Source organism: Agelaius phoeniceus, chromosome 1, assembly GCF_051311805.1.
Source record: "Agelaius phoeniceus isolate bAgePho1 chromosome 1, bAgePho1.hap1, whole genome shotgun sequence".
Taxonomy (NCBI): Eukaryota; Metazoa; Chordata; class Aves; order Passeriformes; family Icteridae; genus Agelaius; species Agelaius phoeniceus.
The window spans coordinates 15,382,258-15,454,346 of record NC_135265.1 but is presented as its reverse complement, the minus strand read 5'-3'; the positions used below and the strand labels follow the sequence as shown (position 1 = coordinate 15,454,346).

General features: G+C 39.9%; 1 protein-coding gene across 7 annotated transcripts; it reads right to left on the bottom strand.

Moving 5' to 3' along the window:
• Positions 1–19,835: 19,835 nt before the first annotated feature.
• On the bottom strand, positions 19,836–71,232 carry ZNF438 (zinc finger protein 438). Of its 7 annotated transcripts, XM_077173490.1 has the most exons (8): positions 71,115–71,232; positions 68,956–69,037; positions 68,419–68,472; positions 56,697–56,827; positions 39,314–39,370; positions 29,584–29,688; positions 23,164–25,006; positions 19,836–21,634 (listed from the first exon to the last, which is right to left on the bottom strand). In XM_077173490.1, the coding sequence occupies exons 5-8, from the start codon at positions 39,339–39,341 to the stop codon at positions 21,022–21,024; spliced, it is 2,589 nt and encodes an 862-aa protein (XP_077029605.1). In that variant the 5' UTR covers positions 39,342–39,370; positions 56,697–56,827; positions 68,419–68,472; positions 68,956–69,037; positions 71,115–71,232; the 3' UTR covers positions 19,836–21,021. The 7 variants fall into 7 exon arrangements, with proteins under 7 accessions (XP_077029605.1, XP_077029625.1, XP_077029600.1 ...); XM_077173510.1 differs by lacking the exon at positions 29,584–29,688; XM_077173485.1 differs by lacking the exon at positions 56,697–56,827.
• Between the last annotated feature and the right edge of the window lie 857 nt (positions 71,233–72,089).

Genomic DNA, 72,089 nt, shown 5'->3' with positions numbered 1-72,089 from the left:
ACACATACTTGTAGCTGTTTTTAAGAACAGTACAGCTTTCAGATAACTTCATTGTTATTTTATGTGCCAGATGTGGTTTGTTTTCCACAGTTGGAGTATTAGAAAAATGTTGCATAACCACAAACATCCATCTATTCTTTTACAAATAGAAATTAAAATCTACAGATAAAAGGTAAGTGGATCATGCAGAACCCAACACTGCCTGATTTCACTTGTCTCTTTATGCTGAAATGAGTTCAGGCTTGCAGTCACCTCCCTGCCAAAACACAAGCTTGTTGCTCATCTTCCCCGTGCCTGGGCTTCCCCAGCCATCCTGCTCCTCTGCACTCCAGTGACTGCATTTCACTTAACATGCCCATTGACCAGAAGTATCCAAAGAAATCCTTCTTTATTCAAACCTTCAAAGCAAGTTCAGTAAGCCTTCTGGTTACTCTCCACTGACTGTGTCACCCACATTAGCAGATTTACTTTTGATATTCAGAGTTTCATTAAAAGCTAGGATGTGCCCTGAATTTTATCCATATTCTGTGCATCCTCTGTTTATTTCTTTCTTTTGGGAGTTGTTACGCAGAGGAATAGCTGGTGTCTCTAACTTTTTATCAAGTGCCCTGAATATCACTTCTGGGGGCTGTGAGATGAACCCATGGAAGGGTTCCCCTGGCTCTGCAGTGAGATTGTACACTGTGAGACTCTCTCCCTTCAAGTAGGTTAAATGCAAACAAACACATTTAACTCAGTGGGGATCCAACAGGGCAGCCAGCATGTGCATCCAGCTGTGAGCTCTGTGAGGTCTGGGTGACACTGACTTTCTTCAAAGGAAAAGACTGAAACAAAATGATTTTACAAATTCCATGAAAGCTGCCTTTGCAGATGATGACTGAAGAAACAGAGGTACCAGTTTGGCAGAAAGCTAAATTTGCTCCCAAGTTCCACAATAACAGCAGCTCATCTTTCTTTGGGAATTGCTTGTCCGTGTGTGTCTGTGTGCAGCACTTGTCACTGGGTGCTCCCTTTGCAGAGTGTCCTGTGTCACCAGGGTAGGCACAGGGTGGAAAGGCTGCCATGGTCCATGCTTCAGCTGAGGACAAGGGGAGGTAGCCCAGTGCAACATGCAAAGCCAGACAGTGCATAAATTACAATTACTGATGAGCCAAATCTGCAGAAACCTTCAAAGCAGCATGCTTTGAACATTGCTAATATTTTAACATTTTAATTAAGTAGATGTTTATATTTTCATGCTATAAGTAATTTCTGATCACTGACTGCAGTCTTCTGGACTTCAGACCTCAAAGAGGTAGAAAAGGGAACACCCCACATACAGGAGAAGAATAGTCTTCTTCAGATGACAGGACTCAATATTTTTCTGGTTTATTTTTAGTTTTATAGATAGAATTGATCAGGAATTGACAGACCAAGTCATTATGCCTTCAAAAAGTTTAAATGTAAGCCACTTTGTCATTAGAAGAATACTTAGGGACATATGCAGCATTTTCTGTTTTCAAGGTGCCACAAATGTTAATTAACAAATGAATTTTGCTTGCCTTAGCTAGAAATGTCCCCTGTCACTCTTGGACTTTCCCCCAAAGCCAACAGCAACAGCCTTTAGCATAACTGCTGCAGCAGCACTGGGCACAGATCATGTCTTGACTAAGGAGATATGATGCAATAAAAAGCTTTATAGATAATGAAACCATCCCACTAAAGCAGTACATTGAGAGGAGACTGCACACTGTTACAGGAAGTTATGGATTCCCAGCCCATGCTGCCAGCAGGCAGCTCTCTGCCCACCCAGCACAAACCCAGGCAGTTTCCCTGCTCCTGCTGAAAAATCCCAAAGGGATTTCACCATGTGGGCTCCTGCCCCTCAGAGGGTTGTTGGCATGGGCCTGCAGGGTGGGAGTGGAAAGCCTTGCATGGTGCTGATTTCCATACCCTGAATCTGCTTACCCAGGGATATAAAGGCTTGGAGGGCTTCACAGCCAAAGTGGTCTTTCCTTGGGGAATATACAGCCTGGAAAATTCATGGGATGGAGCTGCTGTGAAGAGGGGTTCTCAAACAGACAGGTTCAATGCATTTTAGTTTGTCTGTGCAATGTTCTAATGTAACAGCTCCCAGTTCCTTGGTTTCTAAACTATGTTTCATCAGTAATTCTGAGGTGTCCTAGGGGGACAGCAAAGTACAGGAATCATGTCTTGAAAAGGAACAAGAGCTTCAAATCCCTTTATTTATCAAAGATATTCTTGGTGACAATGTAATGAAAGACTAGAAGGAATCAAAATCACAGAATAAGCTGAGTTGGAAGAGACCCAGATGGATCATCAAAGTCCAACTCCTGGCCTTGCACAGAACAGCCCCAAGGATGTCACCCTCTCAATGTGCCAGAGAGCATTGTCCAAAAGCTTCTTGAGCTCTGTCAGGCTCAGTGCTGTGACAGCTTCCCTGAGGAGCTGTTCCAATGCCCAACCATCATCTGGGTAAAGGACTTTTTTATAATATCCAACCTAAACCTCCTGTGAAAACTTCAGGCCATTCCCTTGGATCCTGTCACTGGTCACCGGAGAGGAGAGAAAAAAAGGGAAACCGTGTCTGTTCCTTCTCTTCCCCTCACAAGGAAGTTGTAACTGCAGTGAGGTCTCCCCTCAGTCTCCCCTTGCCCAGGCTGAACAGACCGAGTGATCTCAGCTGCTCCTCACACGGCTTCCCCTCAAGGCCCTGCACCATCTTTGTGGCTCTCCTTTTCATGCTTTCTGACAGTTTTGTATCTTTCTTACATTGTGGCACCCAGACCTGCCCCCAGCACTCGAGGTGAGGCTGCCCCAGCCCCGAGCAGAGCAGGACAATGTCCTCCCTTGCCCTGCTGGCCATGCTGTGCCTGATGCCCCCCAGGACAGGGTTGGCCCTCCTGGCTGCCAGGGCACTGCTGGCTCAGGTTCAACTCTCTGTCCACCAGGACCCCTAGGTCCTTGCCAAGGAGCTGCTCTCCACCCTCCCATTGCCCAGTCTCTACATCCAGGGTTGCCCCATCTCTGGTGCAGAATCCAGCACTTTGCCTTGCTGAGGTTCATGTGGTTTGTGAGTGCCCAAACCTCTGATCTGTGCAGCTCTCTCTGCAGGGCCTCCCTGCCTCGAAGGGAGTCAACAGCTCCTCCCAGTTTTGTGTAAACTGCAAACTTCCAGTCCCGTGTCCAAGTCATTTATGAAGATGTTGAAGAGCACAACAAGGATGGAGCCCTGTGGAACCCCACTAGTGACAGGCCACTGGTCTGGTGTCACCCCATTCACTGTAATCCCTTGTGCCCAACCCACGGGACAGTTGCTCACCCACTGCATGACGTGGGGAGCACAAGGACATGGGTATCACATACAAGCAAGAGAGGTCTGCCAACAGTGAGGGAGGGAAGAGTCTGTGGCTGTACAAAACTCAGGAGTGAGGCTGGGAGCCACAGAGGTGCATCCACAGGAAGGTGCATGACAAAGTCAGAGTAGAGGAAAATTATTTCAGTGAGACCAGTTTTGGTAAGAGGATTGGCAGACTCAAGGTGAGGCAGAGAAGAAAGAAGATGGAGAAACAGGCTGTACTAAACTGGATCATGAGGTAACATTCTACAAGAAATTATTCTGCTTGTGCATTTCTTTATGTCTCCTTTACAATTCTATGCCAGCATATCATATAGGTAAATCTTATTTTCCCAATTATTCCTGTTGGCTCTGCATCACTGTAATTGAAGGGTTTTGCTCTTCTCTCAGCATGAGCTCACCAAGAACAAATTGCTCTTACAGAGGAGCTGATGTGTGAGCACATGCTGGGAGGACCTGACAGCGCGTGGGGCAGCTCAGCCCCTGGCACAGGACCAGCTCTCAGGGAGCAGGGAGCAGGCATGCCACTTCTAATTACATGACTTCTTAATGTCAATATCTCTGGGAGAAAAAAAAAGTGCCTTCAACAGGACATTTCTTCCCCTGGTCTCGAAATGCTCTCCAGAGGTGGTGGTATCTAGTCACAGTTAGAACGAGACACAGTTAGAAATTCAGCAATGTCTGTCCATCCTGATCTGAATCACTAAAATCTTTTCAGGATTGTTAGATGGGAAGAGGAGGGAATCAAAAGACTGTTGCCAACAGCATCTGCCAACAAACCTGCTTCTTTTTTTTACCATCTCATGTTTGGACCTCACAATATCTCATTGTGGAAAGCATATCTAAGACTCAATTTCATTATTCTGATTCATATCACTACTGCAATCATGCTGGTCAATGAGTTCTTTGATTCTGATGTTAACTGCCAGTGTCCCACTAATTGACTCAATAGAGAGAATTACAGTTACTGGTCAGTGTAGTGGAACATTGAATAATCACAACTGTTTCAACCTTAAAAAAAAAAAGGCTTCAAGGAGCTGAGATAAAGCACAGGATTAAAGGAACAGGTTAATAAAATCATTATAGACAGGATCTGCATTTTTTATTCTGACCAGCACTTTGCAGTCAAACACAACACCTTTTGCATGGTATATGACAACACTTAATTTTAAAGAAAAGTTCCACTGGGCAGGTAAACACTACATTGAATTAAAAGGTGCCTCTCATTTCCTATAAGATTTAAAATTATTAACCTAGGGAAAATAATTGCCTGACTGCAGAGAAATGATACATAAAGCAAAGTCATAAAGGCATTATATACTCTGTGTATGTATTTAAATGTTCCCTCGTTACCCCTGATTACAGCTTGCCACATCAACAAAACACCTGGTCTGGTATTTTTCTTACATTGAAGCCTCTTGGCCAGTTGGAATTTTTATCTGAAAAGCAGCTGAAACCTTTGTTTACCATCTCACAGGACATGTTGTTACAGTCTCGTGCTGAAGATCTTTTTTAATGACATGCTTGACGGGACTGAACGGTGCGTGTTCACCAGCTTTCACCTTCACTATTAATAACAGCACAGTTCCTACCTGAAATGTCTTCTATAATTGTGTAATTACACAGCTCATTTATCCAATTGTTAAGCCAGGAGTCTGATTAAATATTAACAACAGCTTGGTTCTCCTAGTGTCATTAGTTGGAAAGCAACCCTGTAATCTCAGGTAACCCATGATGGTAATTATCCTTCACAGTTCCCCTCAGCTGAAAATCCAGCACAATCAGAGCAGATGAGGTTGCTGGGCAGAAAACACATCACCCCTCTGTTCCCCCTCACCTCAACACTACCTGAGCCCTGTCCTGTGTTTGTGGACTTCCCATGATTGAAAAACAGGTACAGAGCACTGCAGAGGGTGGCACGGGCTCGATTTGCTTCTTTAATCCCATGCTGCATGTTGAGAAATTACAGCCTGATTTCCAAAGTCATTTGTTACTTTAAATCAAAGAAGGGGAAGTTTGGTTTGGCCCAAACATTCCTTCCCATGGAAAACAAGGGGAAAACCAGAGCATCCCAGTTTGTGACGAGCTGTGAGTGATGCTCCTGTATGTGGTCTTGCATCAGAGGGGCACATGCCCAGGGAAGATCCCAAATTATAGATGACCTAAAATGAAATGCATAAACCAGGAGCAAGCTGCACTTCCAATGCACTCTGCATGGGAGCATCACAAGGCCCTTTAAAATAAAATGTTGCAGAAGAGAGCATCAAAATGCTATAAACAACCCAAAGCAATGGCAAACAGATGTTTAGCTGAGCCCCCTGAGGAGGAGCCCTGTGTGCTGGGGCAGCAGCCCCACCAAACACCTGGGGACCCACCTGAGCTGGGTGGGAGGACACGAGCAGACACCCTGTGCCTCCGGGATGGGGACCACATCATGGGGACATTTGAATGAGCAATGGGCATGGGGGATGCACAGGTGTGGGCATTGCTGAAACCGATCCAGAAGATCCAATTTTCCCAGCTGCAGCGTTAACAGACGAGTGCCTGGAGCAGCAGGGCTTTCCCCCCATTAACATCCTATTAGGATGAAAGGCACAGTTTATACCTCCCAGAGTTATTGCTTCCAGCCTTTCTGCAGACTCAGGTGAGGCCGTGCATCTGGTTCAGGTTTTCAGCCTTTCCGCTGCAGCGGGGAGGACGGGATCATAATTTGTGTGTGAGGAGAGCAGGGCTGGAGGTGGCTGGGACGGGGAGGGGGGGTTGCCACCCATCGAGCTGGGCCCCCAGCCCAGAGCTGCCATGAGCTGTGCCAGCCCCTCGGGGCAGCGAGGCCCAGCGCGGCCTTGCCCGCGGGTCCGGAGGGGAAGGGCCGGGCTGGGCCTCGGGGTGCTCCGGGACCCCTCCCGGCTTTGGGCAGGGAGAGCAGCAGCAGCGGCCGGCACCGGGCAGCCCCGGGAACCCCCTGATCCAGAACTGCTCAGGCTCCCAGCACGGCTCTGCCAGGTGATGAACCTGAAATAGGATTTGTAGGATCAGAGTCAGAAATCAATAAACTCCATCAGCTAGGATCTAGCAGCTGCCCGAAACAACAGGTTACGGCAGCTGATAAATACTTTAAGGTGGAGGAAATGAATTAAAAATAAGACCAAAATATGATCATAAATCATGCTCTCCAGCTGCTAACACTATATGGGGAACAAAACCTAGGAAATAACCACGTTCAGGTATATCCCTTAAAACACAGGTAGCACAACCTCTCCAAGGATGGAAACCTTTATAGGGAGGGCAGGTTATGCCACAAGTGACCAAATAGCTCCTTATTTAAGTTTTAGCTGCCAGGTTTTGTGGTTCAGAAAGCTGAATTACCAATTCCTCTATTCTTTCTGAAATCCACTTCAGAAAATCCTCATCCACCCCTTTCCAGTAATCTTTCTCTTATATTCGCACCAATTGTGTAAATAAATGATTCAGTGAAATACTATAGATCCTCATGACTCTCAGCCTCAGCAGGGATTTTTTGGAAGCAGAGAAAATGTTTGGGCTCACCTCACCAGCAGGCATCTTGCAGGTGGGACATGCATTAGGAGATGCTCTTGTCTGAGAAGCATTGGGGAACCCTCCATGGCCTGCAGCTGAGGCTTCCTTCTCCTTCATTTTCCTTTGCAGCCAAAGCTATTAAAAATGGGTTTTAAGCTGGCACATATTAATATAAACAAGAAAGACAGAAGACCAACATGTCTGAGAGGCAGGGGTGGCCAATGAGGCAAGCCTGGAGATATCAGAGCTACCTCCATCCTCCAGGACCAGAGTGGGAATTTCCCAACTTCTCCAGCCTGGGCTGGGACAAAGCACTGGGACCAGGCTCTGCCAAGGCAGGCTGGGGAGATGCCAGAAGCTTCACTCTCCCTGGAAGTGCTGCCTCCAACCCTGTGAGAGGGAGACCCAGCAGTCTGTGAGAAGAACTGACTTGTCATTAATTTGTTACAGCATCCAGGTGCCTGTGTGGCTGCATTTTCTCCTGTGTGGCACAGGTCACACACAGGGGGTGACTCTGCAGTCACCTGTGGGCAGCAAATGTGGAGCTGCAGGCTCATGTGCTGCTTTCCCACTGGAATCACAGGGAGAGTTGGGGCAGATGGGCAGTTGTAGCCTTTGTGGGCAATGGATGAAAAGCACACAAAATATTGGCAAGGACACTTGTTTGGAGCCGTGCTCAATAGCTTTAGCAAGCTCCTAAGGACTGCAAAGATCATCTCAGGAAAGGAGGCTCTGACATGGCCACCATTCCTGCAGATGTTTCTGGCTCATTACAGTCTTTGTGCCTTATGCTAAATAAACCACTTAAAATGATGTTGTTGCTATTTAAACATTTGTAACAATTGATAATCAGAAAACATCCAACAGGCCTTTGATGGAGAATCAAAGAGATCACACATGAAACTTGACTTTTGCAGCACATCACTCACTGCCTTCTGTAATGCTGCAAGTAGCTCTACTGAAAAATAAAACCACCTGGAGGAATAAATTTGTTCCATTGAGGCTGACCAGAATAAAAGTTGGTTTTTTTTTTCCTTCTGGCCTTGCACAGACATTTTACAAACTGTTGTTTTCCACACCAGTGTATCGATCTTCAGCAATACTGAGGCTGTGTGCCAGGGCCTGCCTGTGCTCTGGTGCTGCAGAGGATCACAGAATGTGGCTGCTGCCCTGCAGCAGAATTGCCCAGCTCCCCAGAAAGATGTGAGCAGCCATTCAGAGACCCAAAGCAGCACCTGCTCCAGCAGCACGTTAGTTCCAGCCAGCAGAGCTGTGTGATCTCGGGGAGCCACCTGCAAAAGCCCACACAAAAATGCTCCCCAGAAACCTTCCAGCCTCATAAACCTCTCACAGGCCCCCAAAGGCCATAAATCCTGCAGGGTCTCTCACAACTGTTTCAAAACATTTAATGTTTTCCTTCTGCTCTGTGGTTTCACTGCCCGCAGCGGGATCTCTGCACCCACCTGATATTGAGCCTGGAAGAGTTTTGCTCCATATGCCAAAAACTGCTGTGGAATGGAGCTAAATTGTCTTAGCTGATGCCTGTCTAGATAAGATATCTAACCCACTTCCTTATAATATTATTTATTTTGAATTAGACAGGGAAAAAAAGCAATTGGGGTAAGTATTTGAATCAGATTTTCAGTTTCTGATGCCAGGCTTTAAGATACTGGTGGAACAGTTTAATGGCATCAGCTCTGAACTGAAGAACTTGAGTGTGGGACAAGTATAATATTTCTCTCCATAAACATAAAAATGCTGTTTAAGAACCAGCACCCCAAACAAGGAGAAGCAACTTGTAAGGAAAATGCCTCATCCTGTCACCTCAGTAGGAGTGAACACTGAATGAGTTACTGAAAACAAAACTGATCGAAAATGCAAAGTTCACTCGTATAGGAAAGAAAGTGTAGAAATGTGAACAAACCCAGCTGGGCCATGAAAAGAAAACTGAGAAATGGGAATGGCAATGCAAAACTGGAAGTGCCTGAAAAACCACCTGAAAAAGATTTTGTTGCACAGAAACTGGGAATGACCCCCTTGTTTCTGCTGCCAAACATCAAATGAAGAACATCGATATGTGAGCCAGAACTACATCATAGAGAGGGAAACCCAAGCTATAATCTCCATGATTATAGCTAGTTTGGTCCATTCTCAATATTGAACTGTGATTTGGAAGCATTTATGAAGAAACATAGGAAAAACAAAAGAAAAAGAAAGACATGAAGGTTGGTATATACACCCCAAAGTTGTCAGCCCTCAACCTCATCTCCCACCATTCTTCAGTGAGATGAGTGATGTTTTGTGAGTGGGGTGCACTGGGTGAAATGACCTGCACCTCATGAGGAGGTGCCCTACAGGAACAGGGCACTGAACCAGGCACTTCTGTCATGGGCAGGGACAGGCCCAGAGGAAAACAGCCTTGGGCTGTGCTGAGAGAGGAGCCTCAGGAAAGACAAGGTACCACCATTTCTGAAGGCTCAGCATTTCAAGTTATTTATTTAATACCTTTTATTAATGAGGTAGGAGAATCCTAATGAAATCTGTGGATCTGACAAAAGTTAATTGGTTTAATAAGAGAGATTGGAATACCATGCATGAGACCTGGATGACTTTGTGGGTTTGAGTATTAGAAACAGATAAAACTTGACTGCACCAACTGTTCATCACACACCTGGAGACTCCTAAGTGGAACTGTAGCTTTCACATGGGGACTTAACTTGGTTTGACATCAAAAGGGAAGAGCTTTAGCTCACAGGAGGATTATGAGCTGCCAGCACAGTGAGGCAGTATGGAATGAGATCAAACTCTAGGACCTGAGAAGTTTATTCCTATTGCTCTGAACTTCATGAACAGCCACTCATGCTTTCTTCTGCAAGGGGCTGGAAAAGCTCATAGTTCCCTGCTGCCTGCAGCTCCTGTGGGAGCTGCCATAGCCCTCCCAGCATGGCAGAGCTCCCAGGCCTGTTTGCAGGGCAGCCACTCCTTGAGTGCCAGCTCAGGGCACTCACACCACACGTGGCGAACGAGAGACAAAGAAATGAAATAATGTGAACCCTTATATCGTCTCCAAAACTTGGCCAAGACTGTAAGCCAGCCTTGCAGCTGGGCAGTGAAAGAGACGCTCTGCTCTTCCTAGCTTGCCACCATGTGCAGAATCCTCCTCCCTCTGCTGCAGCTGGCCCAGGGCTCAGTGGAGGAGAGATCTGTGTGCTCCTTGCTCCTGCTCCTCAGCCAGAGTGCTCGAGGCTTGAAGTATCCTAATGCACCAAGCTGAGCTTCACATCCATTATTTTAACATGAAGCCTGTACCAGATTCCACTAGCAAAGCATTTCTTGTGAGACAAAAATATTCTGTTTCCAGCAGTGAGCCATGTATTTTCTTGTTTGGGCACTGATGGAGCCTGTGATGGAAGCACTGAAGGGGAAGCAAGAGGCTCGGTGTGCTTGTAGCTCTCCCCTTCCCTGGACACACATCTCCCCAAAGCAAAAGGGATTCCACTCTGTGTCCAGGGGTGCACTTCACTCAGCTGTGATGCTCATCACTTGGTAAAAAAATATACAGGTTTTTGTTAATTTCTAATACCTTTTGAAAGTTTCTTATACAATGAATGACTAAAAGGGATTTTGCTGGAAGGGACTTCTATATGCAAAGAGGAGGGTACAGATGGAAGGACAACAAAAAATACTGCTTAACACAGCACACCTGAGAGTACCAACCTGCTGCTACATTTTCATGGCTATTTCTGAAAGTACCTTACAATCTTACTCTATTTGAAATCCCTGAAAACACCTCCAGACCTGCTTGTCTTCATTAATTTTCTTACACTGTCTATAAAACATCAATCAATAACCAGTGCTACAGATGAGAAACTCTGTGCGAGGGAGGAAAAAACTAAAGCAAATCATGTGGTCTTTGAGTTTCAAAGAAAGAAATCACTGTGGCCACCTGTGGCTAGTCAGTTTTCACTTATTAATTTCTATTTGGCACTAGATGCTGCTGTTCTTTGCAGAGACTGAGACTTTTTACACAAATGATAATTAGGAAATTTTTCTGCTTTCTACCTGAGCAGCCCCCACTGCAGTCAACAGGAGCCCAGGGAGCACAGTGAACCTGCCCTTGGTGAGGGTCTTGATGAGGGATGGTGCCATGTCTGAAAGAGAACACAGGAAGGGTGGAAAAGCTCCTCACTGACTTTAACCTGAAATGGGGTTAAAGTCATTTTAAATACACTTTCCTTTTAATTTCCTTCTAAAATACTCTTTTCCTTTTAATCCCTTGCAGTGATTTTAAAAATACATTTTAAAAATTGTACGTAAAATACCTTTTTAGTTATCTTACCTTCACTCTTAATAAATATCTAGCTCTAGAAATATTTTAAAATTTCTTCAGGTCCTCTCATGCTTTTATTGCCCTGGCTTGGTACCTTCTGCAAAATGCAATTTGATGGGTGAGTTCAGACCAGTCTATTCCAGCTTATATTGTAATTGTATACAATTATAATAAATAATTTGTATACAAGATGTTCCAGCTTATACAATATAAGGTGGAACATCTTTCTTCATAACTAAGTTAACATATTTCTCCATAGCTAAGTAAATAAAACTATTCCTTGGATTTCCTCATTTTAACCTTCCTGTCAGACTCACTCTTTGCCCCATAATTACTTATAACCTACCAGTGAGGACATTCACTGAAATCCAAGTAAGGTTCTTGTACTGATATTTGTCTTTTGTTTTGATTGCTGTAATCAGCATGAGGAACAGGACTTTTACTGGTTCACACTCAATTTTCTCATGAATGAATTAGAAGAGATAAGATATGTTGCTCCATAATTCACTTAATTCTCCCTTCTCACCATATCCTCCCATAACCTTGCCCAGGGCTGTGGCTGTTGGCCAGCAGGGCACAAGACGTGCCAGCAGGGGCTGGTTGTGACATGTCACATCACGAGTGCCTGTCCTGCAGAGGCTTGCAGTTAGAATACAATGAGCTGCCACAGAAATTCCCCAAATATCTAATTGTTAGTGTTTGCAGGATCTGCTGCCTAAATCTGCTGCTTTGGTGTTTGCAGGCCCCGCTGCAGGGCTCCCCTGGCTGGGGCAGCAGCACTCCCTGCCCACGCTGTGCCAGCTGAAAGCAGGGTGAGCCCAGCCCTGGGCAGCCACCGCAGCCTGAGCCAGGCAGAGGCAGGGGCTGCACTGGGAGGCACAGCATGGGCTCACCTGGAGCTGGCAAGCCCAGGGGTGACCTCAGCCCCTCCTGAGTGAATCCTGCTCTTGAGACACATCTGCCTCTAAGGCTGTGAAAATGTTTCCAATGTATTTTATTAATGTTCCATCAGCTGAGTTACGGAGCAGCTCAAGGTTCTCCCACCCAATTACAGCTCTGGCCATTAATGCAGCAGGTTATTAGAGCCAAGCTGAAGAAGGAAAGGGGCTGGATTTGCCACACTGCTTTATTTCTCAGAAGCTTGCTGCTTAGAAATAAACTAATCACTTCCACAGCAAACAAGGCATTCTCTGCTCTGAGAGAATGAGTCTTCAGAAGCCTTTGGATACATTTAGAGGTTTGTTAGAATGGGGTTTGCCTGTTCAGAGCAGGATGCTGGGTAACTGTGCTGAGCTGATCATATATATGGGTGATATAACAGGCAGAAAATTTGAAAGGTGAAAAGGTGAATGATGAGAGCTTCATTATAATGCCTTTTCTTTCACTGAAGACTCCTGTTGCCAAACACTGAAGGTTCAGTCAATTTTCAGACTTAGCAGTGATTAAAGTTCTACCATTTATTTGCCATGGAAAAGTACTACTATGGCATTATGTCAAAGAAAGGAGGTTGCAATCAGATGCTGCACACAGAACTGAACAGTGATTCCAAGTTAACTTCATACCTGCAGCTCCCCCTTGCCTCAGGGAGAACTTCTCAGTTCCCCTTAAGACAAAAAGATCTAATGTTTTCTTTTGGTTCAAAAGTTGTTCTCAATTATATTGCAATTTCATGAGAGTAGCTGAACAGCTAGACCACTCTACTATGAGTTTTATCTGTAAGTAGTCACTTGCACTCAGAGATCCTGTGTGTGTTGGGGATTTTTGTTGAGTTTTTTTCGAAGCTTTGTTTCTCTCTGCTTACAGTTTACTTTCTTTTTCCTCTCTTAATGTTTTCAGCCTGATGTTTTTGAAAATCACTGCCATATTTCAGGGACTCTGAAAAGATCTTGAGTAACAAACCCCTAAATTTTCTTTCAAGTGAGAATGAATCCTAAAAAATGTCATGAGCTGGAAAGCTTTAAAACAGGGAATGCTTCCCTAAGCCTCACGTCAACCATATCTCCTAGAACAAAACCTTATTCTGTGCTGAGTAAACAATAATGTACTTCCCCTCTTAAATCTAACCTGTTGATTTATCATCTTACTTTCCTTGGACACAACTGCAGAAGCAGAATTATTTTTCACAGCTGACAGTGGGAATGCAGAGCCCAGGAGTCTGAGAGCCCCAGAGACCTGACAGTCTTCTTGAACTGCCTGAAAAATGCCTGAAAAATGCAATTCATCTGAACAATGCAGAGAAAAGGCAGAAAAAAGGATGAGCCTAATTGGTTCTGACTATTAAAGTCAGATCTCAAGTTTTCTCTAGAGATGTGTACTAGAGCAACCACTATTAGTGTACCCAGATCCCTTTTAAAAGGGCTAATTTGATCAAATGCTACAATAATTTAAGCATATGACACTGTCAGGAGATCTGCATATGATACTTGACAGTAAAAACCATCAAATATCTGTCATTGACAGCAAATGAATCATTTGGAAGATGGTACCAGCAGGAGCCAAAGGCAGCAGTCTGGCACACAATGAGGCTTCAGAATAGAGTTTGCTGAGCACCAACTCAAACCCAGATCCTATTTATGATGCACAAAATGAACACAAGACAAAAGCTCAAAAGATGAAGAGCTCCTACCATGCAGGTGTGGAGCAGTTTATCACCAAGTGATGGCTGAGGTGAGGTTGGTGTCAGCACACCCTCTCGTGCTGCACACGATGCTCAGTGCTCCCAAACCCTCGGCTGCAAGGAGCAGCTTTGGTCGAGCAGCGTTGCCAGACTGGCCAAGCCTCCCCCAGGGCTCCCAGCACACCTGAGGGGAGCAGGAACTGCAGCAGACTTTCCCTGTGCCCTCTGCCTGCATGTGGAGCTTTCACATGGATCCCCCAAGGCCTGCAGCTTTCTCATTTTTTTCAATCTCTCACCTTACATAAGCACTTCATTTATCAGAAAGAAAGGAGGAAAAATCCATTCCGTGTTGAAATTGACTGCCACCTGCATTGCTTCCTAATGTAAGCAAATCCCAGTGGAAAGGTTTAGCACCAGACTTTTCTGCTGGACCAGTAAATCACTCTCAGAAATATCATTTCAACCTTTTAAGTGGTGTTAACCAGCAGGAGTGGCACATTTTTTAAAAAGAAATTCCAACAATACAACAATTAATCCGATTTCCTGGAAGAACTTGTGTGACCTCTGTGTATTTCAGGGTTCAGATCAGCCATACATATATTAGCAATAAAATAATAACACTGCTACTGCATTTTAATAAAAATAATTAGAAAATACTGTCCAGTGTGACATTAACACAGAGGTCAGAAGTGTTCCAGAGACTTAATCCTTTTATAATTTTGTGTGTGCTTGTGTGTGCATGCCTGTATAGACACTGGAAACGCTGCTCTTGAAAGACATGAGACTATTAACCTGTGCAGCCATTGCAGTTCTCTCCTGGAGTGCTGGTATCCCATCCATTTATCAGCCCAGCTGTCTCACAAGGTAAAAATAAAATGGTGCTTTCAGTTTAACAGGCTGCAATCAACTTATGGAGCAGGGCTGGGCTCTGCTGTACTGGGCTTGGGAGTCTAAAAAGTGGATTAGGAGAGTAGCACATAAAACAGCATAAACCTCCTAAATTCTACCCTAGAAAACTTTGTCTACAAATATTCATAAAAAAGATTAAAAATAAGTGAGCTTTCAAACAGTCTGTACCAATTCTCTATTTTATAGTTCACTGCAATTTCGTTTAATTACCTTGCAATTTAAATTGGTTGAATCCTAGAGCTGGTTGCCCTTAAAAAAAGTCTTGCAAACTTTGATTAGCTCCAGAGAAAAGAGAGCAGATGACTTTAAATGGCACAGAGGTGGATTTATTGGCAAGTATGTCAGGTTTGCACTTAGCAAGGAATTGGCAGATAGCAGAATATGGCTGGACAGGATTCAAACTCCAAGGACTTGGAGCTGAAAAAGGATTTATTTGAATAGCAAAGTATAGGAGTGTATTTGCTGCAGTTAAAATTATTAGAAGCTTTTAACTAAAAACATGAAGAAATTAAACTTCCCGTGAAAGGCAAGCAACTGCATTACTTCAAAGGTATTGTCACAGGGACATTTATTTCTTTCCTCCCTCACTGTGTCACTTACTGCTCCTAGCAATAGGAGGGTATATGGATCTCCTTGATCAGGTGTATGTTCAAAAGGCAGATTAAACCTGAACCTGTACAAAATTACTGAGCATTCAGGAAATGAAATGCTTTATTTCTATCTTAAATCAACTGTAGGGGAAAAAAAAGTAGTCTATTCACTGCATGTGAAAAGTAGGGAGCCTGTAGTCCCAGAAAAAGCAGAGTCAAAGGAGCGTGAGCTGTTTCACATGGACAGACAAGAGGCTTGGCCATGGTCTGAAGCAGCAAAGCCAGGGGGGTGTGCTGAGAGAAACTCACATTTACTGAAGGACTGCCAGCTGAAACTAGAACTTTATTTGGGGTTGTGGGGATGTTTTTGTCTCAAATATCATGTTTTCTCCAAAAAAAGTAAAAAAATTGCTTGTGACAGTGCTTGAAGTGTCAGCTCACACACTGGAGCCTTGTTTACACTCATGACCCTCACACTGGCAGTGAACCAGTGGGAACTGCAACAGAAGTGGCTTCCAAAAAGCAAAAACCACTGCTCTGCTCCTGGGCTGGTGCTAAGCCCTGCTTTGTGCAGGAGGCTGGCCCAGCATCCCCTGCAACCTGTTTTCCTGACACATTCTGCAAAGCAGTGGTCAGAGCCACCCAGTTCCAGGGTTTGGATGATGAAAAAGAGGGGCAGGACGAGGAGAGGCAAGGTGAGATCTCAGTCACCGTGTGTCTGAACTGCTGCTTTATGCCACCACATCTGTGTGAGACACTTTCATGGAACTTCTCTGATTCCATTCTTCAATTCTAAACAGGTGACAGGGCATTCTGGTCTTTTACAATGGCACATAAATACCCCAAATCCCATTCAGCAGCTGTTTTTTCTTATAGCAACACTTCACTTTTTTTACCCTGCTACTTATCAGTGTTGCAAACTGCAGGAAACTCAGTGAACCATTTTCCTACTTTTTAAAGCACAGATACAGCTTTTGATTTCATGTTTATGGACTAAAGCTACAAGATGTTTTCCTCAGAAAGCTCAACAACCACATTGCATATCTGGCAGCAGCTGGTCTCAGCAGCCAGCACGTGGCTCACCCAACTACCAGCAAGTCACTGAGACACCAAAAGAAGAGGACATTGCCAAAGGAATCTGTGCCATTTGGAAAAGCTCATGCCTGAGGCAGCTGAGGGTGCTCCAGACTGAGGTTCCTCACATGGAAGCAGAGTCTGGAATGATGGAACAAAGGGGGTGGAATGGAGAAGTTTAAGGCTCCAGGACACTTCCACCAAAGGCCAGTCACACAGAAGCTTGAACTTACATTCAAAACATTGTGCCAGCCTCCATCACCACTCCTTCCCTCACACATTCCCTTCCCTTTCCTCCACTGAAATCTGCTCTAAAGCCCCTAGAAAGTGCTTGAATGTCTTCATGGCTTGGACCACAATCTGGATTGGCACAACGGCAGAAATACTTAGCAGAAAAATTCAAGTCAAAAAGAAGGCATGGACATTTTTAAATTCTTATTTCCCTTGGCCAAGCTAAGTAACTCTAGATAAGAACAAACTCTTTATACCATCAGTAGAAGACCTGTCCTCTATAAACATCACCCACAGCAGTATAAGTGTGCAGAGCAAGCCTCATATGGAACACTTTGCTCACATATCTCTTTCCTATAGAACTCGCTTTTTCTGGTTTCATCTGTTATTCTAGATGAAAATGGGAGGTTTCTGCAAAGCAGCTTCAGAATGGTGTTTCTGGGTTTGTCAGCAGCAAAAATCATAATTCATCCCATCATTTCTAATGCTTACACAGAAAAGTCAATAAAATTTAAAAAAAAAGAATGAAAGGGAGAAAGCTTCCTTTGTACTCGACAGCATCAGCATTATCATATTTTACACCACCTCTGGTACCACCACGTCCAAAAAATTGCCTAACAAAGCACAAATAGAGAAGTATCTTATTGCCATTTTTTAGGATTTCTTGAAGGTTTGTCAATAAGGTATTAGAAATTCACCCAAGTCTGAAAACCGAGTTATTTTTACACTGAAATTTCTAATTCCTGAGAACTTGGAAACTGCAGAATGCTCAGCCTCATGGGGTCATACACTGAACCCCAAACCTTGCATGTTTCCCCACATTTTGCATATATACATGCATATGTGTGTATATATATATGTATGTATGTATGTATGTATGTATGTAATCCCATCAAGACTTTTGAGTCCATGGAACATGTCTGCTTGTTTAGAACAAAGGAGACACATTTTTCACTGAAACTTGCTTGCAGACTCAGGTCTTCTTCAGTACTCCTCACCAAGAAAAATCATGGCAATTTAATAAAAAGTGGAGAAAATCCTGCAATGTGACAGATCAGCTATAAAAGTGCACACTGAAATGAGGACAACCTTTAAGCCATTAGACTTTTCTTCATGAGACCAGATTTTTTCTGTGTCATACTCAGCACACAGAGATTTTCATTTTTCAGAGCTATAGGAATTTGACAAGTAAACCTACTAGAGTTAATAGCATTTTAATCTTTATGCATAACAATCCCAAACCTGCATTGCACAGGTTGGATAATAGTAACTGACAGCTGAATTTGAAGTACACATTTCGTTCCAAAATAGATGCACGTGTAAGTGGATGTGTTGTAGAAATACAATGTACTACAGGGCTGAGCCCAGATAAGCTGGTGATCCTCAAACATCAGCATCATCTGCATGAAATGGGCAGAATTCTGCTCCTTTAAATACCTGTTCATCCTTCTTATGACACCTTCTTCAAAGAGCTCAGTGAATAATAGATAAAATAAGAATCTAATGAGGTATGACAGAAACTCCAACTGAGCTAAGAAGCTGCAAGCTGAATTCTAATAAATAAATGAAGCAAAACATTTACTGCCAGCAACTATGTCAGGTTAGACATAGGAAACTGTAGCTCTGCAGCTGGAGAAGGGCAATACTCTGCAAGCCAGAAAAGTGATGGAACTCCTCCAGCTTTGGTTATTTATGGTGTGATGATGAAGGAACAACTTTCCATGTGAGGAATGGCTTTAAAGTTGAACAGTGGAGCTGAAAGAGAGACTTAATGAAAAATCAGAGGGAAACAAAACTACAGCTACAAAAACAATGACATTCGGTTTAACAATTTAAAAACATAATTTGTGTGCAAAACCAGATGTGAACTTGTCCAGCTTCAAGGTAAACAGCAAACTGTATTTATAACAATCCTTCTGCTGGACAGCAAACACACACTACTAAATGTTGCAGTATATAAGGCTCACTTTGGGCCTCCAAATCTTACCAAAATGAACACAAATGCCAAACAAACATTTTAAACAAAGGATACATCTGTATTTAATGCAAAGCTATTTTCAAAAAACCCCAACCTTTCATAATCTACCATAATTGCAATAGCCTGAAACATAAGAATGCTTTCAGGCTCATAAAAAAAGGCTTCTAATTTTAAACATTTATGAGGACACTGAGAAGTGGCTTAGAACCATGCTTTAAAACATGTTTTCAGGTTTTAAACTGCTGAAAGCTGAGACCCCTTTACCCATTTGGCCTGGAGAAAGGGAGAGAAGTACAAAAATATGATGAGAAGACTGCACATGAAAATTTCTACTAAAGAAAATGCAACTGACTCCTTCATTCCAGCCCCTTCCTCCCATCACCAGTGCACCTCCCCCTCCAGGGAAAGTGCACCCCCAGACACATCATCGACATCACTGCCTCTGATGCACCACTGTTTGTAACAAATACCTTTTGAAAATCATTTTAAAGGGCCACTCCGCCATGGCTGCTGCTGTTCCTGAACAGAAGGGACTCTGTCTCAGTACTGAATTTATGTCAGCTCATTTTAAACTATACCTTGGGATGGGTGATTTAATGTTCATTCTAAAAAATATCATGATCAAAACTTTTAAATGGTTTTTCCCAACCCATAAAATGCATGCTTTATGCTGGGAATGAACCTCCCTTTGACACAGTGTAACTATGGGAAGGAGGGATTGTTCTCACATTTCTGTTTCATGGAAAACACCCTGCTGTTTGATTTTTAAAGTTAAAGGATTAAGTTGCAGGGGCAAAAAATGCTGCTAAATGCAGCACACTCTACTAAGTTAAATACAGCCTCAGTCTGATATGAACCACTGACTTTAAAAATAGCTGTTCCTGACCAAATATACCAGTGAAAATAAATATGAATATATTGTAACATTATAAATAATGTATAATATATTGTAACATTAAAAGATGAATGTGTCAAGAATAAGTACTACTTTTAGGGTAATTTAGCATTAAAAAACCCCAATATATGAAAGCAAAGAAACAGCTACAAATCTGAATTTACAGCAACAGATAGTAGGAAGAAAGTTTTGAAAATCCATGGGAAAATACAGTTCTGTGGGTATTTTCTTTTTGTCTTTTGTTATTCTTGATTCCTACTTTACAGTTCAACTTCAGGGCAAAGCACCACACAACAAGAAATCACATTCAAAACTATTAGGTAGTCAAAATTGCCTTTACTGTTTAAAAACAAAACACATACACAAAATATTGCAGCAGCTTGTGGAATCCCACTCAGAAAGCTCAACACTTTTAGAACTCTTCTCATGTTTTCATCACCATAATTTTTGCAAAATTGTAAGAGGCAACCCAGGCAATTTTAGGAATTACTCTTTTCTCACTGCAATCCCTCCATGACAGCTGAGCACAAGAAGGAATGAATAGAGTGGTACGCAGGGACACCACTGCTGTATCTTTCAGCTTGTGCTCCTCTGACGTGCTCTGACTTTTGCTGGAGAATAATGTGGTGATTTCTTAGACTTGCCTCCATTATTGCTCCCAAAATAATTCAGAGGAACATAAGGCTTTAAGCAGTTTAAACATCAATTTCAATTTGGATTCAGTGGTTTCAAGGACCTTTTCAGCAAAACCAAGCTCCAGAACTCCACCCTCTCACAGCCTGACCCCCTTGGAGCTGTGCTGGGCTCCATCTCAATGGGTGCCAACTCACACTCAACCCAAAAAGCTACAGGCATATAAATACATGTGAAGCTTTTACTTCTAAAATACAAATGTCTTTGCTGTTACCAGGACAGAACTGAACACCAAAAACACCTGCAAGCAATGAACATGTTTGAAGACACTGAAATCAAGAAAACAAGAATCAGAAGTTCTTAAATTATAGACTACAAAGCTCCTGAGTGCTGGCTGCATGAATGCACATTTAAGTGATTGAGAGAACTGCATGGAAATATTCATTTACCACAAAATCTGGGAGCACTGTCGGAACCTGAATTCCAGTCAAGTTTTTAATTTCATTTAAGACTGAGATTACTTCATATAAATTGATTTATTTCTGAGTGTACAGTATATTTTAACTTGCAAATATATTTCAGTGAGGTTAATAATTAGTATTGAGTATTTGCTGTTATAAAGTTCCTTAAGCATGAATTTTAAGTACAAGGATTCATAATCAGCTTCCGTGTACCCATCTGGAATGATACAGAATAAACACATTTTCTAGTCACCAAAATAAACGTTAATATGGCTTTGTAAAAAATCCCCTACAAACCCAACTAACAAACCTTTTAAGTGATACATCTGTTGAGTTAGTTTAGCAAGACAGTGAAAGAACAATTTGTTAAGGTAGTTAAGGTTTTTCATAGCATAGCAGAGTTGAGCTTCAATATTCACCATTATCAGAAAGTTCAATAATTCCTTGTTTTGATACCAAAGTAAAAATTGTCCATAAAGTGGAAGGGTCTTCACAATTATGATGACTCTGCCAATGATTACAAAGATCCTCTTTTCTTCCAAATAACTGTTTGCATAAGATGCAGTTATAGCCTGCTTTAGACCAAAATTCTATTTTTTTCCTTTGTGTGCCAAACCCCACATTTTGCATCTCCTTAGAGGCTTCACTACCTCCTGACTGGGTTGGTTCACTTTTAGGTACAATACTGACATTATTTTGCTGGTGGAAGTACATCTGTCTCTTTGGTTTTGGAACATTATACAGCTCCTCCTGACGGGCACTGCACTGTGCTAAATGTCTTCTCTCATTGTGCTGTTTCCACACGTGGGTTGTATGTTTGACCAGCTTCCCCTTTGTTCCTCTGTTTTCTTGCAAAACCCCTTCCTTCACTCTTCCCTGAATCTCTTCTCCATGACAGCACAATAAATGAAACTTCATTTCACCAAAAGACTCTGCAATAAACTGGCATCGACCACATTTGACCTGTAATTTCACTCCTCCTGGGTTATGGAACAGGTCCTCAAAATTGCACTTATTCCCCCTGTTAAAAAAAGGAAATACAAACTATATAAGTATTAGCCAGGCAGAGAAGAGGGATGGCAATTTCTGTCCTTACAAGTTCCAAGAGACGACAGTCATGAAACACTTCTAATTAAAACAAGGCATTGCTTCTACAGTATCTAATTCATTTGGAAGAGGAAAAAAAAAAGAAAATAAATAAATACTAGCAAGGCTGATTAGTAAAAAACTGAAAACAAATGACACTTTTGAGTTTAAGAATTGCCTCCAAAATTAGCTTTGATAGAAATAACCTTTCAATAACCCTTTAATAAAAGGCTGATAATTTTTGTTAAAGTTCTGATCCAGGGAGGTCAATCCAAATACTTCTAGTGCTGTGCTAGAAAAGTGAAAATTACTATTACCTGCAATGTATACAAGTAAGAGAAACCTACTTGTTAACAGTGAGTGACCTAGGTCAATTTGAGGCAAAACCACCTCCCTTTCCAAGATGGAAACTGAAATTTCAAAGTTTCTTGCCTTTTTTTTTCCTACAAGTGGGTAACATGGTTAGGAATAGTTTAAATACCTAATAGGCAATTGGACAGCCCCTCCCCTGATTTAGGAGAGCTCTGTAGTATAAAGGATACACAGGCAGTCCTTGGTTAACACAAGATCTCCAAACACATCCTCTCACAACATCTCCAAGAAGGACCTCACAACACTGTATTTATACATATTAGACTGATTGCCAACAAAACAGATAACTGAATGATTCAGTGTGTGACAGCTACTAAGACTGACAGAAAAGGACTGGTGTTTCTTAGTCTCAAACCATAGAAGTTTCTGACTGCTGCTCCAGAGAGTGGAGCTATGAAAAGTAAAATGAGGAGAATGGAACTGCAGTGTTGCAGTGAGCAGTTACATTGAAGCCCCAAGTGTTCTTCAGTAAAAATAAATGCACTGGAGCAAACAAAAAAGGCAACATTTATACTGTATCAAGGGATTTCACCTCAAAATCATAATACAAACATAAAGGTATGTTCTACCCATCTTAATATAATGCATGTTAACTTTTCTACTTGGCTGAGTGATTGCAAAAGCAGCAGTAAACTCAGGTCAGATTAGCTCACAGCATTCTCAGAAAGGAAGTGGGATAATGATATTTAACAGAGAAAGCAAACTACAGGCTAATACTGAAATATTGTTTTTTCCTTACTGCAATTGGTTCCCTTATCTTCTAGGGAAAACCCCAAAGTGGGTAGGACAGAAGACAGAGCACTAGCTACAAGAAACCAACTGACCCAAATATGGCAGGATATCGTGTGTTACTAGATTATATGCAAATTTATTTTGGATATTGAGGTGTCAATAATGATTTATAGTCAGTAAATCAGCTAAAATACACTGGTTGGTTTAATGGATCGACTAGATTCAAATGGAATATTTAAACCATTAGGAATCTCACTTGGTGGAAAAAAGCAACAATTTTCATAGTGGTGAGGTTTATTAATTTCCACTGACAACCTGAAATCCAGTTTTCATTAGCATTTAATTAGTGAAAACTCTCACCTCTCTGCAGCTTCTTCTGCCTCTTTTATATTCCTGTCTCTCTTCTTTAAAGTATCTTGCACCTGCTGCTCGCTCGTGTGGGGCTCTGTGCTGATAACAACCCTGTGGACTTCTCTGAGGTGCCCAAAGTACACTTTCGCATGGCCAAACACTTTAGCACAGAATTCACAGCACACCAGCTTCTTGGATTTGCCTTCATTGTGATGAAGCTTCATATGGGTGCTCAGGCTCCCAGAGTGGATATATGCCTTCCTGCAGATCCTGCAGCTGTAGGGCCTCCTGCTCGTGTGCGTGTTCATGTGGTCCTGGAGGTGGTGCTTGAAGCGGAATGTATGGTTACAAACATGGCACCTGTGCAGCCCCTTAGGGACGGCTGAGTGTGTATTTCTGCTTAGATCACTTGATTTAGCTGCTGGAGCACCACTGTGCTTGGAGCTCACACATTTATTGGTGAGTGAACCATTTAAAAGTGAGTCCTGCCCACGAGACGGCGTCTCCACGATTGCTGCAGGAGGCAGCGGCGCGAGCGCCTGCACGACCACCACGGGTTTTGGTCTGATACTGCGGTACCGTTTCACTGCTCCTGCTTTGTTATCTTCAGGTGTCTCACTGCCAACCTTTGCCCTCTCTCTTCCTTCTCTAAACTTATTAATGATGCATTTCCTTCGCTTGGCCTGAAAAGCCAATAAATCTTCCGGGGCTCTTTTTTTCCTGCCTCTTCTTTTAGAGGTTGCACTGCCCAATTTTTTAAGACTGTCGACATCATCCTCTTTGCTGGAGGGAGAGAAGGTGTTTTCTCCAATGGAGTGTTTGGGGACTTGTGTAAATGATACACTTAATTGCTTATCAAAGGCTCTGGTTTTCATCAGAGATGGTATCTTTTCACATTCAGATTTTAGTGAATGACCAGGTATGTCCATAACATTAATATTCTGCTTAGATTTACAGAACACTGAATTTTTCATTCTGGAGTAAGGCAAAATAGGAAGTTTTCCTTTTGGTGCTGATGGAGTCATCTGAATTGTACTGCCAAAAACCGCTGGTGACAAGACAGCAACAGGATTTGCAGAATTTGTGGGTTTCTCCTTTAGTTTCTCAGATGTCAGGAGTGACTCTCTTGTGGTTTCCTGTGCTGTCTTCACAGAGTGTAGACTTAGTTTCATGGGATTAGTTGTACTTGCTGGCTTGGATAGAGAGTTTTCAAATACAGATGGTCCAGAAGTATTATTGCTAACAATTTTAGTTTTGTTCATTAAAAGAGATCTAGACTCCACACAATTGCTTTTATTCATTAATGTGACAACTCCAATTTCAGCTAAGTCACAGTCTGCTATCATCCCTTGCTCAGCTGAATCTGAACTACAACGAGCTTCAGGACAGTCTTCAGGTAGAGCAGTCATGGGGGAAGTCTGTGATGAGATCAGTGCTTTGGTAAGAATCTTGTTACGCGCACTCAACCCAGAGATTTGCGCTGGTTTTTTGTCACTCAGCAATTTATTTCTTACAGATTGGTACCTGGGGATGGGCAGCTTTAGATTTTCAGAGGGGGCCACAGTCGACTGCTGAACTTGCTGTGTTAGGGCAGGTGCAACACATGGCACAGCCAAGAGGGAAAATGTGCCCTTGTGAGCAGCCACCTGCATGACAGCATAGTTCTGAGCTGGCACCACCAGGGGCTTAGAGCCTGAAGCTGAAATTGGTGTCATTGGCTCAGGCAAAGATGACTGAAGGCAAGAAACCACTCCAGATGTTAAAATTTTTGGTACCATTTTTGGAGCAATGGTCCTAAACTGACTTTTCTTCTGAAAACTTTGTATTATATCCGAAGGGGATTTGTGTTTATCTGTAAGAATAACATAACACAGATGTAAAATGATACACGGTATTTTTAAAAAATTACTCTGTCAAAAATAAAACTGCTTATGAAGGACACTATTACACCCAAGCTTATTAAAAATAAGCTTGACCACTAAATGACCACCAAATTAAATCTAGAATTGCTGAAGTTTCATAGACAAAAGTACTGTCTGAAGCAATGTACTTGAACAGAGATTTGCAAAATAAACTTCTCTTAATCCAATCTTCATTGGATGTTTCATTCTAGGTTAGAAACTACATGACATTTCAGAACAAATACACTCATAAGCCTCTTCAGCCCTGGAAAAACTGTGAGAGCATGCTGGCAATATTCTGCTGGAAAAGCAGGGACAGGATTTAAGCTCCATGACACAGAACTTCTCTGAGCACCAGCTCCGAACACGTATCTCAAACAGAATCATGCCATCTTTCACACATTCTCTACTATTTAGAATTTGTGGGTTTGGAGGATACAGACCAAAGTTTGCCTGATGAAGTCTTAGAAAAATTCCTGCTACAAAACATGCAAATAATGTATAATAAAATCAAAAGGACTTGAAAAAATATGTGAATATTAACTACTGTTAAATACCCAATCACAAAAATTACTCAGGTGGCACTAATGCACAACAGAACTACTGCAGTTAATTGTTTAAACACTTCCTTGAAAGATGCAATTTATCAAGGTTATATATCAAGGTATATATATAATATATATATATTCCAGTTTCTGTTTGTGCTCATAAAAGTTCACAAATGTTTTTAGTAAAAAATGTGAGGATAATTAAAACAAACAAAAGGAAAATTACAAAATCCATATGATATAATATGCACTAGGTAGCAAAGACACCTGCTGACCTTTCAGACTCCCCAGAAAAGGAGTTGATACATAGTTAATTTTACCACTACCATTTCATCTATCAGTCTCATTACCCACTCTCAAATTCAACTATTGACGCCTCCAGTTCTCCAAACCTGAAACAGGTTTCCTGGAAAAATGGAAATTGCAACCACTGAAAATTCAGCTACAAAGATTCCAGGCAGAAAGGCAATTTGGACATAAGCAAAAACCATTTGAGAGAGGAATCACATTTGAATTGAATACGTGAAACTAAATGCTGCAACCTTGAAATATTGTAGTACAATAATTCCATAGGAAAGTTTCCATTCCTTGCCATTTTAAAGACTTGTATTACAAATGCATTTATAGGTGATTCTGGACTTAAAAAGGTAACTGTGAATTAGTACCAACACGGCAAACTCCAGTAAATTTATCTTAATCCTGGATGTTCTTCTCAGACATCACACACTTTGCAACAAGCCCCACAAGCTACAGACCTATCGTGTTTCATGACCAGAACTCCTGGACACATACATATGCATATTCATGGTGTGCACATGTGCAGTAAAGCCACTGCCTTCAGGACATGCTGGATTCACTGAGCAGTCACATATAAACTGAACTGTTCATATTTAGTGGATCTGATGCTTTTCAAAACTCTTTGATCAGCAGATTCATAGAGCAATAACTATGCAGGGCATAAGCCTTTGATCCTTTTATTGCCTTCTGTTGCATCAAACCCCAAGTCCATTATGCACTTTCTTTATACTCCAGTTAAGTGAAACTACTGGGCACCACCATAACTTTCTCTCTGCTCACTGGCTGTAGAGGCCTTTTGAATTTCTAGACATTCTGTGCAGACTGGGTTACTGTACACCTGGAAGTCCTACATAAATAGAGATCCCTGCACACAGGGCTAAATCCAGGTTTGTGCAACCTAAAAAAAGGAGAGATATGATATGTTTAAAATTATTTCCCTACTGCGTTTTTAGTCTCAATTTTTAATTTTTTTTAAATCTAGTCACTAAATATACAGAAATCTTTACATTTTCAGCTACTAAGATTTCTGCTAGTCAGATGATGATTTGTTTCCTACAAGGTATCTTCCTGCTGCTTTTGAGTAAACAATTTAAGTACTTGTGAGAAGAAAAATAAAATTATGTGAAGTATTGTAATGACTAACCAAACTAGCCCTAATCTTTAATGATAGTTACAGGTCAAACCATATAGCTTAAATACAGCAGACAACAGAATAAGAGTACTTTCCTTTTAGGGGACAGAATCAGTTCTTATTTATCCAGATTATGCTTGTGACAATAAAGACTTTCTCCAAATCAGCAGCTATTCAGCTTGCCACAATATTCAACATGAAGCTGTTTCCATTCTCTCTCATTTCTCTTTTTCCTCTGCTTTTTTATTTCAAAATTTCATTCATTGTTTTGCATAAAACTTTTAGGAATGCTGGAGTTTCAGCAGATTACTACCCCTGCTACTTCAAGTTACAAGTTACCCACTCTTCAAGCAATGGTAACAGGAAAAGGTGGAAGGTTTGGTGTGGACATGTCATCTCTACAAATGGCAGCCATAAAAGCAAGGTTAATTTGAAGTTAGGAGGAAATATTTGTAGAAATAATGTATGGCATTAACTTTAAAAAGAACCATATGTTTCTCAAATGCATTGACTTGCCTAATGCAGAATTAAGCAGTAAAATCACTTTTCTATAAAGAAAGTATCTCCACTTATTTTCTCAGCATTCCACAGGAGAGTGTTGCTCTAAAAGCCAAGACCTTCACCAATATCAAACACAAGACTCTCTTTGAAACAAGGTCTGTTTAGATCAATACCCTTCTTACACAGGTAACACAATACTAAGAATGGATAAAACTGCTTGAGAAGGGATTTTTATACAAACACTTTTTCCAACTAGTGTAATTTTATCATAAGTTTTCCAGTCAAACTGTGTTTGGTACCAACCTTCAGTACAATTTTTTTTTTTTTTTGTTCCCCTCCTTTTTCACAAGTTTACATTAGACATTTTAGTGCACAAATATTCATTGCAGTGCTTCTGGTAAGCAAAGGAATACTCAGCTCTGCATTTCCCTCCCCTCCAACACAGCTACTGTAGTTAAGCTGCTTAGCCAGTGCCTAAATATAGAGCAGGGCTAGATGCAGACTAGCTGCCTGATGATGCTCCAGGCTCTGATAACATTTTGCCTGCAGACTGGGAAAGCTAATTGGAAGAACTGGTGCAAGATGACTTAGCATCCTGGATCAGGAGAAAGCAGCCAGTCAATTCACAGACTGGAGGTTCTACTGACCCCACCCAGAGCATGCAAGTATCATCAGGGACTAAAATTCTGGTTTCAGTTTATGGTTGGTGAAAAGTTTCCTTTGCACACAGCAAGAGCTATAGCAATTCATGTCTTCACCACACTGAAGGACTTGAATATGCTCTGGCTGGCTGGCTTGTGCAAAGGCAGCTTGGAAACCTCATATGCATCTCTCAGGAGCTTTCCATTTCTTCCAAATTATTTCTCTCTGACTCAAAGGACTCATTTTGACTTGTCATCTGTGAGCTGAGGAAAAGCCTTTGTGCCTATGCAATCCCATGAAGTCTTTCACCTAAGAAGGGGAAGTTTCAGTTAAGGGAGGCTCTGCAATAGCATTTATGAGGATGGTCCTTCGTTTTAGACAACATTCTTTCCACAAGTAAATCTGCAAATCCTTCACTGGAAGGCAACAATCTTTATACTTTCTTTAAAATTTTCATTAATAACAAAGGAAATAAATGAAAGCATTAGATTTAGTATCTGAAGGATGTGAAGCTCATTTTTAACTGCTGTGTCCTCAGTCTTTCAGATGAGTGTGAAGGTGGGGCAACAGGTAGACACTTTTACATAATTACACACAAGGCTAAACCAAATGCAGTTCAACCTATTTACTTTAAAAGTCTCTGTTAAAAGATTAATGGTTACCATGCTAGGACCTGCAAGTATCAAATCCCTCAGATACTTGCAGGATGTCATAAGCTTTCATCCCTTCTAAATAACCTTAAAATTGTGTAGAAGTGGACAGTGACACACCAACACAAAAACCAATGATGCATTAAATTCTCTGACAGATCCATGCTGGGAAGACTCCTCTGGAGGAAATGGAGTTTCCATGGGTTGCTGCTTCTTCATGGTTCCCCTGCCTTCTCAAATCATCCAAGTCTGGTCTACCTCAGCCTAGTCTGCCTTATTTTGTGAACTTCCTTTAGTCTGTTCCCTATGTAAAGCACACAACATTGCTGAACTCAGATGCCATAGAATGTATCAGAAGAAATTTCATTTTCAGTACTATCTGGTCAATTTTGAAAATAACCACCAAACAGCCACCACAGAAACCACTGAGTAATAGTGTTCATTTTTTAAATGATCCTTGTAGGTCCACCTCAGCTGTGCACGTATGCATTTCATTTATGCATGAATTGACATACGAGAGAAAATAAAACTAAAAAAAGAATAATCTTGTTTTGAAGGACAAGGCAGAATACAGATGAAGATTAATGAGTATTCAATGAATATTAATGCTGCTGAGTCTTTTGCGGACTTTGAAAGGAAGAGTATCTTTTCTGTGGGAAAGAAAAAAATGCACAACTGTCTAACACACAACATTAGATCTTTTTCTGCCAATGATAGTTAATCATTCATTTTGCCAAATCTCCATACACACTAAATACCTGTGGATACTGTCTTTCCAGCACAAGTTTCTTGCTTTTGCTGACCCAGCATACTTTGTTGGACACAATGTTTCTCTGCAGGATTAGCATGCAAAAAAACACCACCTGCAAAAGTGCTTCAGTTATAAATAGATCCCAGGACAAAAAACCCAAAACAACCAAACCCCCAAAACCAACAAAATCCAGAAAAAGACAATATAAAATTTTAATAAAACATTAACTTAGAGTTAATGCATTAAGAAAACTATGGCTTTTTGCTCTTTGCCATTTTTCTCTCCTCAAAATACACTTTAAAATCTAATATGTTACATGCCAAATGCAAGGTGATAGCTTAATAACTGAGTAAAGCTGGTTAATGTGGCAAACAGATGGGATGGTTTAGCTTCAGTGTCATGGCAGACAGTCAACAGCAGCAAAACAAAATGCTTAAAAAAATGAAGATCCAGTAGCTTTACTGAGTAGTTTTAACACAGAGGCTAAATTCTATGCTCATTTACACTTTCCATAATTCCATACAAATAAACTGCAGATTTTATAGAAAACAGAATTTGGACTTTATTCAAAACCAGTCTTCCCAAACACCTGTACAAAGTAAGATCAGTAATGAAGCCTACAAACCATGAGTTTCCAGGTCTACACATTACAGCAATTAATTTGTAGTTGTTTCTACCTTTGCTAGTAATAACTACCTGGGTAGAATGTTCTGGGTATTTGCATCAGAAAATTTTCTAAAATTAATTTCAGCAGAAAATACCAGCCATTCTCAGTATGTCTGCATTAAAAAAAAATTTAAAAGAAAGAAAAAAAATAATCTAGTGACACATCTGTGCATCAGGCGAAGATCTTCATATGTGACACATCAATGTCTCTTTGATCTGTGAAAAGCTACCCAAATTAGGCAAAGCTGTAGACTCTGGGCATGTGTTCAGTAGATACTTCAAGCAGCTAACTTTTCCAATGATTACATTCTATTGAATGTGCTCCTGCTTCAGCCTGGGCCGTATTTTCCCTGAACTATGGCTTTAGGTCCAAGCACCCAAGCTGGGAAAAGGAAATGGCCTCTCCTTATCTCTGAACTGCAGAGCTGCCAGTGTGGAAGAGAAACAGGAGAATATACAGGGCAAGCAGAAAAAGGACAAGACTAGAAATGAGACTTGAAAGGTGTCCAGGCCAAAGAGTCAGGGTGGGATATGGGAATTAAATGCAGACTTAAGACAGGTAACCAACATTACACATGAGGTGGAAAGGAGAAGCATTTAGGCCAAAAGAGGAATCTCACATTTCTTAACTTTTCAGTACTTGATTTTTTTAAAGAGTATTATAACTGTGTTTACATAAGAGTGTTTTTGTGCAATTTAAACTGGCATAGAAAAATAAACAATACAACAAGGTATTTTAATGCAAGATTGGAAAAGCTCTGTAGATCATTCACATAAACACTAAGATACAGAATGTGCAAATACACTTAAAAAACTTATTCTGGTATTCCAAAGGAGGAACAAAATAATTTGTTAAAATTCTAGAAGCTTTTAGCTGTATCTTTAAAGCTATATATAATTAAATCTGATTTAAGCATAATGTGATTTGCTAGTTGAGCAGTAAGCATTTTATAATTTAGAAAAGTCCTCTTTACAGACTGTGCAAGTTTATTATTTTAAGGGATTAGGATTATAGAGCATTTCAAGAAATTCTGTGAGCAGTGGGATGCTTTCTGGATTCCTTAAATGGTCTCCAAAAGACTCTCCTTAGCAGAAAAGCACATTGAAATAACAAAGGTTCACTTTTTTTTTTACATTAATTGGACTCCATTAAAGAGGATATTCAACATTAAAATTTCTAGTGGCGTTTTTCAGCATGAGGATAAGCTACCACTATTTTTAGCACAAAGTGTCACCTTGCAGAGGTAAGTCGTACAGTAATTCAAGATCATGGGTATATAGTTTGCATTTAAGAAGTTCTCCAGTTTCCTCTCTAATTCACTCTTTTGTTTTTGCCTGAAACGTCCTTTCTGCACTATTAACCATATATTGATATATGCCAAAGTTTATACAGATCTAATATAACTTAAGAAAAAAAATTAGATTACACTACTTTCTCAGCTTCCAGAATTGATTTCCTCTGTTGCTTGAAAGTGTACATAGGAGAGGCCTTTCACACAGTCCTTTTCTCTAAATTGGAGCAGTATAGACTCTGTTGATAGCTGGACTATTGGATGGATAAGGAACTGGCTGATGCCTATGGAGAACAGCTCAATGCCCTAATGGAGATGGGTGACACGTGGTGTCCCTTGGGTCCATACTGGGTCCAGTGCTGTTCCATATCAGTGACACAGACAATGGGATTCAGTGCACACTCAGCAAGTCTGCAGGCAAAACCAAGCTGAGAGGTGCAGCTGGCACCCCTGGAGGATGGGATGCCCGAGGCACCCGGACAAGATCAAAAAGTGGCCCCATGGGAAGCTCATGAGTTCCTGCACGTGGCTCAGGACAGTCCCTGGTATCAATACAGGCAGGGCCAAAGTGATTCAGAGCAGCTCTGCCAAGAACTTGGGGGTGGATGAAAAGCTGACTGTGAGCTGCAAACGTGCACTCCCAGCCCAGAAACCAAACAGTGCCCTGGGCTGCATCCAGAGCACCATGGGCAGCAGGGGAGGGAGGGAGGGGATTCTGCCCCTCTGCTCTGACCCGGTGAGATCCACCTGGAGCACTGCAACAGCCCTGTGGCCCTCAGCACAGGAAAGACATGGACCTGCTGCAGCAAGTAGAGTAGGGCCACAAAAATGATGAGAAGGATGGAACACCTCTTGTATGAGGAAAGGCTGAGAGAGAGATGGGGTTATTTAGTCTGGGGAAGGCTCCAAGAAGACCTAATTGGGGCCTTACAATACCTGAAAGGGGCTGAAAAGAAAGGAAGTGACACTTTTTTATAGTGCTTGCAGAAACAAGACAAGGCATAATGGTTTTAAACTAAAGTAGATTCAGACTAGATCCAAGGAAGAAATTTTTTACCTGCCCATCACTCTCACCAGCATCTTGGCTTGAGTATCTCCGCCCCCAGAGAAAAGTATAACATAAAAAACACCCATACTAAAGCAGACTTGTTAAATACAAGTTAACACATTGTGAGATATTTAGTCACTATATTAGCAGCATTAGCAACAGGAATAATTAAGATATAATTTTTGATTTCTCACAGATTTAGATTTCATGGATCTCTGTACTGTCCCACCACAAATAACTTTTAAAATACATATGAAATACTATTTCTGCAGGGAACCACAAGTGGCCAACAGCTTTGAGGCAATCTTTTGAGTTAAGACCTGAAATGTATTAGCCACACTATTCAAACATCACTATAGGTAAATTACTTTGGGTAAATCACTATAGGTAAATCACTATTCAAAAGCAGCTTCCTATATATAATGTGGGCAATGCATGGCTTAACACAGCCTCCTATTATAAATAGCCTTTTTTGTGCTACTGTATAAAGGAAGAAAGTCTTCAAAGTCTTTCCTAAGAGTCAGAATACATATACATAAGAGATTTTTAGACACTTTTGCAGTGAATTTGAAATACATTTACTAGCAGATCTAAATGCTTTTTTAGCATCTCTCATGCAGTGTTTGTGAACTTTAAAAGCTTTCCATTTTTTGAAGGCACAGCCTTTCAAGTTATAAGCTACTCATTTCATATTAAGGTCAACAAAATTAATAGGTCTTAAGCAGATCAAAATATTTTCATATCAAGAAATGAAAACTGGCATAAAGAAAGCTAGACATAAAGCATCTGTAATTACTAGTAACCTTTTCCACTTTTACAGCTGAGGAAACTACACAGACTTTTTACACTATGGCAGTATAAGAACTAAGGGCTCAAAATGGTGCCTGGCCTATGCAACCACACAAATAAATGATTGAATTTAATTCCTATTTAAGCACTGAACTTCTTTTTGAGAGCCACTGTTAGATACATCATCAAAGACTGTATTTCAGCTTCTTTATGCCTCTGCTAGTTTCAGCAACCAACCATGTCAGCCTCAAAGTGGGCATCATCTAGAAGCCCTGGTGATCTGACAGGATGCAATTGAGTGGAATGGAAATTATTTTGCTATAACCACTGCAAGTCCAGAGGTTATCTTTGTTAGTTTTGCCCAGTCATTCTGTTCCATAGAGGACACCATCCCTGAAGATTTGCAAAGCAAGGCTGCAGTGATGCAGCCACTTGGGGGAACTAATTGTTCAGAAAATAGTTAAAGGAGATGATGGAAGCATTGGTCATAAACCAGTAATTCATAACCCCCCAACAGCATTGCAAATATAAATTAGGTATTTTAGAAAGTGGGGATAAACACCTGTAATTGGATTTTTCAAAATTCCTGAGAGAATTGCCAGTGGAAATTTCTTTTAGTGAGCTTCAGGAAAGATATGGACCTAAACAATAATTCATCCCCTGTAAAGTCAATGTAAAGTTATTTTTAAAGGGTCTATCAAGATCAAATCAACATGGACAAAATTTCAATATGCCTAATATAAGTAGTAATTAATGGACTTATTTTCTCTTAAGTACCAGAAACAGTAACTACCAAAACTGCTACAAAAATCAAGGCAAAATTCTTCAAGAACTATGCAGCATGAAAAGGTCAAGTAGAACCATTTAATGGATAAAATCATAAAATAGTTTCTGATTAGATTTTTGCTCTTCTTTCAAAAAAAGATAACATACATCTTACTGGCAGTTCAACAACACTCTTTGGGACAGAAAACATGTATGTCTCACTTCAGGAAGGGAATTAGGCCTCTTACTCCCAAAATTTAATCTTTTTAAATACTGACGATGCAAAGAAAAGAGAACACAAGAAAAAAGCAAAAGTTTTATTCCTGTTAAAGAGTACTTTTTCTTTTTTGTGAGAATCAGTGCACTTTTTTCTAAAGAAAGACTATATGCAAGAGAAAACAATTAATTTGCCACTTTGCCACAATATAGCAACCATCTTTTACTTGAGGCATTAAAAACATCTGCATGGTGACTTCTGTAGTACAAACCTCAAAAACATTCCCTCATGAACAGAGGATCAAAAGACTGCCAGTCTTGGCTTGGACTATTCTGAGTCCTCTGTTATAAATTATACACAAATTTATCAATCTCCAAGGAAAGGGAAAATTGTTAAACTCCAAGGATAGCCAGAGAGTATCTTCTGGGGGATTTTTTAAAATTGATAATTTCACTGAAAATTACCTAAGTGGTCTAAGTTTTGAATGGGAAATCCCTATCTAAGGTTTTTGTTTGCTCTAATTGTGCCCCCTTTTCTTTCTTCAGGAGCCAGATTCCTTCAGAAAAACTCTCCAGCTCTGGCTGAGATACACATAACATTGCTACCTGTAGTTAATTCCACTGAAGATTAAAACTAAATTAAAGGATCTCCACAGTGCTTCAAATAGGTATGTATATTTTTTCAAAGACAGACATGACTCTGCATAGCATAAGAAAACTAAAACATCTTCTGAAATACTATGGTCCTAGCTAGGCAAACATAAGTCTTCCTAATATAAAAAATTATCACTTGCTGCTGAACTTGAACACAGCTAGACCTTACTGGCACTTACTGGCAGTAGGATGCAGCAGAAAACAATTTAAATTACAGTATCTGACTGGTTTTCCTCCCCCAGTGCATAATTACAATTATTTGCAATGCTTATTGACATTGCTGGCTCGCCCGTGCCAGCCACCATGCTGTTTAAAGGCAGAGCTGGCTCTCCAGAGAAGGGGCTGGATGTGCTGTAAAGGAAGGGTGGAATACACACGCTGCTGACAGGTGATAATGATGAGAAGGCCTGGCAGTGGGAGGATGGAAAGGAGAGGATGAAGCCCTTAGCCGGCCGTGTGCCGCAGCCCGGCCCGGTGCTGCCGTGGCCGTGTCGGCGCACAAGGAGCCCGGAGCGGAGCCAGCAGAGGGAGACGGTGCCCGTCCCGCCGGTGCCAGCCTGGGCCACTGCCCCACTGGCAGTTTCCAACAACACACAGGCCTAATAATTTGCCCAATAATCTTGTGATGTTAAATACAGCTTGTCCTGAAAAATCCCCCAAGACACAGAATCAGGTACAGAACCGCACCCAACCTCCGAACAACTTCGTGGTGAGTTAGCTTGGTTTTTCAAAACATTCCACCTCTGCAAACTCTTCAGTCAATTCATTGTTTTGTATAACTTGAGAGCAGCCTAAAGCTAAGCAGTTGAGCCTTCCTGTTTGAAAGTAATAACTTCAATTAGCATCTTCTATAACTGCAGTACAATTATTGTGCCTGAGATTAAAAAAAAAATCCTTTACTGACCTTGTGTTAATCTGGTCAATGGCTGAAATGGCACGTCCATGTTACTAGAACCACCACTATTTACACTAGATGTTCTTCTTTCATTACACATATGAAAACAAAGCACTGTTACCAACAGATTTTCCCATCCCAAGGAGTACCCTGAAATCTTTGTCAAACTTTCTCGCTTTCATCATTGCTCAGCTCATCACACAAACTATCTGCATAAATAAAGATGCAAGCATCTGCTGTATGGCAAATGGTCTCAGGGGCAGATGTTTTTATCCTTGCATTCATGTCACTGGCTTGGATACATTATTTGAACAGATGTACACAATCTGAAAGTGTCGTGTCCCACAGTGAAACGTCTCCAACTGCTTTCTATCAAAGTATATAAATGCTATTTGCACCTGCATTTATGTTAATGATACAAAGGCAGCAGGGGTTCCAGCAAAGTGAGAGCTGATGCTAAGAAACACATTTACAAGGCTAATGGAAGTTTGAGATCTCCCAGCACTGAACAACCATACTAACATGGATACAAAATGTGCAGAACCACACTTGACCTATGATTCTAAAAAAGTTAAAATAAACATACTTGAAGGAAAAAACTATTATTTTAGCATGTGATACTCTTTTCCAATGGATATTTTAAAAAGACAAAACCTATTAGATAAATAAACCAGGACAGCCTTATATTTTGCAAAATATTTGTCTAAGATACACAATTCTTTCATGTTTGAGTCATTTAACAAAAATATTTTATAAATCTGACGATGCCAAGGGTATTTAAGTTCACTAAGTCACAGTGGTATTGTATGCCATGGTGGAGCATTATAAAAAATACCAACACTTCCTCAATGGTAAATATTTAACATGAGTGTGAATAGTCAAATATAATGCTTCAGTGTTTGTTGTCATGTCATATGTTGTCATATGAATGAAATGATAATTTCATAATCCTGAGGAAGAAATAAAATTTGACAAGTTCGATATTTATTGTTCAGGAAAGTGCACTAATTGAACATGGTGTTACAATTGCTTGCTACTTAAAAGATAGTCACGCTTCTTATAAAATATTTTAAAACTGAGAAAAATACAGATGTCTTGAAGGAGTACGGATTAAATTACAGAACACCTGCTATTACATGACAAATGGCAGCAGTGAAGTGTTTAGCTGTCACTCAAGGAACTTGCACTAATCATTACTTCCATACTTAACTGAAAAATAACAAGCACACCCAAAGTACAGAAACACTGACAAATATGCCACATTGAATGTAACTGATGGACAGGTTCTATTTCCAATCTAATCTATTTCCAAAAGTTTTATTTGTAAGAAATTTACCAACATAAGAGCTGTACATAAATCATCACAAATTACTAATACCCTGCATGTTTTCAAAGTGCTACATTTAAGAAACAAGTGGAGCTTGATAAAAAGACAAAAAAGTATCATAGTAAAAAATATACGGAGACTAATGTATTTGTAGAGTATCATCATTTTACACTGATATCGCTCCTGGTCATGATCTAGGGAGGCCCTGCAGAGAAATCTTGACAGATTAGAGGTCTGGGTAACCACCAGCCACAGGAAGGTCAACAGGCAAAGTGCTGGATTCTGTTCCTGGGATGGGGCAACCCTGGATGTAGAGACTGGGCAATGGGAGGGTGGTGAGTAGTGCCACAGAAGGGGACCTGGGGGTCCTGGTCCATGGCAAGGTGAACCTGAGCCAGCAGTGCCCTGGCAGCCAGGAGGGCCAACCCTGTCCTGGGGGGCATCAGGCACAGCATGGCCAGCAGGGCAAGGGAGGGCATTGTCCTGCTCTGCTCTGCACTGGGGTGGCCTCACCTCGAGTGCTGGGGGCACGTCTGGGTGCCACAATATAATAAGAATATAAGGCTCCCCAGAGCAGTGGTCACAACACCAAGCCCAATGGAATGCAAAAAGTGTTTGTGCATTGCTCTCATACACATGATGGGACCCTTGGGGGTGGTGCTGTGCAAGGCCAGGAGCTGGACTTTGTGATCCTTGTGAGTCCCTTCCAACTCAGCTTATTGTTATTCTGTGACTTCCTACATGGAAGCTCACTTCCAAGCGATCTTTACCATTCCCTCTGGGTACAAGTCAGTAACAGGATACTGACTGGAATGGATTTTGATTTAGGAGGAAAAAGAAAAAGCCTTCAAAAAAATTTCAAAGCAAATGCTTAATCAATCTGAAGTTTACATACAGCTTCACAGTCTCTATTCTCCTATTACTATTCAAAAATGGCTTTAATGTAAGACTATAACCAGGGGCAAATTCCTGTTACTTAAAGAAAAAATTGAATTAATGCTTTTACGTATTAGAATTGAGTACTTCAGTCACAAGCATGGGAATATAGAGCACACTCTGGGGTGGGCAGCTTTACCCAACAGGAAGTACTGTCTTCCTTGAAAGAACAGTCCCAAGAGACACAGAACTCATCAACTAAGATCAATCAGAATGACATGCTTCTGCAACAGCTTCTCAGAATTATTATAGCATCATAAAAATACTCAGTCTTCACAAAACAGGTAAAGTATAAACTTACATGACAGTAAAAGCTCAAGGCTTCAAATAAAGTAATAGATAGTGCTATTCCTAATTAACATAAGTACTAACAATGGAAACTTAACTGACAACCAGCAATGGTTCTGAAAGGTCCATTAGAGCTGATGTCATACCCATCAAACATTCACTCACATTTAAGTATCATTAAAAATGACATTCATGTTAAAAATCATACTTAAACATTAGCATTGAGACACAGATCAAAAGAGAAAGGAAACTGAAGTTACAGCTACACATTTAGAGGCTTGAGAATACATAAATACCCTTACTAATAACAGAGGGAAAAAATCAAGACATCAACCCTAGTGAAAACTAAATCGTATGAAAGACAACTTTTGAAGAAACCACATAGAAGAAAGAGCTAAACACACAAAAAAATTAGTAAGGATGGGAATGTTAAAGAAAAGGCATTTAAAAAAAATCCAAGTTAATGCTTCTTCCTGTTTCTGCTAACTGTGTAGCATAATTTGCAGATAGATTTAACCCCATTTAATATGAAGATCAAATATAGCAGGGATTTTCAAATATATGAAGATTAAAAAAAAATTAATAAAACCTGAATACTTAATTCTGCTGAATCAAAGAAGAAGCAGATTTATGCACTTCAGGTGTTAACAGTAATTAGCAATGCCCTAAAGAAGAATACAATTTTAGCTATTGTAATTGTTTAAAGTGATAAATGCTGCAGTAATGGCTTTTTTTTTTCAAATCATACCACAGCAGAATACTAGACACAAGTAATACAGTAATTAATAATGATGATATTTCTTCCACATTGTGAACCACAAGCATCTAATTTCTAAATAAAGTATAGAAAGCATACTATACCTGCAGAAACTGTTAACGGATTCTGCATTATGCCCTTTAACAGTTACGACAATGTTCCTAGAAAGAAATACAGATACTTAGAAGCTCTGATAATTTCTTACAAACTAACAAAAAAATGAACAGGACAATGGCAATAGTTTCCAGACTTGTATTTCAGAATGGATCCCAATATGCCCATAGCTCTCAAGAAAACACCACCAGAGATTTACACCAAGGGTTTCTTTGGACCCCTATATGTGCTCTCCATATTTCAACACTACCAACTTTGGTTTCTTGTGATTCAACAACCTTCTTAAAGCCAGGAAAGAGCACAGTCATGAATCCCAACGTGGCAATACATTCTGGAGAATCACAGACAATACAGGGTAAAGCAATCATTTCCCTTCAAACATGTGGACCTGTTGGGGAGGATCCAGAGGAGAGCCCCAGTGTTGATCACAGGGCTAAAACACCTCTCTATGAAGACAGAACTGGGGCTGATCAGCCTGAAGAATGGAAGGCTCCTAGGAGACCTTATAGCACCCTCCAGGACCTAAAGGCAGCCAGCAGAAAAGCTGCAGTGGACTTTTTACAAGTGTATCTGCAGATAGGACAGGGGGTATTGGTGTTAAACTGAAAGAGGATAGGTTTAGATTAGATACTAGGAAGAAATTCTTTACTGTAAGGGTGGTGAGGCACTGGAACAGTTTTCCTAGAGAAGCCATGAATGCCTCCCCAAGGCCAAGCTGGATGCAGCTCTGAACAATGTGATCTAGCAGGTTACCTGCCCAGACAGGGTTGTTGGGACTCAGTGGGGCCTTTAAGGTCCCTCCCAACACAAATCATTGTGATCCTATGTGACTGCATGGATCCCACATAACTGTCTGACCAGCAGAATCCTCCATGGATGCTACAATGAAGATACCACCTTGCTCTTGTGAACCAAACATTACACTGCCACCTGTCCTGAATGTGCTGTGCTGTTGGTAATTACAAGATGTGATGCACTGCATTTGAAAAAATGGCTTTACATCAAATGGCCACCCAGTAAATGAAGAGTTGGCTACTTCTTTCCAGTGCAGCTGAGTGTGCTATTCAAGCTCTGCTGAAGTGGGATTCAACAGTCAGGGAGGAAAGACACAGGATAACACAATGACAATATAAAACTGTTGTTATCCACTTACATTTATTTTTCATAAAATGGCCTAGCTTTTGGAATGGCTGCATCATAGTTTGGTTCAAATGAACACCAGTAACATGTTAGACATCACAAAGGGTATGAAGCTCTTGTTCTCCTGATGCAGCCAGAGGCTTTGGTAAGGTAACAGAAAAGTCCATTGACCGACACAGATGGAACTAAAACTTCTTGGGGGTTTACTCAGATCTTGGCTTTCATAGTAATGAACATCTACAACATTTCCACAAACAAAGCCAGCTGCACAGATGTGGAGATTGCTGATTTTCCTGACCAATTTAACAGCCAGGAGAACCTTACATAAAGAACATGCCAGACATGCACTCAAGACACATCTTCTGAGTACATGAAGTATCAAAGATTAGTTTTGCTTAAATACAGAATACATAGGACAAATAGTGATGCAAATACCAAACAAAATGAGCCTTGAACATATTTCTTTACTGTCATGCAATTGACTCTCAAAAAGCAATGGTGAGGTTCTGGAAGAAAATGGTTCTGTAGGTAGCAGTAAAGTTAAAGGAAAACCAATTCCACTTTCAGAAAGCTCACCATAAAGCACAGAAGAACACTAAGCATGGCTGCTGTGAGGAGACCTCTCACAGAGCAAACAGGTGAAGCTCTCTAGTAGCTGTACCTTCTGTTCTGAGCCATGGTAACATGCATGCTGGTACATCAACCAGCACCTCCTGGCAGTGGCTTCCTGATGCCCATCAGCAGATCCCCACCTGCCTCAAAGAGCCTCTGTCCGTGGTACTTGAGCAGCCAAGCCATGAGCTGTCAGGCCCAGCACACAAACACACACTGGCTCATCTAAATGCAGTTTGATGTTGTGGGAACAGACAGACAGCTCCCTCTGCACATCCAAGAACGGAACACATTGGCCACATTGATGTAATTCTGGAATGGCGAGACATGTCCAGAAATCAGTGTGGGTTTCCAACTTCTGTCACCCACATTGTAGGACATCCTTCTTTAAGGCCATATTGATCAATAACAGCTTTTCAGAGAAACAAAGTCTGAAGTTTTTCTCCCCCCTCAGTATTTACAGGATTCCAATACACACTGAAACATTTAAAGCAACACGTATTCCTGTAAAAACAATTTGAGAAATTATATTCAAATAAAGTTTCTCAAAATTATTATTTCAAAGTCACTTTTTTTTTTAGGTTTCCATGGTCTTTCCCTGTGTATGGGAGCATTAAATAATGTTAAGAGGGTGCCTCATCTATAGTTACTATCTACTTTTAGAATTACAACAAACCAGACTTCAGGATACAGATCAACAATTCTTAGAATACTATGTGGAAATAGAAGCTCCAGACATTTTTCCAAAGTTCCTCCCAGACACATTCACAAACCCTAACACTACAACACAAAATTCGATCATATAAATCTAAACATTTTCCAGAGGCATCTCTGATTTGAATTAAACTCTAACTGCAGCAAGGTAATGGCATTAACCTAGAAAATCAGTGCTTATTTGACAGACATTGATCACCTGCTCTTAATAATAATCATAATAATTTTAAAAGAGTATAATTTCTCCAATTAACATTGATAATTTCTTTTAGCAATTCATGAATAGTATTTTTATTATTGTTGTCATATGAAAGAACCTTTCACTACACTTTATATTTGGAGATATTTAATCAAGTAACCTCCCTTTTTGGAAAAACTGAAGAGTTCAAGATTCTGAAATCAGGACAAATTCTAATCCCTTCATTTTTTTCTATCCATCCTTATATGAATTATGTGTTAAAGCATGTTTTCTTTGACTACATATAGTTTACAAAGCAAACCATAAACATTGTGCATTGGTCCCATCTGTGTTTTACACTGTTTTCAAATACATCAATTGTGATTCTGTCTTTTTGATCCTTTCTCTGACAGTTTTTGACACTTTTCTGCTAGGCTCTAACATGTTTAACAGATATTTATTGTCTACACACATTTTATGCATGTCCTAAACAGAAAATGCAGTCTAACTAAAAAGTTCTGTATAGTACATTGATTCAAACTTTTAGAATTTGAAAATTATAACCACAAAAGTACTTATGCCTGCCCTGAGCAGGTATGGAAGTTTTTTTCCCATTTCACTATAAATCTGGCTTGGTATGACTACTTCCCATAAAAAAAAAAAAAAAAAAATTCCATGCCGATGTTCAAAAAAAAGCTATGCTTAGAACTAAAATTATTAATTAAATTTTGTACCTCTTTTACATTCTTATATCCAGAAAAAGATTTAGGCTGGTCAGCAACTAGTAATTCAGTATGTCCTGATGCTTTCATTGAGTACTGAAGAGGCAAATGTTCTTTCACTCTTCTCTGGTTATATTTGAATCCAATACTGGCTCTTTCCAAATACATGAATTTCTATCTGCCAATATCATAAATTCTTCTCCACCTGAGAGCTTATCAAAATGATACAGATTTTTAAAATTCTATATAATCTTAAAATTTGTTTTGCTCAGTTTATAACTCTACCATAAAGCCCTAAATAAAATCATTCAAGTCTCAGTGTTCCAGAACTCAAATTAGTTTTCTGGAAATCTGCTGCTGACTACTCAGAGATGAAAAGAAAGCTATTATAAGAATTTCAAGTGAAGTGGAGTTGAAGCTGGACAGAATTAGAAAGTAAGTTCTCTCTTAATGCCATAAAATAAGCTCTATCATGCCTGTACTATTCCTCATGTTACCAGAGAATGAAAGAATAAACTTCATTATTCGTAAGAGGTAAAAATAGCAAGCAAACTGGAAAAAAAATCCCATACTGTAACTCAGTCTTTAACAACCAAAGGAAGCAGAGCATATACATGTAATAATTTCAAAGCAATTTTCACAGGAAGATACCCACAGGTCTTTTATAGGAAACAGGTGTCCTGATAGACACACTGAATATGAATATCAGTTGAACCCAATTAACCTAATTCAATGCTTGTCCATACTAAGACATTTATCTTAGATGTTACACAAAATCCTTTAGGATATTACAGAGAAGCGATAAATAGGCTGTAAAGGTTATGACATTAATTTTACTGTCATCCTCATGCTTTAAGCAGACATCAAAACTAAAAACCTCATCCTCTGGGAAGGAAGAACTACCTGAAAGTAATTATAGGACTTATTATCATAACAGTATTAAACTAGACCACTATGACCCGAACCAAATTTGTTTTTGGTACCTTTTGTTAAAAGAACAAAGCATCTCAATGACGACTGTACCTTCTAATACAGTGTACATTAGTATAGGCACTAGAAGAAAGCATTACATCAAATCTTGTAACTTCATATTAGGCTTTATTATGAATTTTAATTTAAACTAAGCATGTGAAGAAATATTATGTAATTTAATTTCAGAAGGAAAGCATCCAGCTAAAAAGAAATATTAAATACTTATTACAGTTTAGAAAAGACATTGTCCTGACAGAAGCCCATGAAATGCCCATTTGTATTTCAAAAGCAATTTTATTCACTTCATTTTTCACACCTGTTCTTTCACATACCATGCCATCTTGTAAATGAGTGCCATGCAAACAGTATTTCCCATAATTTAGAAACTTTTCAACTGAAACCAAGTTCCCCAAAAAGCCTGAAAGTATTGAATCAGCACAGCTTCCAGGAAAGTTGGCAAAATCCTTTGTTATATAAAGGCCAAGTTAGCCTTGAAATAAAAGATTAAAACATTGAAGCTATGAAAAAACAGAGAGAAAGATAAAAATGACAGACACAATGACTGACTAGCGTAACACACAAAAGCATTTGTTCAAGCAAGTGTATTTGCCAAAAGCCTGCAGTGCTTGGCTACTTTATAAAAATCAAGCACAAGGCATTAAGCCAATTTGTTTAAAAAAATAAAAACCCCTCCAAAATTCTAAACCCCAATAACCAAGCAACAGCTGATTTACATTTCTGAAAACCTGCAAAATATTCTGCATTTCGCTATTCGCATCTTCAGTCTCAAATGTCTGATTTACTCCATGTTTCCTATTTTTCATATTTTTACAGCAGGAGTTAATCCTGTTTCAGATCCTAGTCTTCCTATTTTACACCCAAAGAGATATGCATGTAGTCACAAACAACAGCGTGTGAAATTGCTCACTGCTTATGTTTCCATACTTAGATAATTCATCACGGAGAAATGTGTGTCCATGGCAGAATTCTTTTGGCTGAGCCCATTAGATGACTTCAGCAGAACCACAAAAAGAAAGAGAACAGTACAAACCCAGCAGAACCTAAAACCCAGGCTATTTTTAAACTTTTGGTCATCCTGTGAGATGGACCAGCCCGAGCGCATTTCCTGAACTTCAAGCCTTACATGCACTGAATGCCACAGTGGCAATCCTGGACAAAAATGCTTCCCTTCATACTCTGCTGGGTGATGTGGGGAATGGTTGGCTGGCAAGCCTACACTCTGCCCATCTGTCAGAGTGGAACTGTGCCTACACGACAGGTTCTATGCCACTTTCAGTAACATGTTGCTGAGAATAAAAGCTTATTTATGAAACAACATAGGGCAACATCAACATTCGGCTTAAAATAGCAGGCAAATGAAAAATGATTGCTTTTCTTGAGGAGATAAGTCTTTTGAAATCAGCTTGGAGGTTTTTCACTTTATGAATAAAGACTAGCACATACACTGCAAGAAATGAGGCTGTTCCACACATTTTCTCCTATTGTGGCCAAACTAGCATACAGTCTCGCCAATTATTATTTTATAACTATAACTATCTCCAAAAAAGCAAATTCAAGGACCTGAAAAAAATGTATTAAAGTGAAATTTCTCAAAAAGACACTGGGAGAAGAGAAGGCTAAAGAAGGTGCAATATTGAGTCTTCATTTTATGAAATCTACGTGTATTAAAATAAAGTGTACTGGAACAGTTTTTATGACTATAAATAACCCCAACTATTTTCCATTTAAGAAAACAACTCCATTCTGAAAAAATTCAAAAGAGCCTGGTCACTATTATGCCTGATATTAACCAATTCATTGAATGTCAAAAAATAACATCTTTTTTTCCAAATTTCCAATTTAAAAGGACAGATTGTCATATTATGTTTTCCTTAGTAAATTCCTTCTTGGTAGGAGTGCTCTGGAGAGCACTGGAGACCCAGGTAAGTTCCATGTCTGGGTCAGACATCTTTTCTATTTCCTTGTATTAAAAGGACAAATCAATCTTGGTTATTACTGGTGTGATAGTAACTGTGAAATGATGAATCAATACAAATGGATAGATTTTGTTCTTGACTCTTAGGACAGCTAAAAATTAGTTCTGCAAAATACAAATTTCATTTTTATAGCATACTACATGAAATCTATGCTGCCCACAATTTAAATTCAAATTAACTTAGAACTTAAAACAAAACAAGAAACAGAAATATGCACCATTCTTAGTAGGTAATGACTAATCTAGAATTCACTTTATAATTCAAACAGCACAATTCCTTCTACTCCTGTTCCTCACCATCACCACATTATCCTGGTTCTTAATTAAGCACTCATTTATTGCTTGGGTCCAAACTGCTTAGAAGCTTTGCTGGGATTCTCAACAATGCAGTTTCCTAAGACACAATCTGTGTATCTTACACTTCTGTTAGCAATATATTATGTCATTCATAGTAGAACTGCAGCACACCACTATGGTTTTCAGTTTGTAATACCTAATTAAACTCTGAGACTTTTTGGCTTTTGATCGTAATTAATTACTGATTTGACCTGACTACATATTTAATCTCTCACTGTGCTGTACATAAGCTTTCTTTTCAGATAAACAATATCACAAACACTAAAACAGCAATTTCATTGGAGTTACACTAAAACTTCACAGAACCAGACAAACATCTGTGGCTGTGTACACAGCTACTCACAAAATCATTCAGGTTGGCAGAAACTGCACAAGGTCATCCTGTCCAACTTCCCTGCTGAAGACAGGGTCAACACTGGCCTTACAGCTTTGTCTGGATGAGTCTTAAAAACATCAACAACTGCCTCTCAGAAATCAAATTGTATTTACTAACTGACAGGAAAGGGTAGCCTGAAAATGACAGCAAAATTTGGTCTACATACATAGGACAGATTGTTCCATCAATTCCTATGGCAATGCTCTTACCATACTTCAGAATTACCTAAGCCTCCCATATTTATTATTTAGTTATGCTGATGGATTAAAGAGAACTTCAGATTGATTGGCAGAGAATAAAGACATTTTGTAATAAAATGACATATATACTTTTTATTTACCTGATGAATAATCAGTTTTTATACTAGAGAAGTCCAGATTATTTCAAAGAGCAGAAGGAGGTGGTTAACATACAAAGGTACCAACCAAAATAACTAAAGAAGACTACAGGAAAGATCAAAAAGACCCATTAGTTGTATTTTACTTGGTTTTTTTTATCTTCCTCCACTTTAACATTTGAAGAATAAGCTATTACTAGTAGTGTTACAACTTCCAATGAAAGCTTTAGGTTTCTATTTATTTTAGACTACAGAAAGAACAAGGTCTGCAATGCTGAAAGGAGAGCAAGTTCTGTTTAATTTGATAGTCCTAACATATTTTAGAGCTACTTGATACACTTCAAAACATAACCACATGTACAAAAAATTTATTTGAATGTGTCAGATAACACAGACCTAAAAATTCCACTAATAATCAGAGGATTAAGAGCGACATTCATCCGCACAATTTTGACTGATTTAAGTTTGAAATGTGATACTGAATTCTTCACAGAATCACAGATGGCCCTGAAGTTTTGTAGATACTAAACAAGAAATAGTCAATCACTTCTTCTGACTGAAGTATTTTGGGTTACTTCAACACCAAGCTGCATCTTTCTGATAAAACTTCCTGTGTCATTCAAGAAGGATTTTCTACAGGGTTTCATTATTTTCATATACTCTGGGTATGTTTTTAATGTTCTACTTAGAAGAAAAAACAACAGCTGACAAAAAGCAAAAAAACACTTCAGGCTTTGCAAGGTGAATTGCTTTTGCAATTCTGACTAAAATAATGGAATTATTTCTGATTTTACAGCTGCAAACTTGAACAAAGTACTCCATTTTGCTATGGCACCAAATAGCAGCATCATCTACAGCTCTTTCTATAAGAATTTCCATTACAAGTTTCTTAAAAGGCCAAGAAAACTACATTGTGGCTTTTATAAAGTTTGTGTAGCAATATCCTCTATACTTCATAAAATGCAGTGTATGTTTTTTAAGTTCAATATATTGTATTCACAGACCCAAGCAAAACAAGCATTCAAGAACTAACATATAAAAATAAAAATTAAAAATAAAAATTAAAATAACATCCATTTACTATGACTGTGCCCAATCAAGATGTACTTCCAAGAAGTTAAAATTCAAACTGCCTACCAAATGATGACTTTCTGTTTAAATTCCCTCTCAAAAGGGCTCACCTCTAACACAAATTCAAACTCAAATTCAAACACAAATTCAAACAAGACAATTTGAAACAAAGAACAGGAAAATGGTATTAGCATCAAAAAAAACTAACATTACCACATGCTTAAGACCATTAAAGCAAACTAAATTCTAAGGCCTAACAAACAAAAAAAGCTCTTAATTTGAATTATACACAGAACTATTTAGTGATTTATGTTGAGGGAAGAAGCCTGTTTTCTTCAGCTGAACTCAAATGCAAATTTAAGTTTTACTGAAGAAGCAGAATTCATTTCAGCACATGTAACTGTTGTGAGGCACAACTGGTCCTTCAGACAGCCCTGTAGTAAAAAATATTCCTGGTAAGGAATCAGATGTTGTACTAAGAACTGGTTCAACTGTTTTGGTGTTACACTGATTCTGCCCCCAAACTCTGCCTGTAATACTGCTAGCCCAGACTGTGCCAGGGCTAAGGATGGGTTTTTTCTGGATAACTGAGTGTTCAGTACACTTCAAGAACACATCTGCTTTTAAAACTAGAGATGCAAATACAATAGTAGGATTTTATTTTAATACCCAACATTAAAAACATTGCTCAACTGTGAGTTGTATCTTATGTTTCCCAAACACTATCCTACTCACCAGAAAGGAGTATGTGTTTAACAGGTCATATCTAAAAATCCTCTAAATATCTAATGACTAGCATAAGCAGCTTCCACCTTTACTGCCTCCCAAGCACATAATGAACTGTTCTGCATTAGAAGAATCATCAGACAGTAAGCTGACAAATTAGAATATAATCTCACTGAATCACCCTCATAAAACCCAGAGTTCCAAATTTAATGCAAAAATTAAAAGGTCACATTTTATATAAGTTCTGTCACAGCTGGCGCTTAAAGTGTTAAAGAATATTGTGTAAACTTTCTATTTGTAGATAAAAAGAATTCCCAACATGCAACCAATGCACTCAAAATTATATTGCATAATTAAGGGCAGTTCAACATCCACAGCTGAAGATGTGAACTACAGCTCTGGAACCCTCACGAGAGCTGCAGCCAGGGAAGTGACAGCGCAGCTGAGAGCTGAGCACAGGCAGCAGAGGCAGCATCTGCCCTCCCTGCTGCTGCTGTGCCCAGACTAATTCATACAGACCCCAGCAGAGAGGTTCAGCTGCTCACCCACATTCTTTGCTCGGTCACATCCCTCTCACTCTCTGGCAAAGGACTGTCACCACTTCGATGGATTCTCCTGCATGGAATGTCCCAGTTCCCTGGCTGGGAGCTCCCAGAGCTCTGACCCAACTGAAAAAGCAACTGCTGGGCTGAAGTGACTAATGTGTCATTTACTTTAAGAACAATCAGAACATAATAGAGTGTATTTTCTCGTCAATCAGGTATACATACATTTTTTAATACATATAGTAGAAGTTAAATAGACACAAACATTCCAGATGTAGCTAGTTTTGGTGACAAGCTTTATTGAATAGCATCAAGGAGCACACAAAATACCAGAAGTTGTTCAAAACTGGTACACCATTCCTACAAAATACACAGGACAACATTTCTGTAATTTATTTAAATGATTCTCTTTCATGCAGTCTATTATTGTCTATCAGCACTGTGTTACAGATGAACCATACTTACTACAAAAACTTTCACACAGTTAAAAATACAAAAAAGAATAAATCAAAATCCAACCTGTCCTAGTTTACTGCCTTCACTCAGCTTGTGTTGTTCTCATTGTGCAAATAGTCCTTGCCAAAATAATTTTCGTTTTTGTATCCACCACCCTGTTTGTTGTCTGAAAAACGTTAAAGGCACAGAGCTTCAAAGACTATCGGACATTTTTAATGAAGTGTCCTTAAAACATGTTCACGGAGAAAAAATGTGAAATAAACATGTCAAAATTATTCCTGGATGCTGTCCAGCAACCAGCTGTGGCGTGCAGTCTATGCTAACCCTGGGAACATTCTTCTTTCTCTATGGGCCTCCAGCTTTGTCTTCTGTTCCTACGGATATTTGTATTCCAAATGCATTCAGTTAAATCTCAAACTAAGCAAGACCAAACTGAATTAGTACTTCAAGAGGAAAACAATTAAGCATGACCAAGCTTTTAAATCAGCTAGGTTTTTTTGGTTTGACACACAGTACCTTTTCATGAATTTACCATAAAAGCCATGCTGTGGGACACCTACACTGCTCGAGTCATGTCAAGCCTTCAAATTCTAACACTCAAGTTCTGCTGACTTAGGGCAATTAAATAACCAAACATCTATTTTTTGAATAGCAGCACTAATTCCTACTTTATGTCCAAATCCAAACTTTGCTAGTCATGCTCAGTGTCTTACAGCAGAGTTCTAATTATTTAAGAGACTACTCAAGCACGCACATAGAGAGTGAAAAAAAGGCAAAGGTCACAAAAGAAAGGCTAAGGAAAAAGTGCCTAATGCTTAGCAGAGAAGGTGAATGAAGCCATGGAAGAGGCTGAGGCACTGATATAACATTACCAAGAGTAGATGAAGGTGCAGTGGTACAAATCCACAGGATCAGAAGGATGCTTTCAGCAGTGTGGAGAGAGCTGACCAGTGTCACCACAAGGATGCACTCTATCATCTTCCAAAAATCATGGCCTCAAGGGAGATCCCCAGAGACTGGAAAAAGGCACATAGCCATCTTCAAGAAAGGCAAGAGAGAGGATCTGGGGAACTACAGGCCAGTCAGTCTAATATCAGTTTACAGAAAGAGTAACCCCATGGAGCAGTACAATGAAGGTCTGACTTGCCCATTCTCATCAGCATTAATTATGTAATTCTCCTTTAAATCTTTACTGACAGCATACTACTATCAGCCTTTTCAAGGTGGACTTATTATACTTTCTAAATTTGGGCACATTAGTTCCCCTTCACCTCCAGCCTTCTAAAATTTCTCCACTGTTCCATGATTTGTTAAAACTCAAAATGAATAATTCATACAGCTTCTAAGCTTTTTTCTTTTTTAGTATCTGTAGGTGTCAGTGCAGCAGATTTAAAAACATTTAACATTAATAGTTGCTGGTACAGTGATAATACATTCTTCCCATCACTAATGATGGAGGTGGTGAGATGTAAAAGCATCATCCAGCCTCTTTCTGAATACAGAACAAAATATTTATTGAATATTTATGCCTTTCTCTGCACAGCAGAAATTTATCATCCTTGCCCAGTATTGGACTTCTATCACTACTAAGCTTCTGTACCCTTCAAGAACATCCTCTATATTTAAAGAACTCCATTGTACTCCACTGCCCACAGATTTTTATTAATAACTTTACCTCCTTAATCTCCTGTCTCCAAGCCATACAGTGCTTGCCATCATCAGCTCCCCATTCTTTAAAACTGTATTGCTTCACTCCCTTCCTTACCTTGTTTCAACCAAACAAATCATGTTTCCTGAAAGAAGAATTGTTCTGGGGGTAATAACTAAATGAACAAGTAGGTGTCAAGCAAGTCACATTTTTATGCTCAAGTACTCTTGTTTTTTAAGCCTGCTCTTCTTTTAAAGATTAAAGCAGGAGGTATGTGCATGCAGAACTTGTTCTTGGCTCCCAACCTGCAAAATTAGATCACAGCTCCTAACACACCTGCTCTATTTATTCTACATGCCTCAGAAAGAAAAACCTGAACAGAAGACAACAGAGTGGCTTTTATTTGTTTGAAAACTGTCAGAGAGATGTAAAGAATTATTTTCAAAGCTTCAAAAATTGATTCATGGCCAAGTGATTTATCAGCATAAACTCCAAATACCTGCAACAGGCTGAATTCTCATCATTTTTCTTTACTGAATACAGAATGACTTTAAGAAACTGCTCATCTTTCTAGGATCTGTATTACATTAAAAAGTCTCCAATATATTTTTTTCAGATAAAAACACTGGCACAGTACTACTCTACTTGTCTTCTGAATGGTGAGAACTGTTCAAGCAGGCAACAGAACATTTAATACACAAAACCACAGAAAAGTCTGTAAGGTTTTGCTGTGACATTTCATTTTTTAGAGGTTCTCTAGTGAACACTCATTAAACATGTTTTAACATACAAATTATTTCAGTCAGCTATAGTTTTCTTTACACAGCTGTGCTTTGATTTTTTAATCTATCATTTTGCTTTATCTCAAAAACTGGAACTAAATAGCAAAATATACAAGCCTGGACACAGAACATGTTATCTTTTAAGATTTAGATAAGGGTTTTAATATGGAAAGAACATTACCAAATGTATTTCTGTAAAACCAAAAATCAATGCTTCCCTTGCAGCAAAGCAGAAAACCCTGCGTATTATTTCTACCACATTCACTTCTGCTCTTCAAAGTCATTCACCTTTCACTAGGAGTGAAATAATGCAAGATCTGTTTTGTAAACTTTGTAGTTTTGAACTGTGCACTGGGTGAATGCCAACAATCTGCATCATCCTCTGTATCAAACATGGATTCATCCAGCTCAACTACTTCTTTTTAGGGCACTGGAAGGGAGGAGGGGAGATTAAAAATAATGGTGATAAGCGCCAAAGACATTTTGCACTTTTCTTCTAAGCTATTTCTGATCTGTGCGAATTCACTCGCTGCATGCAGGCCTCATGGCCCATACCATGTAAATGTCAATGATCATGCCACAAGTCAGAACTGAATTAACCTTAAAAATGAAACACAAAATTGCAATGACAAAGGGTTCCCTTCAAATCCACAGTCCTGTGATGAATCTAAAAAAGTAAGTATTTCCATTGATGACAGTTACCTTCAAAGATAAATAAGTATTTCTTTCAAGATTTCTGGCTATATATGTATTTAATTTGCAAGTTTCTTTAAAAATGTTTACTGCAATAGCTGTAGCACCTACAGTATTCAAGTACCACGAAAATTCACAGACTGGAAGCCAAATTCATTTTATACAGATGTAAGAATTGAGCTTAAGTTTCTGAAATGTAAAGTTTTGGATGGGAATTTTAGAAGAAGCCTCCCATAAGTAAAAAATTTAGACAATATATATACATTTACCAGATGACAAAACATAAAATTACTTCAAGCATGAGAGCAGACGACAAGAACAGAACTATTTCTGTACAAGACAAACACATAATAAGGATAATAAGGATATAGTGTATTCTGTTTCCTAACATCTTTCAAATTGCTAAATACCTTGTAAGGTTCTCTGTTTTCCTGACTGTTAATCTAAAACCATAACATTAACAGGACTTAAAAAAACAGAATCACAGAATAAGCCCCTGAGTTGGAAGGGACCCACAATGAGCATGGAGTCCAACTCCTGGCCCTGCACAGCATCACCCCCAAGAGTCACCCGCTGCGCATGAGAGCGTTGCACAAACACTTCTTGAATTCCATTGGCCTTGGTGCTGTGACCACTGCCCTGGGGAGCCTGTCCCAGTGACCAGCCACCCTCTGGGTGAAGAACCTCTTCCAAATATCCAACCTAAAACTATCCTGACACAACTTCAGGCCATTCCCTCCTGTCACTGGTCACCAGAGAACAGATCAGTGCCTGTCCCTCCTCTTTGCCTCACCAGACTGCAGTGAGGTCTCCCCTCAGGCTCCTCTCGCCCAGGCTGAACAGACCGAGTGATCTCAGCTGCTCCTCACACGGCTTCCCCTCAAGGCCTGCACCATCTTTGTGGCTCTCCTTTTCATGCTTTCTAACAGTTTAATCTCTTTCTTACACTGTGGCACCCAGACCTGCCCCCAGCACTCGAGGTGAGGCTGCCCCAGCCCCGAGCAGAGCAGGACAATGCCCTCCCTTGCCCTGCTGGCCATGCTGTGCCTGATGCCCCCCAGGACAGGGTTGGCCCTCCTGGCTGCCAGGGCACTGCTGGCTCAGGTTCACCTTGCCATGGACCAGGACCCCCAGGTCCCCTTCTGTGGCACTACTCACCACCCTCCCATTGCCCAGTCTCTACATCCAGGGTTGCCCCATCCCAGGAACAGAATCCAGCACTTTGCCTGTTGAACTTCATGTGGTTGGTGGTTGCCCAGTCCTCTAATCTGTCAAGATCTCTCTGCAGGGCCTCTCAAGGGTGCATCAGGCACAGCATGGCCAGCCAGGCAAGAGAGGGGACTGTCCCACTCTGCACAGGCACAGCCTGCCCTTGAGGCCTCTGTGCAGTTTTGGGCACCACAAGGAAAGGAAGACATAAAGCTGTCAGAAAGTGTAAAAAGAATCCTTCACCGAAATGGTGCAGGACCTTGAGGGGAAGCTCGAGGTGTGAGGAGTGGCTGAGGTCACTTGGTCAGGAGGAGACTGAAGGGAGACCTTATAGCAGTCTACAGTTTCCTCATGAAGATAAGGGGAGGGACTGGCACTGATCTCTTCTCTCTGGTGACCAGTGACAGGACCTTAGGGAATGGCCTGAAGCTGCATCATGGAAGGTTTAGGCTGAATATTAGTAAAGGTTCTTCACCCAGAGGGTGGTTGGGCACTGGAACAGGCTCCCCAGGGAAATGTTCACCGAGTCTAACAGAGGTGAAGAAGTGTTTGGACAATGCTCTCAGGCACAGGGTGTGACTCTTGGGGCTGCCCTGTGAAGGCCCAGGAGCTGGACTTTGATGATCCTTGTGGGACCCTCCCAACTCAGGATATTCTGTGATTTTTTCTACGCACCAATGGCAAACAACATAATTCATCAACATTTTAGCAGTACTTAAGACTCTGTCACATAGAGTTCAAGTCAAGAAAGCCATGGAGATAAATGTGCCCTTAAAAATCCAGTCAAGAGGAGCTCTGTGACTGAACAGCTTGTGAACACTGAAAGTGAGAAACCACTGCATTTGAAAACAAAGCGCTCTCAGTTCTACTAAACGTGCTGTGACACCGGATGTGTGTTAAATTTGTTTACATGTTACTTTTTATAGCCAGTTCCAAACTGAGGCACTTAATCTATCCTTAGATAAGTAAAATGAATTAATTACTATCAAATCCTAGACACATTTATGCATTTTGTCACAACAGTAATTTACATGTCCTCCCTAAGAGAGAACAACTCTGAATATGAAAATACATTTGACTACATTGTCTGAAAGCTTAAAAGCTCCCCTAATACAAATCATTCCTTATTTCTATAGCAGCATGTTAAAACCAGAGTTTCTTTCTCTGCATTAAATACACTTAAGGTTAGGTCCAATTCTTCCCTGCATCACAGCTATCTGCATCACCCTACCTCTAGTACATTACAGACACCAAAGTCCACAAGAGTTTTATGTTAAATCACTAGATCAACATGGACACACACACAGAGGATAAACAGAACCAGCTAACATCCTGTAACATGACTTCTACACAAAAAGCAAGAGGCAATTCACATAGACTCTGAAACCACAAATTTTTCATGGAAGAAAATTCATTACCACTCAGGGTACTTTCCACCATGAAGGTGAAATTCATAATAGAGTCTGGTTGGTTACATTCTAAGTATTTTACAAAACAAATTCAAAACAGGTTAGCTTTAATTACAAAATAGTGAGTAATTCTTCTCTGCCTTCATCTAAGCAGATGCAAAATTAAACAGGTAAAGTGAATGGTAAGATGAACTATACATCCTGTGAGATGGAAAACAGGCCTCAGGAGGGTCTGCCTCTCAACTAACTCTAAATTCATCCGTGTTTTCATAATTTATAGTCAAAAGCAAGCTGTTTTGGAAAAAAAACTTTAAACAAAGTACTACCCTGCTGTACAGAAGCCTATCATGCTTGCAATATGTTGAACACATACCCAAGTGGATATGCAAAGGTAAACCCACTTCATACAAAGTCTTCTAACAAATCTCAAGTATCTGAGGATGACAAGCAGTCCACAATAAAATGACTGTGTAACTGGAAATTACAAGCAGCATCCTTTTCTGACCAGTTATACTCACCTAGTGCTTCATTGGTTTTTTCACATAACTACTGTACAAATACTTTATGCCAGGACTGGATTTCTCTATGTTGAATAATACCCCATAAGAACACCCGGTTCAACAACAAAACCAGACAGATCTGACAGCCATGTTCCCAGTTACATGATGGAGTATGCAATTAAGAACTGGGCAGCATACTGACTGCATTCCAATTGTAACTAAGGCGTCAAATTTAAGACTTCCTGAAAAGATTAAAGACATTTTCATTAAAATATATTCTTCCTATCGTTCACTAGCATTGCTGCACAGTCAACAACACACATGCCAGCTGTTTTAATTTCTATTTATACAGTAAATCACAGGCATTGGAGTGCATGAGAATTAAATTAAGAAAAGGGCTCAAACCAATACCATTTATTACCTACAAACCATTTTCTTCCAGGTATAATCATATAATCCCCATTGAGCTCACAGTTACACATTCACAAGACTTCAGTCAGTCGGTTACTGGGAACACTGCTGAGTATCTGTGCTGCAAGTACAATAATACAGCTAAACAAAATAGAATTACTTACAGTCTGAGAATCTCACAAAGCAGCCAATTAAATGCACGAGTAAGTAAGACTAGGATTATGACAGAAAAGTTACCTATAACAGAATAATAAGATAATGAAATTGCTCTTAACTGAAGTATCAAAATTCAGGCTACTTCTTGAACCAATAGAGCACAGAACTTCCAACTACTTTCTCTGATATTGTCAGTAAAAAAAAAAAAAAGAAACACAAAACTAACCCAACATTCACCAGTGTCAATGTATCAGCACATTACAACTCCTCACACCCTAAAAAAACCCTGCCATCACAACCTTTCATCTTTCTTGGCACTGTGAGAAAACAGCATAAAGGTCATGGAAAACAAACTTCACTCACATTCTTACAGGTGTCTCCTCCACATTAAAGCTGAAGAGCAGCACAGAAAACCTTTTGGTGCCTTTGCAGAACAGAACACTTCAGTTCCCACACCTCTGAAGTCAACATTTTTCAGTAGTATACAGTCACTTCTATTTAAAAACAAAATAATACCTTGGGTTTAGTGTTTATATACTAAAATTGAAAATCAGAAGAAACTCAGGATAACTGAACTATATAAGAAAGACAGAACTGAGTAAGATTCTGGGGTTTTCTTTTTTTTTTTTTTTTTTTTTTAATATGCTGCTACTGCAAAGAATTCAAAAGAAAAGATTCCTGAAGGCTCAGCTAAGTAGTTCTACATTCAAACAAGCTTAAAAAGATTTGCCAATTATATGGTCAAAAGTAAGAAGCTACAGTCAAAAATCTGTCTTTTTTATATCACAACCTATTTTCCAAATGTATTAAGAAAAAATAATGTTCAATGTGAACTCGCAGTCATTCAACCAAGATTCAGCAAATTCTTAACCCACACACTTAATTTGTGATGTATTTTGGCTGCTAAGTCTGACTCTAAAAGAGTGATGTGCTACCTTATTATTATTTTTTTAAAGATTTCTCTTGGGATTGCACAGCAAAGCAATGAGTATGTAGCCTATCTTACACAGGAAGGAGAGATTTTTATCCTCAAAAACAGGAGGTTCGCCCACATGATCACCTGGGACAAACTTGGCCAGTGCAAGCAGGCTAGAAGGTTATAGGAGCCTGGGAATGTTTAACATCAAGAAAGTAATTACAGCCCAGCAAGATCAGAAGGAATTACACAGGAAATGTGAACAGTAACCCTTTCCTGCCAAAAAAAATCATGAAAAAGTGAGCTCTCAGCTGCCAGACTATAAGGCTGCACAAACCAATTGCAAAATGCAGGAATGGAAAATACACTATATATTACTAGGCTATAAATTCCCAACGATGTGGTAAAGCTACACCTCCATGAAAAGAACAAAACCCCTGGTCTTTCTTCTTGCCATGTATATGCAGTATAATTAAAGCCCAGAAGAAACATGAAAAAGTTGCAAACATCACACAAGAACGGTCAGTTGTCTCTTCTGGAATTTTCTTTTAAGTTTACGCTGACCAAACAGTGCCCCCTTTAGAAGATGGTCAAATCTCTTGTTCTTATTTAGTCAAGAAAATCTCTGTCCAAAATATATAGGGCATTATTCAAGCAAGAATGCTAACTCTCTCAGTTACCTGTTCCATAAAAATTAATCTCCCAAATTCTGAAATAAACCCCGTAACTCAGCAGAATGGGCTCAAAGTATTCCATGTATTTGCTGGTGAAACAATCTCTATTCTTTAGGGACATGGGGGAATTTGAGTGACCTGACTGTAGTTCAGTCGAGTTAGAAAGCCTTCAAGTGTGATATTGGAAAGTGAACAGTGATCACATGCCTGTCCTTCACACAGAACTGGGATCCATTTTAGTGAGACGAGATTTTTTCTTAAGCTACTCAATAAGGAAAATAGCATTCTTTCAAATCTACCAAGACATAATGCTGTACATAACCCCAGTCAGATAAGAGATGAGCAATAAAGCAATCAAGCACTACTGTTTTTATTAATTTATTGATTAAAATTACCATAAACCTATCCTCAATAAACAAAAAAATGCTCCCCTAAAATGACTCCTAGTGTGTATCTGGTCTATTGAAAAATGGGATTAAAAGATACTTTTACAATTTAAAAAAAATCAGTGAATTCCCTTATTTAAGCAACACACCTCTTTAGCTATTCTTAAAATTACAAATCAGAACAGTATCATGACAGATTGCAGTACCAAAACCAGTGTATCACTTTAGCTTCTTTTCTTCCAACCTTGTGACTCAGGTGTTCCCCTCTACCTTCCTTTACTACCAAAGCCTTTCTTTTCTCATCTCATCTGTTGGATTATGTTTTGTTTCCTTTTCCTTGCCTTCACATCTAAGGTGGGTGGGATTTTGCCGTCACTAAAGCCACATGCACAATCAATTCCTGCACGGCTGAAGTCTACTCAGCTACCTGCTCAGTGGAATCTCTAAATAAATAAAATCAAGGGGCAAAAAAAGAAGAAAATACAAAGGCAGCACATGAGAATTTCAACTACAGGTATGCAAATAGGGCAGAGACAGCGCAGTAAAGAAGCAACAAGGACAAGAAGTAATTGCTGACATTACAGCCTGCACAAGTAACCATAACTCCCATTCTTCAGGAGATAAAACTGAAGCATGAAACTATTATATTTTCTATTATTTTACTGAGATGGAAGCTGAAAAGAGACAAGCACTGTGACCTCACTCTGGAGACAAAGGGAAAGTTCCATCTTCTCCTGCACTAAACTTAATCCCACTTCTAAGGGTTGGTGATTTGCAAAAATAAACTGAACTAGCTTTCCCAGTCAATACACGTTCTTCAAAGATTAAAGTCACTGCTCCTAAATTTGTCTGTCTCCACAGCAGATTAAAGATTTAGCAGTACAGTATTCAAACAAGATGTTAGCCAAAAAAGCTGCAGTAGTGGATGAGCCACTAGTTTTTCAATAGCTATAAATGCAACATGAATCTATCCACAGCAGATAACACTGTGTTCTGTTTGTTCATCAGTCAGAGAAAACCATTTCAATATTGTTGCAAGATATTCTGTTTTCAAAGGACTTGTACATGTGAAGCAAAAATACCCCCAGTGATAGAATGTGGTTTTTTTCAGTTCAATGTGTTTAAAACCACAGCCTATTTTCAGCCAGGTGAGCTGACTGCAGTCTGTCAGAAGGCAGGAGCTGCCTACAAGGGCTATTACTGTGCAAAGGCGTTGGTGGCAGCAGCCACGGGAAGGGTTCCCTGCACCTCCCAAGTGTAGGCAGCACATCAGAATCTGAGCATTCCTCTCATGAGGAATTTGCAACTGACTCATCTGCTGCACCCTGAAGCAGCACTGTGGCTCACAACACTGGGCACTGCACAGGATTCCTTTGCAAATCAACATTTTCCACCTAGCCACATCTGCTCTTTGTGAAACTTCTGCAAAATTTGTATCTGAAAACTTGTAGGAGTTGAACCCAGTGATCCTTGTAAGCCCTTCCAACTCAGGATATTCCACAGTTCTAGTGTACTGCTACAAGTAATGCTCTTTAATTGGGAGGTTACTGGCATTCACCTTATTACTAGAAAGAAATGTAATCAACTTTAAAATCCTTAAAGTAAAAAATGTCATATTTTGGGCCTGTGAAACCACTTTGTAATGAAAAAGTGAATTCCAAAGATACTAGCTTTGAAAATTACTATGCTTCTAAATACAGTTATTTGTAATATGACTAGAAATAGAGTAGAAATTTAAAACTTCCTCTTCTGGAGACATCTATCAGCCAACCTAACATGAATTAATATTCCCACCCAGTGCCTTCCACACTGCAAATACACACATTAAACATTTTATCCTTCCCAATCCAGAGCAGCTTTCTAAAGATAATTACCAAAAACTGAATTATCAGTTAACTACACCAGTGACCCACAAGTCTTGGAGAGAGAGAGGCCAGTAAAGAAAACCTGAAACCATTCTCTGTAAATATCCTCCATCAGGCAAGCATGGCTCTATTCTCTCTCAACCATTATTAATACCTATGAACTCTTTAGGTTTATCTATTAATTTTGCAATTATTAATAAATATTTTGGAAATGGTCTTTCTAGTGTTTCATGTTTGCAATAATATGAAGAGAATTCAAATAAATAGTTTTCATTATTGAACACTTTAAAACTTAATTCCACTTTGACAAAAAAAAGGCTCACATGCCCAAGTTAATTACATCTCTCATCACTGAAATCCCTCAGGGTTAAATAAGGCTCAGGATACTTAGCCTGTCCTATTCTCCTGATAGAATACTTGCAATAGTCTATAGGTACAGACCACTTCACAAATTATTTTTTTACATTTTGTTTTCTAGGACAAAGATGCTTTACGAATTTGTAGATATTACCATCAATACATTATTCCTTTTCCTTGACTTGCATTTTTGATGATGGGTCAAATTAAAACACATTATTCCACAACTATGGGAATAACAGTTGCAGAATAATGGGTTTTAACTAACTATATAACTAAGATTTTATATTGTTTATTTTTTTGCTTTTCCAAAATGAACAGCTTCCTAGAACAGGAAGAGACTTAACCAGAGCAAACCAGTTGTATATTCAGGAGTTTCCATCAATTTTGTTAGCGTTATTATTAATCTAAGGAATTTTTATGCTTCTCAAAAGCTGATCAGCTAAATCTTTCAAAGGTATCTACATTTCTGTAAGTGTAGAATAATTTTAAAATTGAAAAAGAAAAGAAAGTTTGGTCCACTTTTATCTTGAACATGAACAAAGCTTTCTTTCAAAATCAAACAGAAATTTCACTTTCCAATAAACAGCAATATTTTATACCAAATATTTGAAGATTTTTAGATGCAAAAAACACCTTCAAAAAGGTTTCAAAACTTTTGCAGTGAATTAGATCAATTATACTTTAATAACACCCTAGACCAGCTCTCCTCACAATACCCAGCTATCTTCAAACCATGCTAGTACATTTCTGTAGGTTTGACGCTTGCATGAAATCATTAAAAGAGAAATAAAACAGGTAAAACCTTCATCTAGCCTAAACACTCTACAGTTTCATGCTTCTTTTGAAGCAAAACCTTATCATGTAAAAGAAACCTTACAAATACTTAATTACTTAAATCCAGTAGAACACAGTCTTTAAATACAGAATCCAAAACATAATCATTTTTCTAACTTTTTTAATGTGGTCATGAAGTCTTTCTGACACAAAGAAATTTGACAACAAGGTGAAAAATAGCTGTAGGAAATTAACTTCAGGGCAAACATAAATGATGCTAATCAAAACACCAAAACTGTTAGTTTCACCAGCTCACCTTAGGCAGTGCATGCTCTAAACTGGTCAGAGGTGAAACATCCTGCACTGGACTAGACTGAGTGTGTGAAAAACCCTCCCAGCAGCTGTTGATCAAACCTGCTTCCTTATCTTTAAGGAAATCCAGAAGGCTTCACTCAATCCTCTTGGAGCAGCTCCGACCACAATTATCCCCAGGCCTGTCACTTTCAAGTCACTGAAATCAGCTGTCTAACCAAGAAACTCAACATGTTACAGCCAACAGGCAAGTTAGACCTGTGTTCTTTTAGTAGTGCACTGACATTTTTCTTCAACAAAAGACATGGGAAGGTTTGTTCTCAAACCTGAACAGCAGCACACTCTGCCCAGCACTTTGTAGAGAACAAAGCATGCACATTATATACCTTACACATATGATGCTTCTGTCAAGCGACCCCACTATACCAATTGCTTTTTAAAATTAAGTCAGACTTCATATCCTTATTAAATGCACAATAGCGTATATTCCTTTTATTTCAAATTCCATCTCCCCAGCAAATTTTAAGAGCTAGACAAGATTTCAGCTTCAGCAACAGAATAGAAGTCCCAAAGCAGGAGTCAATGTGGTTTACTAAAACACTAATACAAGATCAGTGAGTACCATCTCAAGGAAAAGTACATTTATTACTGTCCTCCCCTCTAGATCACTGTGTAAATAAAACTTTTTCCTCACAGAAAAAAAAAAAAATTCCTCCAGAAATTATCAAGTACATCATTCTACACATACAACAACAGAGAATTGGCACAATTTTCAAATACAGCAACATGCAATCAAAATTCTGTAAATATCACATAAATTACATCATGTTTATGTTTCTATAAACTATACTGTGGCAATATATACTCTTGCAGTGCAAGTAGGTGGTGAATGAAAAATAAAGATGTGAGAAAGAAAGACAAACAAGCAATCAGGCTGCTACCTAACAAACCACATCAAGTATTTTCAGAAATGGCCCTTAATGAGGTAAGATTTAAAGAAAGAAGAAGCCACCACTGACTTTCAGAGCATTATGATAATCTACAAAAGTGAAAAGGATCCCACATACATCTGGGACCCACCTGATTATGTAAAGAATGGCAACATGCAGCAGTGGCTTTTAAATGTGTATTTTTCGAGTAGTGAAAATCCAGAATAGCAAAGTTTGCTTTTCAGATGTTCCAACCCTAAATAACATTTAAAAGTTGACTGTTACTTTAGACTTATCATCCCTGGCAGAGTACCTCTCAGTTACTGAAGTTTTTCTGCCTTGACAGGGGAATTCCATTTCTAGGATTCACGCAGAGAAAATGTTTCAGTATAAATCGTGGCTATTCTAAGCCAGGAAAATGTCCCACGGATTGCTAAGTTACCATCCTTCAGGCAAGTTCCCTGTAATTAAGGTATCAATTATAATTTCACAGGCATGTTTTATTTTATAAATAAACTCTGTTTCCATAATTTGAGCTGTGGGAAAGAATGTCTGCGTCAGTGCATCAACCCTTGCAGCACGGTAAGTTTTGAACTGCATGCCAGCTCTAAATGTTATAATACGGATTCTAGCATGGAAAAAATAGGAGGAAGACTTCCCTCTCACCCCCAAATTCCCACAAGCCTTCTGAATTTTTTTATTCCTGTCATGGCACCTCCATGACATCTGCTCTTTGCTGCTCTAGAGCCAAATACAACAAATTTAACTCAATCTGCTGCTAAACACACCAAAAGTAAAAACTGCAGCCTGCACTAAACAGAGAGAAAAGGGCATTTAAGTGGGAATGAGAAAAAGCCGATTCTGCAGTCTTTTTCTGTTGAACACTGCTCCTGATGCTTTTATCACAGAGTTTTATATTTGAGTTTGATAGAGACTGAAAGCAAACAGTTTCTAAGACTTGAACCATGCCAAGAGAAAAGACTGGCAAAGCGACAAGCATGCTCATTTAATTAAGATACCCCCACTGCTATTTTTATGACTTTTTACATACTTGCTGGGAGTTGGCAGGCTGACACAGAAGGCCAGCGTTAGCTCATTTCATCCTCCCAAAATATTCCATCACTCTAGGTACAGAACAAACTTGTGTACTGACTCGAATTAAATTACTGCAGGAACACCAACTTCATGCACGAGCCCAGGCAATAGAAAAATCAAAGCTGAACAGAGCAGCGTCTCACAAGCAGCAAGTCACACAAACAACTGGCCTACGTAAATTCTTGCCAACTTCATGAGGACCCTGATGTTAATCCCCAAAATCTCTTCTCCAATATCCACATCTACAAGAGAAACAAAGTAAATCGGTGCATCCTACCAAGAGAACTAGACATATTGCCTAGTGGGTATCTCCCCTAGATATAACCCAATACAGAGAAAGAGAGCAAACAAATTACAGATGCTGTAATTCTTTCTCCCATAAACAAACTAGGGATAGACTTAATTCCTTCACTCACACCATCAACACATGGTTTTTAGATGAGCTTTATTAAAACTCATGATGGAAAAAATAATTTTGCAAGTGACAAAAAGATGAGGGATTATATTATTTTAGAAGAAAAGGTAACCTGAGCCTGTGTAAATATTCTTGCACTCAAACTCATTCAATTTCATTAGAATTTTTCTAAATTAAAATTATCCCTAGACTGCAGAGCTCACTCTCACCGGTTTATTAAGAAATAGATCCTTTCTCAAGTTTCCTTTCTCACTTTGTAACCCGAATTTTACAGAATGTCCCCTTATTCTTAGAGCATGAACCAAAAAATCAACAGCTTTTGAGTTACTTCTCAAACAATTCATCTTTCTGTGTACTTGTGTTATACTTCTTCATATTCACTGCCTTTCAAAGGCTGAACAATCTCTTCTTTTTTTTCCAATTTATCTTTATAAAAGCAAATTTCCATCCCCACAGATTCCTTTTTTAGACTCTTCACTGATTCCCTTCTTCTCTACATCCTTTTTAGAGGCATCCAGCACCACATCCACTGTGATGACATGCTGTATGACAGTAAGATACTGATTTTTACCACAGCATTTTATACTCCATCACACTTTGTTTAGTTTGATTGCAAGTATGAATACAGGTATCAGAAGTAAAGAGAAAAACCAAGATTTTTAACACACAGTCCCCTGCTTTGAGTATGTGGCATTAGTAATATGCCAAGATATCATTTGGGGCCAGGCAGTGCTTGCTTTTTTGTCCTTCAGCATAATTTATTCTTTGTAACTCACCAATTACAGACTGCAAATCTTTGTCATTTGCCTGTCAGGGTACCCTCCCAGAAAGAAAATCACTGGTTTACAGGAGAACACAAACATACACTAAGCAAAGGTAACTGCCCAGGACTGTTTGCTTCTAGGTCTTCAATGAGGAACCAAGCGTGCTTTGGCACAAAAACAAGTCAATTTTTCAAAGGGTAGGTCTGCTGTATTTTTTTACTAAGACTGTAATAGAAAAGATAAATCATACTACGGAGGACAAGAATATTCTGCATCCTACTTATTCTACCAGAACTATGGAAAATATATAACATCTCTGAATTAACTTGCTAAACTCCATAAAATCTAATAGATACTATACTGGCCCTTACAAGGTACAATCCAGCCAAAACTACAAAAAGTTTCCAAAAACACAGTGCATTACATTTATAATCTGAAGATTTGAAATGACAACAGCCTATCACTATTTTTCTCTGGAAGCTAAAAAAAACCAAGAGAATCTATAAGACTTTTTTTTCTCAATGATGAACAATATTTTAAAGTTTGCTTAATATTGCTGTTTAGGGAAAATCATAATAGAGCGATTGACCTGACTCTCTGTTCTTAAACACTCTGCTAAAAGAACAAACTATTTGTGAAAATAACAAAAACCAGCTGAAGGCATTTGGGTGGTCTCCATTTGAGTCCTGTAATATAGAACAGTTCCTTTCTTCTAAATCCAATACTGATTTGTTTTCCTGCTTTGGTAAAGCCTCAAAACCTGTTGATGACAAAAGCAATGCAACCCACTGAACATCCATATTAATTTACTGGCAGGCTGCTAACTTCCAAGTGCTTGATTCATCACACACAGAGTACTACACTTACATACACAACAGGACTATGCAGGTTTCTATAGACTGATCCTTTTCAATTCCCTAACAGTATTTAGAGGGGTTGTATAGTTTTATCTTTAAGACACTGCACATGATTAGCAGAGACCAACATTGGGTAGTTCAGCTTTACTGCCCTGCTTCCTAAAAACATGGATCTATCTTATTTCTCCACCAGCAGTTCTGTTTTGATTGAGCTAAGGAAGAGCAAAAACTGTCAAAACTTCATGTCTTGGTGTACGTAGCACTCTTTGAAAGGACAGCCTGATATAAACCTGAGATCACACACCCTCACAATCAGCAGACTGCAGTCTCCCTTAGGAGGCCAACCAGTCATGGCCAAAAAAATCCACCAGAATTAAGTTCTATGTCATTCAGCAGAAGACTGAAGTGTGCTCAAAACTATAAAAATCAGTAAAATTTTTTGTAAAATCCCTATTTTCTACAGTTCATCCCAAATAACCACACATATAAACATACATATAAGAGAAGTGGCAAAGAAGCACAGGTGTAACAGCAATGACATCAGTCTAAGCTGTAATTTGTCACCATACACCATTTTCACAGTGCTAACCCAAGAGAAAGATCCTTTGAAGAAGAGACAAAGTCCCTTGCAATCGTCCTTCACAGCTGAATAGCGCACCTTTGAGGGGATTTTTGATTTGGTTTCTGCTTTGAGGTCATGTAAAACCATTAAATAATTCCTACATACATTTCAGCATTCAGCTACTGGCAACAAAGGGCTTCATGAAAAAGACTGAGTATGGGAACACAGCTCTGACTGCTCTGCCACTCACACTTGAACAGCAAAAATATTCCCTGGAACTATAACTTACAACCAAGCTAATATCCCAAACCAATTTCAGTGATAGATCCTAGTAAGTCTCCCAGAAGTTGTTTCTTTCCCCATAACTCCTTTACCCATCCAACAAATTTTCCAAGCTGCTTTTCCATCTCTTTAGCACCTGCAAATCCCCAAGTGAGCCACAAGAATTCTCCTGTCTCCCCAGTGACTTGCTGTGACTGAGGCTCTTCAGCAGGGCTGAAACAGCCCAGCTCTGAAGCTCACCACATGACCTCTTCTTGGCATTAACCATGACACTTTTTCTAAACTAACAATCCTGGATTTAGACTTTCTAAAAAACAATAAACTGCTAAGCCACAGAATGAAACATGATGCATACACAGAAATGAACGTCCTACAGCAGCCTCTAAAAGTAAAAGTCACACTTCAAAAAAAAAGCATGTTTATGATTCAATACTCCATAATTTTACTCTTTATATGATTCCATGAAAAAAAAATCTCATTATTCTGCAAAAATAAAAGTTTAACCACAAATGAACTGACCACAATGTATTACAATTCTGAAAGATGGACTGAGTTGATTACATTCTTTCCTTTCCATCTGTGCAACAATTCAAGGTGAACTAACAGCTAAGTACTAAACTTCTTCTGGCATGAGGACACCAGCCAGCTCCCTTCAAACAAGGCTTTCAGTATTGCATAGCCTTCAAAAAGATGCAAGAAAAGAACCAAAGAGAAAAAGGACAGTGCACAGTTTAGGTGAGGAAAACATTCCTTCCTAAAATGGTAAAAGACTGAAGTGACAAAGCAAAGACAGTCTTTCCTTAATTGATGCCCTTTCACATCCTTGTTCAATACACAGTACAGTTCTGCCACAGTGAGGTTTATGGTGGTTTGATTATGTTCTTGATATTGACTGGAAGAGTTATCAGACTACAATGTATTGCTACACAAACCACGCTAACTTTCCTACAACATTCAATTACACTATAAATACCCATGAAATCAGGCCTTTAAAACAGTAATGCTTGAATACCACTGACACTAGGTTTAACCAGACAATTAGGGACAAACTAATACCAGAAAATACAGTACTATAATACAATAAGTCAAAGACACAATTAGCAAATATCACACTTCATGATATTTTAATAGAATGGTTTTGACCCAGTTGTTCTGTGGTTTCATGAGGTCACAAGACCAACAGTCACAGAGCAAATACAATACAAAAGAACAGCATTCTCAAAATGCCATTTTAAGCTGGCAGCAAGAATCTCTTTATTATATCAGCACAAGAAAAAAAAAGAAATTTAAAAAACAACCCACAACTTTTTATTTTTAAAATTTAAAAAAATTTAAAAAAATAAAGATCTCTGTCATGTAATTTAATGGTGGTTACATTGTGAAGAAGTCTGTAATTCATTTAATTTTGACAAAAACATGCAAATATACTCCATGAGAAAGAGCTCAATTATTACTCAATCAGCACTGTTTCTCTTATTTGCCAATGTCAGTCTTGTAAAAATATGTGGTCATGTTTTAAATTTGTTTTAAAAAAAATCTTTTTAAGTAAAACGTGTTCTGGATCTCTGTAAGTGAATTAAAACACCAACATGGAGTATTAAGACTTAGCAAATAAGGCCCATGTCTTGTCTTGACTGCAAGTAAGGATGAGCATCAAAACATACTTTCCTGCTGCTGAACCACTAATATCTTTTATGGAAATTATAAAAACAATCAGTTTCACTGGAGTACAAGCCCAATGGAATATACCCTCAATGACCTTAAAGAATTTCAAATGGGCAGAGAAACAGCAACTCAAACACAGAGGCAAAAGCTGTCTTTGTGTTCAATGGACACAAAATCAAAATCTAAAACACTCTGTAAAGATATTACTGTAATCTTTCAACATACCCACCTTATTTGTCCTGCTGCTGCTATGACCAATGAAACATTTCATCCATCTTAATTCCTATTTCAAGGAAATAAAAAACAAACAAAACCAGAAAGTTCCAATATCTCAGGAAATATATTAGCAAAGGACAGAAAATCGTATTTAATAGAGAAGATAAACATTTTAAGAAACAGTGAATAAAATTCTAATAAAACATGTTTACCCACAATACAACAGCATCTCCTCTTGGGTATACCATACATTAACAGGACTTTAGACTAGAGTTACAATAATAAATATCTGAATAAATATTGCTAAAATAACTGATGAGAGTTCATACATTTCTGATTTTTCCATGCACTTTTAAAGTTCTGAATTTTCTTTATTTGCAACTGCAGCAATATTTCCAGTCAGCTTCCAATTCAAGTTCTACATTCAACACTTGGCTATTTCACTTTGACCTGATACCATCTACCTCCTTAGGTGCAAATAAATACATAAAACCATCACCAGTTTCATACAGATATTTAAAACATTAAACCACTTCTATAAATGTTTTACCTGTGCACATAAAAATGCTTGAAACAGTCCAAGTCACTGATGAAGAACACTCCTCCCACCTAGCACAACATAATCCTTGAACCTGTACATCAAAAACATATGTGTGACAATCACTACACATTTCTAAGGCTTCAGTGAGAAAGTCAGAAATATCTCATATATGCTCTCCCCATCATTGCTAGTTCTGATATTCTCACTCACAAATAAGATGCAGGAAACATAAGAAACCAGTATTTTCTTCATTAAATGCTTTGAAAAACACTTCAATTACAACTTCAGCTATCCCAATCTATTTCTTTAACAGCCTGCTCAAAAGCTAAAAGCATTTGCATAGTGCTGGTTTTCTTCTGATCTTCCAGTTATCATTACCCAAAAATATCTTTAGAATTAAATGCTAAGAACAATAGATCATTATGAAAAATATTTTAAATATATGACTTGTCATACACTTTATTTCTCCCTTTTCCTTTCTGTCCTTTGACAAACTCTAAGATGGAAAATATCCAATTCTTCTAGCTACTGAAGCAGAAAAAAATGCACTCATACCTGATGTATTTCGCTTTAAAAAAAAGTAACTTTGAAAAAGATTAGGTTAAACTATTACTAAAAATAACTAGCTACAACCAAGTTATTGAAAAAACAAACAAAAACAAGAACCACAGCTCAGTATTTTGATTGCTGAATAGTTCTGTGAGGAAAGAAACTGCAATAAACTACTGTGATCCAAGAAAGCTGTGCGTTTACCCTATGTTATCCTCCTCTTTCCTTTTTATTAAGGAATAATAACATGAAAGACCACTTTTAATGGCATATTACAGGTTCAAATAAATTAGTACGAGAAAACTCAAGACTATAATTAGCTGAACTATACAGCATTTAAGAGCTAGGCTGTTGACTGAGACCTTAATACACATTAAAAAGCTTCAACAACAGTTATGTTGGAGAAGAAAGGAAGCGAGCACAAGACATACCACATCAATTTTAGTTTAGGTGTAGAAGTATGTAAACCTTTTAATAGAGCATGACTTTTGGGCAAAATAAATTGAAACAAGTCTCTCTTTCATATTGTTTCAAATCTGCACGCTGTAGACATTCACACAGTCTTCTGAAAACTCTTTTTATGCGGCTTTAAAATGCTTCCCTCCTTGTATTATCTATGCCAGACACATCTGATTACTTGGAACCTGGGATTTGTTCCTGATGTCATTATTAAAAGTTCCAAAGGATTCATAAGCCGACAGGCCTCAGCAAGTTGCACACAAACACTACACCCATTTACTGCATCCATTTCTGCAACCACAGGACAAAACGCCTTTGGCCGTCAGTCCCTTCCAAACCGTAAGGAGCCCGAGAGGGCTGCGCATCGTATTTGTACTTTTATGGAAGCAGCAGCACGGTTATGAAACATCGCTCAGGCCTGGAGTCAAGAGCTGGGCGCACAGCTCTGACTCACGCTGGCAGGGACAGCAGGGGAGCCAAACGCTGCCCCAGGACCTGGAGGCACTCACTGCCACCCCTCACCGAGCTCACGCTCTATGGCCACCACTGCAAAAGCGCGAGCCGTACAAGCAACCATCGTGACTCGTAGGAAGCGGTCACACGCGGCCTTTCTGCAGGTCTTTATTACAACATCAGAACCGGCAACAGCAGTCACGCCCTCTCGCAGTTTCCGCACCCGCGGGGCTGATACCCCGGGCCGGGCTGTGGCACCCCCCGGCCGGACCGTGGCACCCCTGGGCTGGCTGCGCTGGCTCCGGGCTCGCACGGCGCCCCCGGCCGAGCGCCGCAGGCCCCGCACCGCCGCTCCCGGGCTCCGGCAGCGGGAGCCGGGCGGGCCCCGCACACACCTCGGCGGCCCGGGGGACGCTGCCGAGCCCGCCGCGCCCCTCGGCCGAGCAGCGGGACCAGCCGTGCCGTACCAGGGCGAGCCACGGGCCCCGCAGGCGCGGAGCTCCGGAGAGAAACCCCTCGGGCTCACCGAGTGAGGGCCGGAGGAGGCGCCCGCCCCGCCGGGAGCCGCCACCCCTCCGCCTCTTGCTTCCCGGCCCCGCGCCGCCAGCCGGCTCCGCAGGCGGGCAGGGAGCGGGACAGCCGCGCCCCGACGCCGCCCGCCCCCAGCCCGGGCCGCGGCCCCACCGCCGCGGGGGGAAGGAACTTACGAACACCCGCCGTGCCCGGGTCCCGCCTCCGCGGCGCGGGGCGGCGGCGTCACCCCGCGGGAAGGCGCAGGGGCGGGGCCGCCGGCGGGCGGGCGCTGTCGGACCGAATGGGGCGGCGGGGCCGGGGCTGGTTCTGTGCTCGGGCCTCGGCGGCGCTGCCCCGGGGATGCGGGGATGCGGGGCTGCGGCCTCGGGCAGCGCTGTGCTGAGTGAGGCCTTCCCTCCCCGTCCCAGGCAGCCGCTGGCGGGGGAGAGCTGCGCTCCCAGCCGCTCCCCGAAAGTGATGGTTGTCAGGCAGTGGGATAGGGGGTTTTGGGGGGCAAGGCAGAAAAAGGAATCTTTAAAAAGTACAGGAATTGTGCTGGAAAATAAGCGTAAGAGACTTGAAAGCACTGGGTCAGAGGGGGCGCAGATGTCTGAACATCAGCTGCCTTGAAGGGCAGTGGCATCCAGGCCTGTATCAGCAATAGTGTGGCCAGCAAGATGAGGACAATGATTGTGCTTCTGTACTTGGCAGCAGTGAGGCCATGTCTCAAGTACTGGGCTTGGGTTTGAGGCCCTCATTTTAAAGCAAACATTGAGGTGCTGGAGCATGTCCAGGGAAAGGCAGCGAAGCTGGTGAAGCATCTGAAGGACAAGTCTGATGAGGAGCAGCTAAAGGGAGCTGCGGGTGTGTAGTCTGGAGTAAAGGAGGAACAGGGAGGACCTTATTGCTCTTCAGAGCTACCTAAAAGGAGGTTGGAGTGAGGTGGGGGCCAGTCTCACAAGTAACAAGTGATGGGACAAAAGGAAATGGCCTCAAAGTTGTGACAGGGAAGGTTTAGTTTGGATATGAAGCAAATTATACTGAGGATCCCCACAGCCTCACACAGCATGTGCGGGTCAATCAGGCCCAGCTAGCAAGGGTTTATTAAAGGCAGGTCCTGATTAACTGACCTGTTCCTCTGTGACAGGGTGACCCACTTTGTGGATGAG

Bases quoted from the DNA above. Each gene is read 5' to 3' on its own strand.
- ZNF438 (XM_077173490.1), bottom strand. From the start codon at position 39,341: ATGCAGAATCCGTTAACAGTTTCTGCAG. The intron at 25,007-29,583 runs GTATTTAGTGTG...TTATTCTTACAG, and splicing joins TGGAAAGACAGTATCCACAG to ATAAACACAAATCCCCTTCG. The intron at 21,635-23,163 runs GTGAGAGTTTTC...TTTTTTTAACAG, and splicing joins GCAGAAGAAGCTGCAGAGAG to GGGGAATAAGTGCAATTTTG.